The sequence below is a fragment of the Candoia aspera genome, chromosome 2 (assembly GCF_035149785.1).
Source record: "Candoia aspera isolate rCanAsp1 chromosome 2, rCanAsp1.hap2, whole genome shotgun sequence".
NCBI classification, from domain to species: Eukaryota; Metazoa; Chordata; class Lepidosauria; order Squamata; family Boidae; genus Candoia; species Candoia aspera.
In genome coordinates this window covers 65,891,701-65,952,648 of record NC_086154.1, presented here as the reverse complement: position 1 = coordinate 65,952,648, position 60,948 = coordinate 65,891,701, and the positions used below count along the sequence as shown (strand labels likewise).

At 40.9% G+C, this 60,948-nt stretch overlaps 1 protein-coding gene across 1 annotated transcript; it reads left to right on the top strand.

The window, feature by feature from the left end:
- Positions 1-964: 964 nt before the first annotated feature.
- CDHR2 (cadherin related family member 2) lies at positions 965-49,187 on the top strand. Its single transcript, XM_063292118.1, has 32 exons — positions 965-1,017; positions 9,079-9,143; positions 9,635-9,703; positions 10,071-10,210; positions 17,415-17,468; positions 19,423-19,512; positions 22,263-22,352; positions 23,410-23,535; positions 25,539-25,682; positions 27,333-27,405; positions 28,094-28,200; positions 28,301-28,531; positions 29,937-30,092; positions 32,782-32,949; positions 33,294-33,355; positions 33,471-33,714; positions 35,782-36,021; positions 36,334-36,403; positions 37,620-38,234; positions 39,986-40,057; positions 40,516-40,565; positions 40,701-40,852; positions 42,105-42,207; positions 42,298-42,386; positions 44,215-44,295; positions 44,415-44,492; positions 45,064-45,124; positions 45,774-45,898; positions 46,164-46,277; positions 47,109-47,189; positions 47,492-47,555; positions 48,932-49,187. The coding sequence occupies exons 2-32, from the start codon at positions 9,098-9,100 to the stop codon at positions 49,088-49,090; spliced, it is 3,954 nt and encodes a 1,317-aa protein (XP_063148188.1). The 5' UTR covers positions 965-1,017; positions 9,079-9,097; the 3' UTR covers positions 49,091-49,187.
- Positions 49,188-60,948: the final 11,761 nt, after the last annotated feature.

The following is a 60,948-nucleotide window of genomic DNA, read 5'->3' as shown; positions in this document are numbered from 1 at the left end:
GGATCTACTCGGATTCCTTGCAATGGGCTTTGAAATTAGGCCAACCATGATCTTGCCTTCCAAGGTATTTTTCTGGAGGCTTCTCACTTAGGGCCTTGGGGAAGCCATATGGTGAAAAGTCCATGTGTCGTCTTCTCCTTCTCCTCATCTGCTTGTACAATGGGCCATCCTTTCAGATATTTCTCTCCCCCCCCACCCCCGCAGTGATTGCTCTTGGCAGATCTGCCCATTCCCTCCCTGCACTGAAGGCGGGATGACACAAAGCATCCGGAAACAAGATCCTCCGATGGCTGATCAGTCACTTGACAGAGACAGGGCCATAAGTTGTAAACTGGACCAGGGCCTGATACAGGAAGTGTGGCTGTGGATCTGAAAAACATCTGGGTGATAGGAAGGGGCCTAGTGGGAGTCATGTAAAACCCAGGACATTGGGCATGGCATAACATAACATCTGTATCTTTCTATTCTCATAGCTTAAGGGAAGATGGCATTCTGATGGCACTTCTATACATCCCTTCCAGCAACCACTGAGGGCCAGGCCCTGGAAAGCTCCTAAAGTTAATGTATGTAGTCATCTAAAATGCAGAAGTCTGTGAGTTCAATTCCAGGTAGAGTCTGAACCCCACAGAAGAGTCCCAATAAAGGACGAAACCGACCACTCAGTGCCTCATGGCGGTCAGTCTAACTGAAAAAATATGACACAGGATATATACTGTGTAAAAATAGAGAAATCACCACCCCAAGAGCAGGGGTGGAAGTCATGTAAAGCCTCAGGAGTTTCAAGCTTCTCTTCTAGAACATGAAGGACAATTTAGTGCATAGATAAGACTTCAGCTCTGACGACAATCTGAAAAGGAAGGCTTTTTAAGGAAGGAGATTTGAACTCCTCTACCCACTCATTGCAGTTAATGATTGATCAGCCAATTTATAACAGGAGCCAAAGTCTGCATGAAGGACTCAGACTTTCATCACCTGCAACAGAAGTGAGCAGTGCCCCCTGAGCCTGCACGATTCAAGGTAAGGCTTGTGAGCTGTTGGCTATCCCCCAGGGCTGTGTCTGGGGAAAGTGGGATGAGAATGACACTGGGCAGCCCTACTACAACATGAAGGGGTTGTGGCTCCCCACTCCTCCAAAGCAGGTGCTCCGCATAAAGAGCGAGTGCCAGGCCTGCAAAATCCTTCGGGGTTAACGGGATGATATGTATGCAGAGCTTGTGGTGGGCCTGCCTGGATTACTGCAGATCTTGTCTGGATTGCTGCTTGCAGAAGAGCTGAGGTTCCCAAGGAGCACCCCTGACATGATGACCACAAGTATACTAGCCATACAGTCAGTGGAGTTTAGCTCACGTTGGCACGTATTCTCTCTCACTTCCTCTTGCTGATTTAATCAGAATTATTTTTTTTCAAAGGCAGCTCTTTACATCACTTTAAAATCACATTTATCCTTACCCAAACCAATTCCGTGTCTCCTCCAACAGAGTAGCCAATAATTCTATGGCTTAGATTATATTATCCAGCACATGTCATAGGAGGTGTCAGGTTGTAACTCTCTTCCCCACTCCTACCTCACCTTAGAGTGATCAATATTTATGTAGTTAAATTTACTTTGGGCAGATTCGGAACAGTACTTCCTATCACCAATTACTTGTTCTGAAACACAAAACTAGATGGCTACTAGCTTAAGTGGTTGTTTTAAAATATTGAAGCATTTTTGAAGAAGATAAGCCTGTGACCCAATGAAGCCTCCTTGATCACAGGTAGTACACCTGTGATCAATGGATGTTGAAGGAAAACAAGAAGTGACATTTACATCATGTCCTGTTTATGAGCTTCTTAGGGAAGTTGACCCCAGTTGAAAACAGTGCTACACTAGATAGACTGTTGGCCTGATCTCATGGTACTCTTATAGCATCTATTTTCCATTCCTGTTTATGTTGCTATTGTTATTGTTTTTATGCTTGGAATTGTTCTGATTCATTTGGTTATTGTTCGATTTATTGAATTACTTATTAATTCAATGATCCTATAGTCCCTAGGTAAATTAATCCTTTAGTCCTCAGATGACCATCCTAGGAGCCAAAGAATTATTCATTTTTTCTCTCCAAGTATGGAGACAGGAAAACAATATTGGGAACTCCCTTCCAGGAAAGAAACAGATCAGGGAAGAATTGTGGAGTCATGGCAGAATTGTGAATTTCTTAAATCTAAAACCCTCCTATTTTCCCAGTCCCACTCCCAAACTGTAGGGAATAAGGAAGATGGCCTTGGAAGAAACATGCAGGATCCCTTGCCTAGGCAACAGGAGCTAAAGTATTTTTTAAATCCAGAATAAGGTAACATTCGGAAGCAACTCAGACAGACGCCTCCCTAATTCACTGATGTATAAGGAGGAGGAGGCCCAGCACAATCAGACTTGCAACATTCTGTTATTATAGCCACTCTCAATAAAAAGTAGTTTTAGCCTTCCTGTGGAATTGATTTCCTGGTCTGGTCTACCTAGTAGGGCTGACACAAACTAGCATCTGTTAATCTATGTCATTCTAGTAGTTGGTGCAAGTTCAAATCCAATCTTTATTATGGTCATAGACCAGCATAATTGTTGCAGGTTATTTTTCTCCCATGAATAGCACTGAGGGGGAGTCCTGGTTAAAAACAGACAGAATACAGAAAATCTCATTTATTTCCCTCTGGCTACTGGGAGTCCAGAAGGTTATGTTAGCAGCTTAAAATAGAGTCAAATAATCCAAAGCAAGTTCAATAATATCTTCTAAACATACAGGAGGAAGCAAAAAATATGGACCTTAACTAGACACATCCAATACATACAAGAAAATCCCTGGTTTAGGAAGCAGAGCTATTATTTATTTTAACCATTTCTACTCTGCCAAAATCCAGAGACTCTTAGCAGCTTACTTAAAGTATAAAACCAGATAAAATGTCCACAATATAGTGACTAGAAAAACACCACCCAAATAGCACCACCCAAATATAAAATGATAAACAATAAAAATAGAAAATAATGATGGCATAATAAAATCAGGAAAAGGCTCTCTGGAACAACTCCATCTAAAGGCTTCCAAAATGTCAACAAAGAGGGGCCTAGCCTGATCTCAGCTGGGAGGTTGTTCCACAGCATTGGCACTGCCAGGGAAAAGCAGTGCTTTTTAGTTTCAGCACCTTGGACCTCCCAAAAATGCCATCAGTATAGTCACAGTTTCTTTCTGTTTGATCTAATTGATTAAGCCAGTACTGGTTGGAGTAGATGGTCCTGCAGATATCCAGGCACCAAGCCATAAAGAGCTTTACAGGTAGTCCTCATTTAGTAACCAAAACTGGGACCAGCAACTTGGTTGTTAAGTGAAGTGGTCACTAAGTGAAACATCACAATTTTATCTTATTTCAGCTTTCCTTTGCTTTACAGACCTGCAAAGGTTGTAAATACAAGGACTGGTCACAAAGTTACTTTTCCATCACCATTGTAACTGAGAACAGTCACTAAACAAGGCAGTAACTGAATAAGGTGGTCGCTAAACAAGGACTACCTGTGTACAGTAGGTTAAAACCCGCGCCTTAAATTGTACCCAGCAACCAATGTAGGTTCACAAAACTGGCATTGTATACTCCCAACAACAGGAGACAGAAAGTATGCAGGCTGCTGTATTTGCGTCCAACTGTAGTTTCTGAGTAGTTTTTAAGGGCAGTCCTACATAAAGCGCATTACAGTAAACTACCTGAGTGATGATAATGGCATGAGTAGGTCTTCCTGCCCCAGGTACAGCTGAAACTGATGCACTAGCCAAAGCTGGGCATTAGGCCCCTCTGGTCATAGCTCCACCTGCAGCAAGAGTCATGAGGTCCAGAAATACAGTATATATAGTTAGCTGGGAACAAGTCTTCTGGAACATAGCTGGAGCAGTGTTGCGTATAAGATGATACAGTTAATTTATAACACTTCCAATAAAGATTCTGAGCATTGCTGAGAAAGATTTGTGTCTTATGCTGGAGAGATGCAATCTATCAGAGTAGACAGTACTGGGCTATATAGTCAACTATCCTGGCTGGGCAGAAGCTAGGCCTACCAGTTCTGGGCTTCAAAAATCCAGAGGGCCACAAAATGGTAGCAAAGAGATCCAGAAAGACTTTTTCTGCCATCCAGTGGTCCTCTGGATTTCTGGAGTCCAGACACGATAAGCATAGCACAAGGTGGCTTTCATGATCATCTCAGAGACACACACTGAAAGAAAAACAATGTTAAGCCATGCAAAATTAAAACACTGTGGAATTTGTCATTCCAAAACCAAGGATATAGCTATTGTGTATAATGGAACCAATATGGGAGAAATGAATGAGAATTCTGTTATGTTATTATCCTATTAACAGGATTCTCATTCACATTTTCTGTGTAAGTTACATTATACACAATAGCTCCACCCCTAGTTCTGCAAAATTACTTTATGACTATACACGCACGCACACGCACATTCAACTGTGTCCAATTCTTGGAGACTGCCTGAACAAGTCCCTGCAGTTTTCTTGGCAAGGTTTTCCAGAAGTGGTTTGCCCTTGCCTGCTTCCTAGGGTTGAGAGAAGGTGACTGGCCCAAGGTCCCCCAGCTGGCTTTGTGCCTAAGATGGGACTAGAACTCACGGTCTCCTGGTTTCTAGTCTGCCTTAACCACTACACCAAACTGGCTCTCATGACAATATACATTATGAGACATTTCAAGTTTGGCCTTAGACTGCAAATTGACTGACTGATTATGTGCCATCAAGTCAGAGTAAACTTTTTTTTCCCCTCCAGGATGAACTATGCCCAACCTGATCCTTCAGAGCTTCCAATGGTTCACCCATTGTGCTATAATTTACCAATCTTGCTGCTGGTTGTCCTTTTGTTCTCAGCATTATAGACTTCTCCAGAGAGCTGGGTCTTCGCATAATATATCTGAAGTAGGATAATTTGAGCCTGGTCATTTGTGTCTTGAGTGAAAACTCTTGAGTTGATCTGTTTAATGATCCATTGGTTTGTTTTCTTGGCCATCCAAAATATTCTCAGTAGTCTTTTCCAAACAAAAATTTGAAAGCATCAATACTCTTTCTATCCTGCTTTTGCTTCCATAGAGTGTCACAGGGAACATCACTGCTTGCATGATTCTGATCTTTGTAGGTGTACACACATCCCGGCATCTGAATATCTTTTCCAAGGCCTTCATGATAACTCTATCAAGTACTAGTCTTTGGTGTATTTTTTAACTGCTGGTTCCTTTACTGTTGAAAGATTGCAAAACTTACCTTAAATCTAGAGAGACTTTGTGGACTTATTTGCCAAGTTGCTTTGAAGTATTGGCCTTTTATTCTAGAATATCAAATGGTGCAAATTGTAGCCTCCACCTGCCCAGGTGAACGAAACACCATCCTTTTTAGTTCATCCCATGCTACGCATGTTCAATATCATTCATCCCCTGTGTGTTTATTTCTAAAAAAATGCACTATGAGAAAAAGGGGCTCATTCCCTGGTAAGTATACCTAAGCTTACTACTCAGATTTTAAATATCTGGTTGGTCAACTGTCATAGAAAAGTCAGTAAAACATATTAGGAACCCAAAAGGATTGATAACCAGATACCCACAATTCTGCTCCTTTATCCGATAGCAACAGGTCTAGACATCATTCACCTTAATTAAGTTATCCCAGATAAATTCAGGGGTTACTTTTAATGAGGCTTATAGCGTCTCTGAGCCTTTGGGATTCTAGAAAAAGTATACTTCAATTTAGAAATGGAATACTGTATGTTTTTAAAAATTATACAGATGAATATTTTTGTAAGATATCAGAACCTACAAGATAGCATGAGAAATGACATGCTGTAAGAATGTATAAGATAATATTTGAGATTTGGTCATACATGAACTTCACATCCTAATAATATGTTGTTGGAATTTCTATGAGCAAATCCTCTTATATTGATGCAAATTCCCAAGACAGTTTGAATATCTGAAACTGTGCACAGTGATCCCATGAATTTTTTACTTTTGATTTTTAACAAAACTAAGAAATTGGACAAGTGCCCCTGTTTTGCACACTCATAAAAAAGGTACTAACTGTTAAAATATTTAAGTTATATGCCAGTAGAACAGTACAATATCTAGGATTTTTGATCAGGCTTTTCTACTCTTTGCCATCTGTTTCAGTTTCACACACAGATATAGCTAAAATAGACTTAACTTAAAATGTAGATTTTGTAGTGTTTCATGATGCTTGCGTACTGTTCTGTTTTCCTTTTTTTTTGACCAAAAAAAGGTGGATCAGTCATATTTTTGTGGATTTAGATTTCACCATGTAGATTCTTTCTAGGAAAGTAATATGCAGAGAATAATTATAATATCTTGTAATGTTAATATTTTTTTAAAAGTTGAATTCCCTGTTTTCTTTTATTAAGTACTTTGTAGTGTACATGACTAACTCTTTTATTTCCATTTATTTATTGATTTGTCACTTCAGTATATTGTCAGAAAACTATTTTTCTGTGACAACCATAATAACTGACATTAAAGTAAAACTAATTTACTGTATTGAATCTCAAACCATTATTATCTCTAATCCATGTTTGAAGTTTGTTATTTTTATTTAACAATAAACAATAAAAATTTAATTAAAAAAAAGAGAAATGGCATGTTGTTCAGGGTTTTTTAAAAGCTGAGGTATAAAATTGTATGTAGGATTGTTATTCTCAGTTGAGGAACTTGGTTGAGGAACTGTCTCACAGATTCTAGAGGTGTACTTCTCCTTTGACTCCCTTATACCATAGCTAAAGTATTGCACCTCCCCCAGTTCATTATTATTTCCACAGAAGGAACTAGATTCCACCACAGATCAGAGGTTAGCGTCTCCACCCCTGTAACAGAGTGATACTCTGCAGGCCAGGCCAGACTTTTCTATGTTACTATAAATAGATTTCCATGGTAATTTTACAGTACGCCTAGCTGGAATATTGATCTTTTCATCCTTCTGCCTAGGAACTCTCTCAAACAAGGCTGTAGATTCATCAACAGGATGAGATGATTCCACCAGCACTATCACCAAGTGTATGTGACTGTGCCAAATCTTCCCTTTCTTTTGCTCCAGTTCTGCGATATATTTTTCAGTATGCAGGAAAACAAAGCCTTACCTCATTAATTTCTCAAGTAGGAAAAGTGTGTGCTGACATGTGTGACAAGGGGATGTGATGGGTCACCCCTAGGTGGACAGAGGCAAAAAAAGGCCTTAATTGTGTAGCAATCGTAGTAAAGGTGTGTAGCAGTAGCAGTAGCATTTCAACAGGTGGGCTTGCCTGGCAAACTGTTCTGTGCTCTCCTCTCTTGTACACAGCTATTAAAGGTGCAGAAGCCCAATCATATTTTGTGCCAGGCTGCCTTGCTCATGAAAGAAGAAAGTGCAAAAGCTGGCTTGCAGCTAAACCTCAAAAAAACCAAGATTATAGCAACCAGCTTGATTGATAACTGGCAAATAGAGGGAGAAAACGTAGAAGCAGTGAAAGACTTTGTATTTCTAGGTGGGAAGATTACTGCAGATGCTGACTGCAGTCAGGAAATCAGAAGACGCTTAATCCTTGGGAGAAGAGCAATGACAAATCTCGATAAAATAGTTAAGAGCAGAGACATCACACTGACAACAAAGGTCCGCATGGTTAAAGCAATGGTGTTCCCCGCAGTAACATATGGCTGCGAGAGCTGGACCATAAGGAAGGCTGAGAGAAGGAAGATCGATGCTTTTGAACTGTGGTGTTGGAGGAAAATTCTGAGAGTGCCTTGGACTGCAAGAAGATCAAACCAGTCCATCCTCCAGGAAATAAAGCCAGACTGCTCACTTGAGGGAATGATATTAAAGGCAAAACTAAAGTACTTTGGCCACATAATGAGAAAACAGGACAGCCTGGAGAAGATGTTGATGATGCTAGGGAGAGTGGAGGGCAAAAGGAAGAGGGGCTGACCAAGGGCAAGATGGATGGATGATATTCTAGAGGTGACGGACTTGTCCCTGGGGGAGCTGGGGGTGTTGACGACTGACAGGAAGCTCTGGCGTGGGCTGGTCCATGAAGTCACGAAGAGTCGGAAGCGACTAAACGAATAAACAACAACACCTTGCTCATAGATTGGATTAAGGAAACATGAACTGATTGTGGGTGCGCTGACTCTGTGCATGGATTTCATTCATAATCTTGTTGGAAGGGTCCTGCAATCGTTCTGAAGTTCCAGGGTTGATGCCCAAGTTCTCAAGGGTTTGCTTGAGAAATGGCAAGACCCAGGAGCTGGATGCCCTTTCAGGCTTATTCTAGGCCCCTTTGCAGAATGTTCCTTTTCATTAACAAAAGAATAACTCTCATGCTTCATCATTCCTGGAGACTTAACAAACTGGTAGGCAATATTGTATCCAATCCCACAGTGAGTAAAAACTTGACTCCAAATTCCCACTGCTTTGGACAGTATTTTGTTAATGCTTTATTTTCCTGGAAGGTATTTCTTGTATAAGTTTCAACAAACAAAAACTCCTCTCTCTGTCTGTGTGCTATTTTTACAACTGAATTTTTCCCTTTATCCCATTTCTTCTGGGTCTATGTGCATAGGATTATAGATTAGCCTTCTCTCTTCAGCTTGCATAATATGCTGCTTTTGTCATACATTTATTCTGGTTATGCTGGGCAGTTTGATAGAGGATATATTGAAATCCTATGATAAGCATAAACTCTGCTACTTCTAATGCCATAAAACAATATTAGAGATAGGAAGTTTTTGTTGTGGCTTAAGAGCAATTTAGCATTTATTTAGCCACTACACCCAAAGGAACAAAGTTTTTTTATTATACTTGAGAGGCATAATAAAGCCATAAAACTTTTCATATGACTAAATCCACATTGCACACAATTCTCTGTTGCCTTTTCATTGTGATAAATGTTTGCAATGAACGTGATGCCTGCTTTCCAAGGACAGCCGTTCTCAACAACCTTACAAACAACCAGGCCCTGGGCAGGATTAGCAGTTTTATCTTCAAGATAGTTAATCCTTCCTTTCTGTTGTATTTGCAGATCTCCTTGCCTTAACAAGATGCTCTGGCTTTCATGGGTACTTCTGTCTATATTTCTGGCAGTAGGTAAGATTTTCTGTAGAAAAATCCCTCCCCCACTTCCATGCCAGTTCACACCTGCTGAGACATTACTGAAGCTTGGCACTGCATGGAGGAACATCCCCAAGCGAGGACTACGATCAGGACTACAATCCTGTGCATTGCAATCGTAGGATTTACATTTAAGTAAACATACAATCAATCCGGAAGGGCACCTTGGCATCCTGTCTCTCTTGAAGGAAATGAAGGGAGGTTGATGGAGCTATACATTTTCCCAGGTCTTGCTCGCTAGGACTGGGCCATGAATATTCTGGACACCCTGCTTAGGGTATCCTTAAGTTCACTAGATTAAAGTCTATTGAGTAATGGGAAATATCAAGAAATATGGCAGGAGATACTGTGAAGAAATTCAGATGAAGGAAGAATTTGAAGATTGGGTGGGGTGTGTGTTGGGGGGGGAATTGCCTTTTGCTCATGGAGAAAATATTCATAACTTCAGCTGACTGTCTTTCCTGCAGCATCCGGGAACACAACCCCACAGTTCAACATGAACAGCAGCTTTATATTGCCAGAGGACACACCGATAGGTTAGTGATGGAGAATGTTCTGTCTTGGAATGCAAAAAATTAAAGCCAACATTTCCATATTTGTCAATAGTATTTCGCATAGCCTTCTCAGGTTCAGGACCTCCAGATGAGACAGACTGTAGCTCCCATCATTTCAGCCAGTGGTTGTGATGACAGAGGAGCTACAATCCTGTGCATATGGAGGACATGATAAGAGGATTAAGGAATTCGGAAACCTTTCAGGGTTCTTTCAGAAGGTGTGGCTTTAGGGTGATGAGATATTGGGGGTAAAAAAGTCAGTTGCCATACGGATTTTTTAAACCCAGGAATCTCTGTTTGGTTATTTTGTCCCATCTTTTCTCCTTCTGGCCCTCATTTATCATTGCAGGCACCCTGGTTTTTCAGCTGGTGGCAGTGGATGCTGATAACGATTCATTATACTATAGCATTAAGGGTGAAAATGCTTATTACTTCTTGGTTGATCATACAACAGGCAATGTGATGCTGAAGCAATCTGTGGATTATGAGGTAAAGATATGAAGGGACATAACCAGGGCTGGCCAGAGTGGGAAGTGAAAATCTGGCAACCTCCTTTTGAACATACAAGTAATCCTTGTTCAGTGACCACAACTGGGACCAGCAACTCAGTCGTTAAGCAAAGTGGTCGATAAGTGAAACAGTGACTGTGCTTATGGTCTTACTTCAGTTTTCCTTTGCTTTATGGACCTGCAAAAGTCATAAGTGCAGGGATTGGTCATAAAGTTACTTTTCATCACCGTCGTAACAGCAAATGGTTGCTAAACAAGACAGTTGCTAAATGAGGACTACCTGTATTACAAAGTGTCTTTGTCAAGCTGTTCCTTTGTATCCATGTAAATCAGATATGCAGTATTGTGTCTTGCAGCTTTTTCTAACATTGGTATGCTACTTTGGGGGGGCGGTGGTTGTTGTTGCTTCTTAATTGTCCCCTGTAATATGCTGCAAGGGCAGGAAAGATATGGCTGTTATCTGAAATACAGATATGAAATACACAGATGTGTGCAAACTGAATCTACCATGGATGACATTTTAATAAACATGTATACTCAGGGTGTAAAAGGTAAAGCCAATTTTGCATAATTAAGGTAAAATTGAACTTGGTAATTGGATAAAGAAACGGAGGGTGAATGGATGGAAAGTGGCTTGTGAAAAAGTCCATGTATTTTTTTAAAAAACCACTTGCTTCTTTCCTCATATACAACATCCATTCTTCAGGAGATATCATTGACAGGATCTCTTTAGCAGTCCCCTCAGAGCAAAGAAGGGACTTTGGTTATATCTGCTATGCCTGCAGAAGAATGGATGGAGTCAGCTTCATAAAAAGGAGACCAAAGGGGAAATGAAGGTGGCAGCGGAACACTCAGCTTGTGGCAAGAGCATATGGAGAGATAGACTTATGTTCAGCATGTTAAGATTGGTGTTTCCTATGTCAAAATGTGGCTATATGTGAGTCATTTTTTGTATGCTCAGACCTGCTTAAACAAAACAGTATTTATGCTTCATGGCCAGATGATTGTTGCTTGAAATGGAAAAGTCAGGTATTTACAAGAAACTAATAATGATTCTGTTCACATTGGTCTTCCTGGGAGACAGGCCCTTAGAGGAATCTTGGGGATGTCACTCCCTTTTCCTTTTCTCGGCTGACAGCTGGGCTCACGTCTACTTTAAAATTGTTGAAATCTGAACTAGAGAGAAGGTGCTATTGAAATAATGTTCATGATATATGTGGTTACATCTGAAAATAACAATTTTTTCAGTATTTCATCTTTGGAAGAAGTAGCTTCTTCAGTCAGTTGATTGCACAATCAACTTGTCTTGTTTCTCCGCTTACCCTCATTAAAATGCCTTAATAATTTATGTGGAAATGGAATATTGTCCAACTCAGTACTAGTTTTAAGGTGCAGTTAAATAACCATGTTATTTTTATTTTTCCATATGACTTTCTAAAAATTTCTATTCTATATTCCCTGAATTAGTATTTTCCACTCTTTTTTCAACACTTATGTACTTAGGTAATTGATATTATCTCAGGTAGAATCTTCACCGGAGCTCTTTTTGTTCCCGGGACACTACTATGCCTGTATTTTTTTTCCACATGAGGCTATTGCTCTGTGGTCAGACGTTAGTTAATGCACTGCAGTATCCATTGTGTTTAAAATGCATTGCAGTGCCACACACTGATGCATAATGTTGTAACAAGAAGAATTTGAGAAGTCACATCTGCTTTAAGTAAAGTTGACCTCAGCTCCTAGTGACTACCTAGATATGTACATGGAGAGTGATATATTTTTTTTGGCAAGAACATGAAAATGATTTACCGCTGCTTTCTTCTGGACCTCGGACCTTTCTTTAAAACCTCTTATTCTATTCTATAGCTATTCTTTCCTGATGGTCTTCCATCCAAGTAGTAATCAATTCTACTTAGTTTTTTCAAGATCTGCCAAGATTGACTGGGCCCTGCCACAGATTGTGATCTCTTCAGGATTACCAATATAAATTTTCTTTTTAAAAATATAGTTATTCATCACTCAGGTGCACATTTATATAAGGATAAATAATTCCCATCATCAAAGGAAAGAAATGGTGGACAGCCATGAAGGTCATATTCATAAACCCTTTCCCTATTCAAATGAAAGATATAGATGGGAGAAAAATGTTGTAAAGAAGTTTTAAAGAGATTCCTATGACTATAAGTTTCAATGCCATTTTAAACTGCAGCCCGCAAAACAGTAGCACATGGAAATCACGCTGTTTTTTAAAAATAAAATTATTATTATTATTAATAATAATGGAGGTCTGGAGAAAAAATATTGAAGGAAAATGAGCCTCTGGAGAATGGATGGAATACACGGTAATGTCAAGTAAGCCACATGACACAGTATTGTGAAAAATCAGACAAATGGACCCCATTCTCTTCTGTTTCAATAGTTTTATAGAACTCTATTGTCTAAGTGCAAATCAAATATATATAAAATTAAATAATTCTGAGACCAGGAATTTATTTAGGATACCAGAACTGGATGCAGTTTTTTTTATTCCGAGTTACCTCTTGCTTTCTTTACTTCATCAGTAAGGTTTAAAATGTTAATACTAAATAATAAGTATGAAATCATTTTGAGTCAGAAATCCTTGCTGATATGCAACAAATCTCCTGAAGATATCTTGTGATAGAAAAAATAAATCTAACAAACAAAATCGAGGCTGCACCCTGTCCTTTAGAAGGGACCACGGTCAAACCCAGCTCCTCTCTCTGCCTAATCCTACCAAGGCCAAATGGATCCTCCCTGCCCCCAGACAAAGCTCCCTGCAATTCCATCTAAACCAAAGAAGAGAAGCCTCCTCACCGGCTCACAGTATAGCCCGAGGACAACCCTAAGAAGAAGGAAATTACACACAGAAACTGCAAGGTTCCATCCTTAATCAGGGACACTCCCCTGATTACCTCAGCATGCCATCTCCTTAACAATGGCATTTCCCAGCTCTGCTCCTGAAAGGCCTGTTTTGCCTTAACAATAAAAATAACCCATACGTACATCACGTCAGGCAGCATGGTAAATACAACCACTGACAGTATGGATTTTAAGGGAGCCTGAATATTTACAAATATTGCAAGTCAGAAATCAATAATTTGTTTATTATTTCCCCTCTTTTTTTCTACTTTTCAGGTATTTTAATTTTGCTTCATCTAGCTCTTATTTCCTTTTATCTATCATCCATCCATCCATCTATCAATTTATCTATACATGCACACACACACACCACAAACACACGTTAAGTAATAATACAGTGGAGCTCTTAATATTAAGTAATTAGTATCAGACCGAAACTATTGTCACATAACTACTACTTTGATATGAAATGCAGTGGTTTTTTTATGTTATACTCAATTTTGAATGAAAAGTTAAATAATTTTCTGCTTGCAATACTGACATCCTAAAATGCTATTAATATTGATAGGCTTTTTACTTTTTTCTTATTTTCAATACTTTAAGACTGTTCATAATTTTAATCATATTATATACATTTTATTGCACTGAAATCTGCATTGAAAAATACAGCGTATCAAGATTTATAACACTTCAATAAACGGAGGAAAAATCACCCTGAAAAAAAAAAAACCTCAGGTACACGGACAAGGACCTTCCTAGCTTCCCCAAAAGTTGCCAGCAAATCAGGTTTCCCACCTTGTAGTTCTCAATTTCTATAAAAAAATCTTTGCTTTCCCATTTTTCATGGTCCCTCTTACAATAAACATGGTTTCTTCTCCTCAGTGTTGTGCTCTGTACTTCTGAATTTTCCATGACCCTATCAGTACATCCAGATCTACTTTTATCTACCCCTGAATTGGATATTATATTAGCCTAAAAGTCCTCAATAGATCTGTCCTCCATGAATTTATCTAATCCCCTTTTAAAGCCATTCAGGTTAATGATGACCATCACATTTTTTGGTAATGAATTCCACAGATTAACTATGTGTGGTGCAACAATGTAATTTCTTTTGTTCTAAATTCCATTCCATTCCACTTAATTGGATGACCTCTGATCCTAATGTTCTGATAGGAGAGGAGAGAAGAGAAAAATGTCTGTTGTTTTTCTCCGGACCGCGCATGAAGTTTCTTACTTTGATCACGTCCACCTCCAAGTCACCCTTTTCTAAGCTAAAGAGCTCCAAATGTTCTAGCTTTTTCTCTTAAGAAACATATTCAAGCCCCCTTTTCTGATCATTTTGGCTGCCCTTTTTGCAGTTCTGTTGTATCTTTTTTCAAATGTGGCAGCCAGAATTATGCACATACGTACCATAGACTTGTGTAAGGACTTTACTCTGTTGACAGTTTTATTTACAACCCCTTTCTAATGATCCCTGACAGAATTTGTCCCTTTCTTAGCTGCCTTTGTTTAAATTGTCTGTTGTGACTTTTCCCTGGTTACTTAAAGACAGCTCAGACGCCACCATTGTATATGTGAAGTTAGGAGTTTGCCCCAATGTGCATTTCTTTTGATTCATTTAAATTAAAATGCACCAGTTATTTTGTTAATATTCATCCTTTTTGTGGGGGGGGAATTACCATTTCATCTAATTTGCCCAGAAGAGACATTAAGGTGATTGGCCTACAATTACTCACATCTCACATGGGTCCTTTTTTAAAAAATGGTGTCTTCACAAGATCCTTTTTTGAACCAGAAGTAACCAGATTGACCCAGACTCAATAAGACACAAAGCACTAGAAACAGACTATTGGTTGGTTTTTTAAATCTCTCTTCCACAGCTGGTGGAGACTTTTATTTTAGAAAACAAGGAAGGCTTACAAAAAAAAAAAGGAATTGTAAATTATAAATGCCTTCAACTAGTTCAGAAATTAATACCTTACTATTAAAAACAGATTCTATTTTAACTATTTTCTATCAGCTCTTTATCTACACTATATCCTTTAAATTTCACTGTATCTTCATATCTTTCTAGTCTCTATCTCTAATGCACTTGTTTACTATTGACCTCTGTATTTATTTTGTCTTAAACCCTTTTTGAGAGCCAGTTTGGTGTAGTGGTTAAGGCATCAGGGTAGCAACCAGGAGACTGTGAGTTCTAGTCCCGCCTTGGGCACAAAACCATTGGGTGACCTTAGGCCAGTCACTTTCTCTCAGCCCTAGGAAGGAGGTCATGGTAAACTATTTATGAAAAACCTTGCCCAGAAGACTGCAGGCACTAGTCCAGGCAGTCTCCACCACAACTGAATGGATAAAAAAAAAACACCTATATATCCCTATGGTCACTCTTAGAGATATACTTCAGAGTTCAATAGATGTTTTAATCTTTTGTTATTTTAGGTTCTGTTTTCCATTTCTGTTCTGTCAAAGTATTAACTGTTTCTTTGCTGTTTCTACTTGTGTGTTCCTGGTTGGGCTTCCTGACTCTTCTCCTCTTCCAGATCTTGGCTACGGCTAAGGAAACAGCTAGAAGAACTTCTCCCTCAGGCCAGCTCTGAGGGAAGGAAAAAACGGCTCTCACACTCCAGTTCTCTCAGCTGCTGCCTCCTTTCCCGTTGCCTCCCTTTTTCTCAGCAGGGCTGTCTGTTCTTTAGTTTGTCTCTTAACTATTATTCCTGGGCTTTGACTCTGCCCATTCAGCCTATTCTTCATGAGGCCTGTGGCTGCAGAGAGCTCCAGGCAGACATCTTGTCTCCCCTCCTCCTCCCTCACCTGCCTAATGCTGCTGTTTGATTGGCAGCTGCTGTTTGATTGGCAGCTGGGTCATCCTGATGATGGGGGGTGGTCTTTTTATCTGCTCAGGCCATCTGTCCTTCTATAATGTCACATTGGCTACCTATCAGTCCTTTGGCACTTTGAAGGACAAGTTACATCTTTGACATCTGAGTTCTCAGTGGGATGCTGGGGAGAAATCTGTTGTTCTAATCTTTTCTAGTAAACTAGATTTTATACCTTCTTTGATATAAAGAGCAACACTCCCCCCAGTGCCCCATTCTGCCCCATTGCCTCTTATCCTGCATCTCAGACTCTTTAATTCATCTTATTTAGCATGGATTGCTCCATGCATAGTACAGCTATGATCAATTCACATCACGGTTATTTGGATCCTAAGTCTTCCGGTAATCAGCTAAGTCTTGGACAACCTGATTAAAAGAGATCCCATCACAGAAACAACATATAGTAGTACTTCATCTTTAGAGGTGCTTGTCCTTATATAGACCAGTGTTTCTCAACCTTGGCAACTTTAAGATGTGTGGACATGCTGGCTGGGGAATTCTGGGGGTTAAAATCCACAGATCTTAAAATTGCCGAGGTTGAGAAATACTGATATAGATTATATAGTGTAAGCTGGGAGCCTAGTGTCCTTCAGGTGTTTTGGTCTTATCTCTCACTCTTGCCCATGCCATTTTGAGATTTTGGAAGTTTATTATTTATTTATTTATTATTCAAATTTTATTACGCCCATCTCCCCCAAAAGAGGGACTCTGGGCGGCTTACAATAAAATCAAGGTACAACAATAAATGTTAAAATCCCATAAAAATCAAGCACATTACAAATATAAAATGCAATAAATAAATATAAAATCCAAGAGGCTATAAAATTCCAAGCTGGTGGGAGGGGCTTTAGGGTGCGAGCCACCACCAAGAATGGTTACCCACTTTCACACCCCAAGTGAGATGGCAGAACCAAGGGAAAAGGAAGTTGTATCCCTGAACGTTTATATGGATCCAGGTTACTTATCCCTGCTGTACAAGTTTCCTTATTTACAGGAACAGCTGCAAACAGAGTAGATATCACTCGTGGATAATTAGTTATTGGGGTTTGTTAGCCTACAGTGGTCTGTTAATTTGGTCTGAAAGAAAAGTACTGTCTTAAATAAATCAGGGCATAATTGATTTATTGGACCTACTATATCTGGAATCATTTGTGGAAAAGATGGGAAGGGAGTAGTATAGTATGGTTAAGGACATCAATGATTCATAAATGAGGCATCTCAGATAATCTGTCCTTGGGGAGGAAGTATTAATAAGAGATACGGTCTGGTTCATCCATCATTTCAAGTCATAATGTGATTTGTCTGTTTTGACTTAGCATTATGTGTGAATGCAACCATTATAACTTACTTATCAAACCATGTTAAAACCAAAGTATTATCATCATGTTGGCATATCTTTATCAAAGTACTTCTGCTTTGTGCTTTCAGGAAACAAAAGTAATCCTGCTTGATGCCATTGTGACAGACAGTTACAATATACCAGTAAGTGAAGAGATTTGTTGGGAGAAAGATAAATTTGGAGAGGGTCAGAGAATCCCCATGGGAGCACGCCTATGAGGGGGAGTGGGGTGGATAAGTATGTTTGCCACCCCAATGTTTACAATATACAGCACAGTTGGAGCAAGTTACTATATAGTATTTATATTATATCGTGGTCATTTCACATGCCAGTAAGGTAATGCTCAAGATCCTGCAAGGTAGACTTCAGCAGTTCATGGAGCGAGAATTGCCAGATGTACAAGCTGGGTTTAGAAAAGGCAGAGGAACTAGAGACCAAATTGCCAATATCTGCTGGATAATGGAAAAAGCCAGGGAGTTTCAGAAAAACATCTATTTCTGTTTTATTGACTATTCTAAAGCCTTTGACTGTGTGGACCATAACAAATTGTGGCAAGTTCTTAGTGGTATGGGGATACCAAGTCATCTTGTCTGCCTCCTGAAGAATCTGTATAACGACCAAGTAGCAACAGTAAGAACAGACCACGGAACAACAGACTGGTTTAAGATTGGGAAAGGAGTACGGCAGGGCTGTATCCTCTCACCCTACCTATTCAACTTGTACGCAGAACACATCATGCGACAAGCTGGCCTTGAGGAATCCAAGGCTGGAGTTAAAATCTCTGGAAGAAACATTAACAATCTCAGATATGCAGATGATACCACTTTGATGGCTGAAAGCGAAGAGGAACTGAGGAGCCTTATGATGAAGGTGAAAGAAGAAAGTGCAAAAGCTGGTTTGCAGCTAAACCTCAAAAAAACCAAGATTATGGCAACCAGCTTGATTGATAACTGGCAAATAGAGGGAGAAAATGTAGAAGCAGTGAAAGACTTTGTATTCCTAGGTGCGAAGATTACTGCAGATGCTGACTGCAGTCAGGAAATCAGAAGACGCTTAATCCTTGGAAGAAGAGCAATGACAAATCTTGATAAAATAGTTAAGAGCAGAGACATCACACTGACAACAAAGGTCCGCATAGTTAAAGCAATGGTGTTCCCCGTAGTAACATATGGCTGCGAGAGCTGGACCATAAGGAAGGCTGAGAGAAGGAAGATAGATGCTTTTGAACTGTGGTGTTGGAGGAAAATTCTGAGAGTGCCTTGGACTGCAAGAAGATCAAACCAGTCCATCCTCCAGGAAATAAAGCCAGACTGCTCACTTGAGGGCATGATATTAAAGGCAAAACTGAAATACTTTGGCCACATAATGAGAAGACAGGACACCCTGGAGAAGATGCTGATGCTAGGGAGAGTGGAAGGCAAAAGGAAGAGGGGCCGACCAAGGGCAAGGTGGATGGATGATATTCTAGAGGTGATGGAATCGTCCCTGAGGGAGCTGGGGGTGTTGACGACCGACAGGAAGCTCTGGCGTGGGCTGGTCCATGAAGTCACGAAGAGTCGGAAGCGACTAAACGAATAAACAACAATTATATCGTGGTTGAATGTTTTTACTGTGAACAGCCCAGAGTCCCTCCTTGTGGGAGAGATGGGCGGTGATAAATTTGATAAATAAATGAATAACTTACTCTTTCACTAAAGTCACTGAGGTCAATTAAAATTAGTTATAAAATTGAGAAGAGACTCAACACAACTCTGTTAGATAACCAGATGCAAAACTAGACATAAGAGCTGTGTTGAAGACATTTCTGAGGTTGCAGTTTTTCTTATCCATTAACTTGCTGAGCTGCAACTGCTGTTGTTGATTATGATGACAGTGATGATTACATTTTCATATGCTGACTACTGGAGTTTTGCCTTTTATTCTGCTGACTAGTGGAGGCTTCTGTCTCTTACACTCTTCAGGGTCCATGGCCTGAACTGCCTTGTATATGGTTACTATATCTCTACAGTTCAGCCCTTTTCTACTCATGAATGCTGAAGCCCTTCCATTTAGCCTCTTACATCACTAGGTTTCAGCCTCCTCATTTTTTATCAACAGGCCGTTAAAAGAATCACTATCATTGTAAGTGACCGGAATGACAATAAGCCAATATTTCAGAATGAACCATATTTGACAGATGTCCTTGAGGTATTTATGTCCATCTTATCTCCTGCTCATGTTTATTTTAGAAATGTTGTTTCTTTGTGATTATGTGTCCAATACAGATAGTCCTTGAATTACAACGGTAATTGGGACCAGAATTTCTGGTCACTAAGCAATGTGATAGTAAAGCATGACATCACATGACCACACAGTTTAGTGACGGTAATCCTGGCAGTCCCTGTTGCCATTATTAACCTAATCCCACCAGTCATTAGGCGAGGACCCACCCCGATTCCTGGCTTGGTCCCTCTCAGCCCTGAGCCTTGGTAAGATAAGCAGCTGCCTCCTCTTCAACTCCCCCCACCTGCCTATCTCTCTCCCCCCCACCTCTGCCCTTTTGGCCACCCTGGGCTCTGCTGACCCTGCACTCCACATGCCCTGCCACCCTGGACTCTGCTCACCCTGTCTCCTTGTGCAAATTGTGTATGGCTTTCCTGCGAGGCTTTGGAAGGCTTCAAAGCCTCACAAGAAGGCTGCATGCGATTGCACGTTGCCCAGATCGTGTGCAGACTTCTTGCGAGGCTTTGAAGCCTTCCAAAGCCTTGCAAGAAAGCCGCACACAATTTGGACAAGGCCGCATGCAGCCTCAGGAAGAAGGCCTGGTGCGGCCAGCAGCTGCCTTGCTAAGAGCCAGGCTGGGCACACCTCGTCAGCAGGAGGAAGAAGATGGCAAAGGTCAGCTGGGGGCGGCAGGGCAACAGGGCAAGCAGAGCTCAGGGTGGCAGGGCCAGCAGAGCCCAGGTCAGCCAAAAGGGCAGAGATGTGGGGAGGATGGGAGGGGGAGTTGAAGCACCCCTGCAGTTGTAAGTGCAGGTGGGCTGCCAAGTGCCCAAATTTTGATCACGTGACCACAGGGGCACTGCAACAGCCATAACTTCAGGGACCAGGCATAAGTACTATTCATTCAGCACCTCTGTAACTTCTAAACAGTCATTGAACGAATGGTTAAGCAAGGACTATAAATATGCTAAATAAATATAAATAAATAAATACCTGTACAGTGATTGGCAAAGTTAATCACGGAAACAATGGAGATCAGGGCTGTGTATGTTTTGAAAATGAGTTAGAAGAAATGCTCCAGAGCTCACCACAAGCATGAACTCAGCACCCCACTGCCACTCATTAAAGCAGCTTCTCTGGTATTAGGCTTTTGCAGAAACCAAAAAAAGGAGGTTAACCTGTTGCAACTGTAGGGACGTTGTATCATTTGGAAGCCTATGTTTGAGAAGCAACTTCCATATCCAATTGGGTCCATTTCAGTCACATAACTTCAGTCTTACAGTACTCCTTTCTAACAGAGTACTGTATATCCTTGTCACTATGGCTACTGTTAAAACTGAGGAATGAATGAAGCTACCTTTGGGATGGGGGATAAGGAAAATCAGGAAAGACGACTGCTTTTTAAACAGGGTTCTAAGAACCTGTTGGATGAAACACCAATAGATTGTGATCTGCAGGAGATTTAAGTGGCATTCACAAAGTTTAGTTAGATAATGATAGAGCCTGAACAGACAATATGTTAAATCTGTGTCATGCAGCATGATCGGTATATTTAAAATGTAATAGTAAGGATGAAAGTAGGTTTTTATCAATGCTAGACTGTATTTGCAGCCAAGATTCAACTCATTGTTGCTATCACTCACCGCTCTATACCAAACTTTGGCTTAGACAGAAAGCTTTAGTGACATCAGTGGGAGCCTTTCCCCCTCAAAGTCTAATTACTGCACAAAGGAATGGATTTTCAATATGTTTGCAGCCAATTAAAAAAGGGTTATTTTTATTTATGTATTGCAATCCCAATTGGTACAACCCCCTTATTAAATAATAAAAAACCCTTTACATTACTTTGTGCGCTGTGATTTAAACATAATGAATAATTAGGCCTTATCCTCAGACATTTTGATCTTGCCTCATTCCTTAGATGTTACCTCAAGTTTACTTCAAAATGTAATACTCCAGCCTTTGCATGTTAGGTTAACCAAACCTGAATGCTCTTTGAAAGTAATGAATTTAAGGGACAGAAGAAAGATGCTTGCTTTCACCAGCATTGGGGGTGGATTTGCTGCCTGAGATACAGAATGCCATGTTAGCCCCCATATAGTGCCCGCTAATGCCCCAGGGAAATAGTCTCATATCACCCAAGCTTCTGCCCTTCAGAGCTAGTGGGCTACAACTCCTCAATTGCCTCCTGGCTGAGATTTCTGTAGGTTGCAATTCTTCAAATCTGCAAGACACCATGACTGGCATACATGGAAAAAAACTGCTGATGATACTATAACCTCTAGTTCTGCCACTCATTTTGTTCAAATGACCAATCAGAATCAGAGAATTATAGATTATGCATATTTCCAAAATAATTCAGATGAAGTACTTTGGATTTTGCAGCACCTCCTCCCTATGGATTAAAGCAGCCCAACTATTTTCAGGCTTCTGCCTGAAAACAAAAATGGTGCCACTACTTTAAGGAATCCACTTGTTAATACAGCTCTTCAGGCGGTGGCACCTTTTTTCCAGGTTCACATGGAAGCCTAAAGATAGTTGGACAATATTAATGAATGCAGAGAAGTGCTGCCCTTGTGTGAGGTCCAAAGCAATTATTCAGAATCATTTGGAAAGTGTGTGCAGCTTGTTAGTGAAGTTTGTATATTAGCATTGGATATTATAGCGTCTGTTGCTCTTCCTTCTCTCCACCCCAACCCTCAAGTCTGCAAACTGATTAACTTTGTTTGTTCCAGAATACAAAAACTGGCACCCGAATCTATGCTGTGACAGCCTTGGATAGCGACAGTGAAAATGCTGGACGAGTATCCTATAAAATCATAGAGGTGAGTGTCCTAATGCTGGCATTTTGACCATGTCTGCCCAATGGCACTTGTGCATAAATAGCTCCTTAGAACTGTGAATGTCTCCATTTATTACAGTAGGATGACTTCTTTCAGATAGCAGACTTCGGAATTTCATCTAAAATGTGCACACCACATATGCACATGGCATGAATATCAGCACTACATAAAACCACCTACTTCTGAGATTAAAAAAGCTGCAGAAAAAGTGCACATTTCTTTTTGAGAAGTGCATCTGAAAACGAATGTATGTTTCTGAGAGTTCCATGCAAAGAAGTGTAGTCACAATTTTAGAAAGTGCTTACATCAATGATATTTAAAGACATCAGGATAATTTATATTTATTATTTAATTTTTATCTTGCCTTTATTATTTTTATAAATAACTCAAGGTGGGGAACATACCTAATATTCCTTCCTCCTCCTATTTTCCCTACAGCCACAACCCTGTGAGGTGGGTTGGGCTGAGAGAGAGTGACTGGCCCCAGGTCACCCAGCCGGCTTTCATGCCTAAAGTGGGACTAGAACTCACAGACTCCTGGTTTCTAGCCCAGCACCTTAACCACTAGACCAAACTGTACATAATCATATTGGAGAAATTTGGGTTACTATTTCTCTGGGAATTTGCATTAACAAAAATGGAGCGCAAAAGAAGTTACATTCAGTACAAGCATTCCAGAAGTTAGTTGGAAATGAAAATGTATGCAGATGTTTAAAGATTGCAACTTTTTAAAAATTGTAAATAGAATCCTGATGAGACATACGACTGTCCTGCTAATGCAGACAGTAAAACAAACCAGATTTCTACTTATGTACACATCTCTACATAAGCTGAGAATTCCTCTAACCACTGGTGAAGGTTATTTTACTGGTTGAGTCTGTGTGTTATAAATAGATATACTTTTCCCTCCCCCCATCAGCTGATGTATTACATCTTCAGGACTTGCCACCAAGTCCTCCTTGAGGAATGTTTATTTTATTCAAGGCAAACCCTTGTGTTTTGTCACTGTTCATGTTTCTGCCACATGACTCATCTGCAGGTCATTCCAAACAACGCAGAGAATCATCAGCTTTTTAACATTCTGCAAAATGGCACCGTGGTGCTGACTGGCTCACTCAGTTACAACAACAAGAGCACTTTCTATCGTATCAAGATCAAGGCTACGGTGAGACTTGGCTGAAGAAATTAAGCAAAGAAGATTCAGAGAGAGGGAAGGGATGACAATCTCCTCCTTTCTGTGGAGGAGCAAAACAGGGTGTGCCTAATTGCCACAAGCGGGGCACTTGTGCGCCGTGGCTTTCAACTGGGTTCATTAAACAAAGATTTGTATTGGCTTTCCAACAAGTAGTCTTTAAGTCAGGTCCTAGAATTCACATGTAGCATGCGGTTGTAGTCCCTGGTGAAAACTATGTAGGGGACCCTGGCTTGAATATTTCCCTCTCCCTTATATGGCTTCGGCAGGTTTATGGGGATGTGGTTTGGCTAATACTAGGGCAAGAGCTGCATGGGATTGTGTATGTTTTGTTGAACATTCGGTGTGTAGTTCAGGTGCTGGATTAACCAAACTAGATTAGGAAGCAGCAGCTGAAAGGCCCCATTGCAGCTGAAGCTACCCTTCCTCCTCCTCTTCCTCCTCCTCCTCTGGATCAGTGCCATGGCCCATTCGCTGGTGGCTGGGCAGGTGCCCAGCATACACAATCACAGAGCAGATCCTGAGGAGCTTTTTTTACCAATCTGGAGCGCATTGGGAAGGGCTTCTTCAGGGAAGTCTTTAAAGGCACCGATAACCAAACTCAGCAGGTGGTTGCTATTATAATCAACTTTGAGGAAGCCGAGGATGAAATTGAAGTCATCCAGCAGGAGATCACGGTTCTCAGCCAGTGTGACTGTCACAAAATATTATGGCTCCTATTTGAAGGGCACAAAGTTGTGGATAATAATGGAATATTTAGGTTGGGGATCAGCCCTGAATTTGTTCTGTGCTGGCCTGTTTGATGACTTCTGGATTGCTACAATGCTAAAGGAGATCCTGAAAGGTCTTGACTATCTGCATTCAGAAAAAGATTAGGAAGCCAGGAAGAATGAGATTTATATTGTAAATAACCATCTCTCTATCTGTATCTGCTTCAATTTAAACTTTCATGCCCTTTTTGTTTTTTTAGCTTTTAAAACTACTTATACCCATTTCTTTTTCTGGTTGTCCCTCCCACCCAGCCCCTTTCAGAGATATTGGATTCCCAATTATTGTTATCTCACATTGATCAGGAGGGTGATTAAAAATCTAAACCAATACATTTGTAGATATTGGATTGGGGAAGGCAATGTGTTAAGATTGTTTAGATATTTACAAACCTCTATAACAACTATATTTAGAAAGTTTTTTTTTTAATCTGGCAAATGCTGCCTTTTAATTAAACTACATTTGGAGAGGAGTAATATTCTACACAGGGAAAAGGTTTTAGATAGCATCTTTTTAACACATTACAGCCAAATGTCCAAATATATTTTTAAAAGTTTGTTCGAAGAAAAGAAAGAGGAAGGGGAAGAAACAGAGAAGACACATACATATACCATTTCACATTAAATTAATTAATGTGAAATTGTATATGTATATGATTAATTAATCACATTAATTAATCAGTTAATTAACTTTTCTAATTATGTTACCTAGCCTTGCTAGCTAGGTTTATTCCAGGGAAGAAGATCTGAGAGACAGTACATTTGAATTCTTGATCTAGATGATTCTAAGAGATGAACTGAGGACGAAGTATTCCATATTTATATAAAGCTAGCAAAAGCCAGCCTCTTAGATTATTTTTTCTCTCCAATGGTGTAATAAGATCAGTTTCTAAAATCAGTAATTTAGTTAGGCAATCAGAAAACCATTTAAAAATTGCCTTCATCACTCTCTGTTCTAAATTTACTGTTCAGAAGAGTTAACCCATTTCAGTTAGATGCAACACTATGAAAGAAAAGCTTCAAATCTGGGTATTTGTTCAGAAAAAATTCAGAATAGGTGCTTTTCAAGGGTTCTTTATGGGAATGCAAAATCCTAGATGCTCTAGGTGTGCTTTGGGCTACATCAAAATGCAGGGCTTCATCACAGTACTACCATAGATAGGTAAAAGGAGAATTCAAATGATTTATGATTGCTTCTGTGTATTCTAGGACAATGGAGGATTGTGGAATGGTTCTTTTATCTACCAGACCAATATAGCCTACCTGTCTGTGACAGTTATTGATGTTGCAGATCTGGATCCCCAGTTCTTGGGAGAGCCATATGTGACCTCAATCTCAGAGAACTGCCCTCTGGTAAGGAGCCTCTTGTTCAGTGTTCTCGCCTGTAAGTGACAAAACCTGACACCTTTCTTAGACATAGAAATACCATCACCTTTTCTGCCCTTTCACATGTATTTTACATATGAGAGTTTATCCATATAGTATATCCTCAAAGAGAAGCTATGCCATTCCCTACAGCCTAAGCAGAGTAAGCAAGAACAGAATGTGATCATATGGATCCCATCTCAGTTAATCCCACAGGGTGAATTATTAGTGGTAGGCATGCTCTGGCCTATTGAACATTTTAATTCTGATACCAAACTGGCCCTGGCTTTCAAGTCTTAAAGCTTCAAAATCTCCTACTAAATCCATCTGGGGGTAAAATTTGGAGATGACATTGAATTTAAAGTATAAGGAGAGGCGTAATATTGAAAGCCTAACTAAATTAAAGATATTTCCAGCCCTTCCAAACCAAAACCAAGGAATCCATCTGAAATTCCTCTAGAGGAAGGTCCACAATTGCTACTGAGAAGATTCTGTCTTAGCTTCTCTAGGCAGGGAGACTTGTTTTTCAAAAGTCAAAAACCATAGGCAGGTTGATATGGAAAGTGGTCCTTCCAATTAGAGCTGTGGAGCAATTTGGTGTTTCCTGGGAACAGCCAAGCAGTTTCAAGCAAAGTCGTAAGCACTTTAAGGAGTTGCAGGCAAGTGCCACATGAGTGCCTCTATGTGCTATGAAACACCTTTTTGCCATCACATCCAAAGTGCTGCACAATGATACCTCATTTATCCTAGTCCCACACCATGCTAGTTTTGATTGGTGCATGGATATAACTATTAGATTGCCAATGACATTAATCCAAATCTGATATAACTTATACCTCATTTTTCAGTACCTGAAATTTTTAACCACCTTAAGGGGTAGCTCATCAAAGCATGAATTATTGTAGTCAGAACTTTATTCTCCAAGATAAATTGCAGATGCCATATCAGACAAAGGTTTAAAAACATCACAGTCTTCCATATGTTGTGATCATCACCAGAGGGGCCCATGGATATTGACTTCCAATGACCACCACATAGCACTTTTTAGTAAGTTGCTGAGCTCAGCGTTCTGGTATATCATTCTGACAAGGTCAGCCTGTGAGGAGGAGGAGGATTTTCTAAAAGAAAACTGGATGTTGTGACATAACCTTACTCTACAGCCTTACTTTAAAAAAAAAAGAGTGGCCTATTTGAGAGCAGGTAGTAATTATATCAGGTAGGGAAAGCCAGTTCAGAGTTCTTGAATCTTCTTCCACCAGCCATTTGGTTCTAGCAATTTTTATAATCCAAAGTGAACACGCTGAATATACGATTTCATGCTGACAAAATGTTTTTAAAAAACACCCAGAGTGGATTTCTGAAGGCTCTTCTATAACCTCTTGTCTGCTAGAGATCAAGATAGAATAGCCTTTTTAACATCTGAAACAATTTCCCTGAAGAGCAGTGATTTAGCTAGAAGGAGTATCATTTTATCTCCTCGTTGGAATGTTGTTCAACTTTTAATTTTGTTTTTATAAAGCTAGATTTGTGCACAACCGCAAGGGTTGATTAACACTTGATTAGCAGACTAGGTTCTTTCTCTACATACTGTGTGGGTACAAAATATGCCTTACCTTATTCAGGCTTTCCTCCATCTAGGGTACCCCTGTGATGACAGTATTGGCCATTGACAAGGACAAAGGTGTGGATGATACAATCCATTACAGCATCAGTGAGTAAAGGGTCTTGGGAAGGATGGATATAAGTTGTGCAGATAGGATCAAGGTTATGATTCCTACAGTCTAGCACTATGAAATTAATTATGCATAAGCCTCTAGTTTTTAATTCCTATATTGATACTTTATGTCTAGAAAACACTTAGCAACACCCTTATGCTTAGTAAATCATAGTTGATGTTAATTCCTTTTCTGACATGTTACAATAGCAAGCCTAGCTCTCCTATCACATTCTTCCCAATATGTCTTTCTGGTTTCTTGTTGCATGATTGAACTCCAGTGCTTTTTCCTATAGTCAGATAATGCCTTCTATGTATTTTTAACTTAAATTCCCATAAACCCAGCCAGCATGGCCAGGAATCCACAACTTCTGGAGACCATTAGACTCCCTATCCATGTAGTGGACAGTCCAGAAATTGTCCCATATCAAATCTTGACTATGTTGGACAACTGCAGTCTTAAACCTTTTCTTGCCTTCCCCACCCAAGAGCTGGAGGAAGAAGATGACAGAGAACCTTCTTGAGGGCCTATAACAGCCCAAGTGGTTAGTGAATTGTTCTTATACAACACCACACCCCTTTCCTGAGGTCCAAATGAAAAGCCAAACACAATGGCCATCCTTAGTGAAGTGTTACTTCTTGAACACTGCTAATAGGATGCTTTTCTCAATGTCTCCCTCTCTAGATGCCACCAGCCTGTTTACAGTGAACCAGACCACAGGAGTCATCACCGTGAGTGATAACCTGGACCGAGAGGGTGTGCCAGGTGAAGAGGTGCAGTTTCAGATTATTGTGAGTAGCAGAGCAGTCCTGGGGAATGATCAGTCTGTGTCCTCCCCCACCCCCACTTTTTGTCAAAGGCCTCTTTGATCTCTCTTGCTTCAATGGACAGGCGCAAGAAAGAAACCTGAACATTTACCATCAAGTGGCACAAGTGAGCACCCAGGTGACCATCCACATCACTGATATCAATGACAACAAACCTCAGTTTTATTCATGCACGGATCCTACCTGCAACTTCACAGGCCCTACAGAGGGCAGTTTTTCTAGTCAGATTGAGGAACATGCTTCTGCCAGAACACCTGTGGCCAACCTCAGTATTGTGGCCTATGATCCTGACAAGGTGAGCATGTGAGGATTTTGTTAGCTTTCTATCTTGCCTTTCCTTCAGGTGCTCAAGGTGTCTTACATGGTGGACTCCTAAACTGTAGTTTATCCTCACAACAACAACCCTGGGGCCCCAAGTCACTCAGTTACTTTCCATGGCTGAGGGTGGACACATCCTGGGTCTTTCCAGTCCTAGTCCAACACCTTAACTGCTACTTAACAGTGGTTGGATTGGACATCTTCATGTAGTGGATGCAAAGCTAGAATAAAAAGACATCAGTTCAGACAAGGCTCGATGTGATTGCTCAGCTGAGAAACCTAGCCTGCTGCTTCATTCACTGAAGACTAGGACCTTGAATTTGGGCTAAAGGCAGAACAAAGTTTCATTATAATTTTTGTCAAGCCTTAAATTCTTTTGACCAGCTAAGTGGCAGCAGCTAACAGGATTAGGTTAAGGAGGATTGGACTTGCTTAGTACTTGGATCGGAGACCACCATGAAGTAACAGTGTCGTAGACTAAATTAGAAAGTTAAAAAAAACTAAACCCTTGGAAGAAAGCAATGGCAAAATATATCCATCCTGTTGCCAAAAAAGCCTTAATAAGGACATGTCCATGAAGTCACTAGGAGTTGAGTTTGACTTAAAGGAAACTTAGTATTTTAAAAATTTCTATAAATGGAAAATTGTGTATGTGTGTGTTTTGGGGAGGGGAGCCCACATACCTCTTTAATTTCTCTGAATTATGAACAGGTTTCATATCATTCTACTGAATTTGCCAGTACTGTACTATAATCCCACAAATGTGCTGGAAAGACTTACCTCACTGTTGTATTAAGTCTTTGATGGCTGAAGTCAGATCATTCCAGTTTTTATTCTATTGAACTGAGATGTGAATGTGCCATACAATAAATAAAATAGGTCATTACAGTTAAATGGTAAGGGAATCAATCCCCTGTATTGACTAAGGTGGCAAATAGCATTCAGTTACTTTCACTTTTTTTTTTTTGCCAGTGGTAGCTTCTCTCTTTTACCTTGTCTTAAATATAGTTACTGAATGCTCATTTGCACATTCAGAACACAAGCTAAATGTTCATCTAATAATTTCAACTCATTTGATAAAATAATTTAATGTGCTTTAATGTGACATTGAGAGGTATGTCAATGTCAGTCCATGATCATTAGCCATTTTCTTTTATAGGAGATGGTTACACAAATCTTGTTTCACAATTGAAGGTTTCCAGCTCCAGGAAAATTCAGGAGTGTGTGCAGGCTGGGGTGGGGTGGGGGGAACCCAGGTCACTGCTCCCTGCTGTTTTCTATTGCCAGAAATACTGATCAGCCTTCATCCTCTTGGCTGGTACTAACCAATTCACCTGGTTCATGCACTTCTTTGAAAATGTTTTGTCTTTTCTCTTGAACAGGGTCAAAATGGTACTTTCCAGCTGTTCCTGAAAGGTCCTGATGCGCTGGCATTCTCAGTGTCACCCAGGCAGATTGCAAATGAAGGCACTGTGCAATTGGTAGTGAGTAATTCAAGCCTTGTGGATTATGAAAATACAACTACTATGACTGTGGAGGTGAGAAAAAGAGAAAAAAATAGATCCTTTGATTAAGATGTACTCAGAATTAACAGTTTAACATTCTTCCCTCTGAGCACTGAAATACACCTTAGACAGCCTTACTATAGGAGATCTAAGTGGGGAATATCTGGCACATTTGCATCTATACTCTGCAGATTTCAGACTGTGTGGAAACTGTGTGGTGGAACTGTGGGATTAATGGTGGAACCAAACTATCTCCATCTAGCTGCTGCCAAGGAAATGGCTATCCCTTCTCCACAGCTGTCAAGGACTGTAGATCTGAGCTTGGGACTGGGAAGGAATGACGAGCCATTAAGTGGAGACTTTGAGAAAAGATTACTTAGTCCTGAGAAAAAAGAAAGCACAAGAAAGAAATTCAAAACAACCCTGCTTTGATTCTGTTTGGTATAAGATGAGGCAGAGAGAAACTCTGACTGATTGTTCAGATTCTTCTATTCTACTCAGTTACAATAAAGAGCATTTCTGGCATCTCTGCTGTGCCTGTTTCTTGACCTTGCCTTTCTCAAAGGGCTGACAGTGGCTAGACAATGTTCATGAGTTTTGATGGCCCTGTCCTGTTCCTACCTAAGACAATAAGACTCATCTGAAGGAAATTCTCTTCTGATGATGAACATACATGTGACAAGACATGTGACTTCTGGTTTGGGATGGCTCTGTGAGTGCACGTCTCTCGCCTCTCTCCTGATTGAAGGGTTTTCAAACTTCTGAACTATTGGTCTGTGTGGACTTTGATCATCGGGTAAATAAAACTTTTCATTACATGTTTTGTTTTTAATGAGCTATTGGGATGGCAACTAGACTCAAATGTCCAACAGCTGGCTTAATTTCAGCTGCACCACTATCTGCCGAGCTAAGGAAGATGAGGGAGGAAGATTCTTCTACCAATTTGTTAAAAGAGATACTGGCTCAGGAACGAGTCTTGAAGCCAATCCAACAAGATCTGGCAGAGCTTAAATGTGATTTAACAGAGATGCAAGAAAAAATGGCTCGTTATGAAGATTGCTAGCTGCCCACAAGACGATTACTTAAGCCAGTCATAATACTTTGGATAAATGAATTACTTAGAGTCACAACTGTGCAGGAAAAATCTACCTGTCGTTGGCATTGAAAACCCTCTAAGTCAATCAAACCTGGCTGAATTTATGGAGGATTTTTTCAGGAAGCTCCTCCCTTCGGGAATGAACAGATTTTCCAGTCAATACTGATCATGTGATTAAAATTCTATTAACAAGAAGGAAGACTGGAACTAGTTCCAATATTATTGTGCAATTCCGTTGTACCACAAGAGATGAGACTGTACGTATATTTTGCCAGGAATCAGTAAAGTCACCATTAAAGTGGTGTTCTAGCCAAAGTAAGATATCAATTTATCCTGACTTTACTAAAGAAGTCTCTGAAAAGAGAAGGCTTTTCACAAAAGCATGAAGTCTTGCCAGATCAGTATAACTTCAATATTTCAGCGCTTTCCAGCTACATTCTACATTAATCATCAAGACCAGATTCACAGATCTGATAATCCTTTGAATGCAGAGGCCTTTATCTTACCTTTGAAATCTGCTGTTGGACAAGCCTGACTGTGTTTCATTTCATGGAATCTGTTGGGGGAGAAGTTTGAATTTGTCCCAGGTTGTACTAGAACAGCCATATTTTTTCAAAAGGTTCTATGCTCTTTTCCCCCTGTACTCCTCTCTTCAATTTTTTTTATGGTCAACTTCATGATAAAATGTCTAGGCATACACTAACTCTAGTGTTTATCTGTATACACAATATATTTGTCTAAACTAGTAAGTTTGAAATTGTTCTGTATTTTTCACATATAAGTAGAGAGGCGAAACCGTAGTGCTATCCCATTTGGGAAGTCACATATTTCTTTGTATGTTGTTATTATTATTATTATCATTATTATTATTTTAGGTTTCTTTTTAGTCTTTTTAAAATGTTACTTTTTTGCTGTTTTATTTTCTTGCACATAATCACTTCTTTTTCTTTCAAGTATAGATTCTATATATATGTAATAGAATGGTATTTGAATACGAATTTGAGTTTCTATGGAGGTTCTTCATCTGTGAGCAATACTAGAAAATATGATAAATATTCAAACATAGAAAAGTTCATTACTAGATATTTGTTAAATGGTACAGGTCATAAAATGAATTGGTATTGGCAGAACATTGATAAATATAGTGATTAAGGTGCTGGGCTAGAATCCAGGAGACTGAGAGTCCTAGTTCCGCCTCGGGCATGAAAGCCAGCTGGGTGACCTTGGGCCAGTCGCGCTCTCTCAGCCCAGCTCACCTCACAGGGCTGTTGTTGTGGGGAAAAGAGGAGGAGGAAGGAGTATTAGGAATGTTTGCTGCCTTTTATGAAAATAATAAAGGCCGGATAAAAATAAATAATAAAATAAAGTAAGTGGGCCAAAATAAAATTAATGGATGAAATTAACTAGTCTTAATGTAAAAGGGTTACAAGAATCTAAGAAAAAAAATGTAATCTTAGCATGTTTAAAATCATTAAGGTTTTTTGCTTATCTACAGCAGACTAATTTAATGGAACAGGATAAATCTCTATTAATGAAGGATTCGGTGGGACAGGTTTACCTCACAGATACGTGAGACATACACACATGAGACAAGTTTAGTAATTTGATGCTTTTATGTACCAACAGATTGTAGCAAATGATACCAGAAGGACAGTTGATTGCTGCTCTTTTGCCATGGTGACCATCCATCTTCTTGACATCAATGACCACAGGCCTGAATTCAGGCAGAGTGACTACAAGCTTTCCGTATTGGAAGAGAGTCCACCTGGTTTCATTGTAGCTTCTAGCATCACAGTAAGAAAGCTCCACAGCTAATTGGAGTCCAGGTGTTAAAGATGATGGGAATAGGAATAGGAAGACCTATTTTCTCTATGGCTTTATGACTGCTTTGCACCAGTAGGATATTGAGTTCCTTGTTTCTCCACATCCTGCACATAGAACTATTTAAATTTTTCTTCTATAGATCTAGCAATGACTGATCTGGCCTTCCGGCTTGCTATTAATCCATTTAAACCAATTACAGTATTTGTTAGTAGAAGGGAAACCTACTTGTACCCTGGTTCTCTTCTTCTTGAGCTGCAGACTGCAAATCCTGAAGAACCTATGATAAACAAATGGTTCCTTCCATTTTTTTGCAGGCCACTGATCCAGATAGTGGAAAGTTTGGAGAGATCACCTACCAATTACTGCCTAAGAGCATGTAAGTCTATTCAATAATTAGGAGAGAGGAGCAGAAAGAGAATTGGTGTCAGCGCTGTCTTTCTATGTTGGTGTGATCACACAATTAAAGATATGCTTCTTTGTCTGTTTTGCAGCCAATCAACTTTCACTGTGAATGCAATGAACGGTACAATATTTGTAGCCAATGGCAGTAAAATAGATTGGGGAATCCGTCCTGTCTACTATGCCACTTTGCAGGCAGTGGATGGTGATGGGCTGATTGGTTCTACCCAGTTGGAGATCACAGTGATTGACATCAACAACAAACCTCCAGTTGTGATAGGTTCCTACAACTTTATGGTCACGGAGGGCAACAGCATTGATGATGTCCAGATCCAGGTAAAACTAAAATACCAGCTTCCCTTGTCTACTGGAACATTTCCAAAATTAGACTAATAAGCATTTTCAAGCAAAAAAAAAAGCAATAGTTTGCTTCTTGGAAGAAGCAATCCTTTAACTATAGATTTTAAACTTCAAAGTTTACCTTTTGAGTTGAGATTATTTCATCTAATTGTGTCCTGTTTCTTCCCAACCCTACTCCAAAATTAGGTTATGGCTATAAGACTTCCTAATTTATTATTTAATGTATTATCTTTGTATGTTGCATACAGCCATATGATTGCCATGGAGAGTTGGAATGTGATATTCTGAGCTTTTGTATTTTTAAAGATAGCATTTGCAACCATTCTAGATACAGACAGGAACTTCAGAATGCCACAACTATAGGTCATTTAACCTCTGGACTCAAAAGAAAGAGGAATTCCTTCCATGCAAATGAGAACACATAGAACTCATAGCATTTCTATGCATAGGTTTTAAACAATTCTGGAATATCCACTTGTTTTAAGGTATATATTGACTTGTGGAAGCCTTGGTGGTCAGCTTGGTTGTTTCCTTGCAGATGTTTCATTGCCCAACTAGGTAACATCATCAGTGCGAGTGAGTGTGGGGTTTGCTCCCTGTTTATGTACAGTAGCTTGCCCTGCCAGTGTTGGGGGGGCTGTGGTTTTCTCCTTGGTAGTTTGTTGATTAGGGTATTGTTTTCTGCTTGCTTGCTTGTTTGTCTGGTGTTAATTCTTGTTTATCTGGGTGTTGGCTGCTGGAGAGGATGTGTTCTGGTCTTTTTGTTTCCTTCTTAGCTTTTTAATTGTCTCTTTTGAATGGTATGTAAATATGGTTTATCTCTATGTGTCTATTGATGGCTGATTTGTCTGAATGCCAAGCTTCCAAGAATTCCCTAGCATTTTTGGATTTAGCTTGGTCTAGGATGCTCACAGTTTCCCAGTTGAAACTGTGGTTGAGTCTGTCCATGCACTGTGAGATTAAGGAGTTTTCATCATGTCTTCTGACTGCCAGTTGGTGTTAAAGATAGACTCTGCCAGTCTTCTGCCTGTCTGTCCTACACAGTCACTGTTTCAGTCCTTACACTGTGTGTTGTAGATGACTCCTGTTTTTTCTTCTTGGACTATTGGGTCTTTTGGTTTACTTAAGATGTTTTGAAGGGCTTTAGTTGGTTTGTCTGCTACAGTGATGCTGTCTGGTTGTAATGGTCTGTTGGTTGTTTCTGAGATGTTTTTGATGTATGGCAGTGTTACCCTTTTCATAGCTTGTCCTGGTTGTGCTGTAGTGGGTTGAGTGGTCAGGCACTTTTTGATAAAGTTGCGTGGGTATCTGCACATTGTATCCACACACTGTATTGACTTGTAACAAACTTTGACTTCTGTGTCTGGTGAACAGCATCCTGGGCTGGGGTTACACATCATGTTAAGACATGGCTTATAAACCATAATTGGCTTGGTTCTCACAATATACCAAGCCAAAGCCAAACAACTCACATCATGGCTTAGTATGCTATGTGAGTCAGGCTTTGGCCTCTTCCAGGCCTGGATCTCCAGTCTAGTCCCCTATGAGGTTTGTGTAAGCAGCAACTAATGAGTTCTGTTAAAAGGAGTTAAAAAGTACCCAGCTATTTCCATCTAGGCCCCTGAAATTGTCACAGCAGGTAATAGCGATCTTGGCTATTTTAAAAAGCAGAATCAGATCTGATTCGTAGTTGGATGGTCTCTCCCAGAGAGACCAAAGGGCTGCAGTTTAGCCCTTTTGAAGTCTAAGACACCAAACCAATATACAGTAGATCTGCCATAGAAAAAGATGGGGACTTGCCATATAAAACAAATATGGGATAATTCATCTTCATATCCGTGTAAGACAACCTTCCCTAATCTGGTAGTTTCTTGGCATGTTGGGTTCCTATTTTGGCTACTTCATTGGCTACCCTGGATGACCAAATGCATCTAAAGGTCATCCAGTTGAGGAAGTTTGATCTTACTCCTAATCTAATATTAACTGAAACAAGGAAGAATAAGAAGTAAGAGTAAGAATAATTTTCTTCAATTTTCTTCTCAGGCCACTGATCAGGATAACCCAGAGACCAATAATAGCCGCTTGCATTTTGAAATTATACCTGGCAATTTCAGCAACAACTTCACTATTAATCCAGATACTGGAGTTCTAGTCAGCAAAGGGCCCTTGGACCGAGAAGCTATTCCTGTAGAGCTCAATGGGAAGATAGTGGTGACAGTGCTTGTACAAGACTTGGGGACCATTCAGTTGAATACCACTGTCAATGTCACCTTCACTGTGGAGGTAATCCTACTACTCTTTGCCAGGAGTTTGAGCTGCTTGGAGAAAGAGATTGTGGCTAATGCAAAAATAAAATTCTATTAAGGTAACATCTTGGTGGAGAAGGGGGTATGTGTAGAACAATCCAAAAATAGAATTTGCTTTTATTTTGCAGGAGGATAATCTTGGTAAAGGGGTTTCAATTTAAACAAATTACCTATAATTTTATATGGTATAACAACCCCCCCCATTGTTCTTCCTGTATTGCTGCCAGAAAATCCCCATGCTCTCATGGACATAGGATGGTATTGTTATAAGTACTTCTTCTCTCTTTAGGACAAAAATGACAATGCACCCAGATTCAACAGTTCGAATTATGAGTTCTTTGTTTCTGAAGGCTTGCAAGGTATGATTCATTGCATCTCTTGAGTCTGGATAGAAAATGAAACTAGAAACTATGTAGAAAATATCTTGGAATGATGCATACCTGATGGAAAAACCACAGCTACTGAGTTCTAAACAAATCCAGAGTGAGGAGCTAAACAGACCAACTACAGAGCTCTGCTGGATCAGATGAAAGGCCAGTCTAGTTGAGCGTTCTTTTCCTACAGTCACTAATCAGATGTCTATAACAAGACCAGAAGCTGGACATGGTGCAGTAGCACTTTCTTGCTCTGGTTCTCAGACAGTTGTTATAGGAAGCAGCCTGCCTTGAAACTACAAGCAATGTTTGGCATTAGGGCCAGCATTCATGGATTGCATTATCTTGATAGTCTTTGGGACAGGAAAATCTTCCAGTCCTTTCTAAACTAATCTTATTTTTTAGCCTTCCTTGAAGAGGGAGTTCTGGATTGAGTTTGGTGATATTCTTCTAATGTTTACCAAAGTTTTAATATATGGTATCCAGCACAGATCTGTACACATTTTAAGGGACAACATGATTAATAGAACATCATTGCATGTATAGGTTGTGCTATAATAAAATGTGGTTTGTTTGGCTTTGCTTTATCATGTAGTGAGAACCGCAAATTATAATTCATATTTCATTGCAAGGTTAAGAAATCTTGGTGGCCATGAACTGCATTTAACATAGGGCTGCAAAGTGGGCAGATGAGGCCACATCACACATATGAGAGGGTCTGCGGAGGGGTCTTAAGATTTTTATTGTTTATCCTGTGATTTGCTATTAAAGGGCCCACGCTACAATTTTGATGTGTTTTCCACTACAAAATGGCAGACAAGAGTGTTGTCACTTTTCTCGGTCAAGGCCAAAGAAGCTTGGTGTGCTTTGTTAACCCACCGAGTCAAGGGTTAAGCAAAAGTGTTTGGTAACATGTGCAAACCAAGGTATTTATGGCTTATAAGATTATAACTGGCATCTTCAAGGCCATTTGAAGAGGAAATTTAAATCACCTAAAATAGTGCATGAAAGGATTCTTGAGAACTAGTGGTAGGAATGCTTAGCAGTGCATGAAATTGGAGGCATAGGATAGCATTTGCTTGATTGGGGCATTGCCATTCATAAGGAAACTGTAGAGCTCTACTATTATGATCTGGGTGGAGAAGGGTGAAATATGTTTAACTACAATTATTCTAATTTTGATATTCTAATTCTATCTCAGGTATCTTTGTGGGAGATGTGGAAGCCAGAGATGCTGATCAAACACAAATTAACAACCGTATTTCATTCTACATTAATAGTAGTATAGGCTCAAATAACTTCCTGATTCACTCCAGTGCCCGGGGATCTGGCTGGTACCAGGGAGCGTTGTATCTAGACCCAGGCATTGCGCTTGACTATGATCAAATGCAGGAGAAGTTCATCAGTCTGATTGTAAGGGCTGAAAATTCAGACTTTGGGGGAAGAGTGGAGGTTGCCATTGCCACGGTGAGGGTGTATGTGCTGGATGTCAATGATGAGTCCCCAACCATTGTACCATCACCGCCACAAAACATTCATGTAACAGAGAATGAGAAACCACCTAAGTTAGTAGCTGTGCTAAAGGCTACTGATGAGGACACCAACCACTCGTTAGTCTTCCAGAAGTTGGCTATTGCATGTTTCAACAGCTCAGGCAGTGCAGGCAATATATGTCAGTACTGGTTCCACCTGGTAGCCAACGGATCACTTTTTGTGAATAGTTCAGATATAGACTATGAACTATGCACCCAAGTGGAAATCACACTGCGGGTTAAGGATGAGTCCACTGCAGTAGGAGACCCCTACAGTAGAAATGGTAAGGAACCTGGATGAATACCTGCTTTCACATTTTTTCTGTCCTGTGAGCTGTATACCCTTCCCCCATCTGTCCTACTTTTCCTTTACTACTAGATTTTTTTTTAATTCCACAGGAGTAATTTAAGTGTCTATAATAACTATGTATTCCATCCCTAGCATCTCGTAGAAGCAAAGCGTATCATATAGTAAAATAACTATCAAAACTGTCACTGGTACCTGATTCCCCTGGGGAATAGCTGATCATAAAAGAGGTTCCTACCATTGCAGTTTGTCACATGAGTGCAACTGGCAGCACAGCCCATCCTGTATTATGCTGGTGGCCTACAAATGGTCAGGGAATTAAAGAGCAATATGGAAGAGGAGGCTGAATTCTCTGCACCTGCCTTCTCCCCCTTGCCACTTCACTTACCTGCAACAGGTCTCCTGAAAGGGGAATGCTTGGAATCATAGCGCTGGAAAGGGCCATAGAGATCCAACCCTTGGGTTACAGAACCCAACTAGAAGAAACATAGTTCCACATATGCACCAAGATGGAAAGACCCTGAAACACCCACAGTGGAGGAATGGTTGGTGAAGATGGCAGAATTTGCAGAGATGGTGAAACCGACCTGTTTGATTAGGGAAACATTTGTCAGTGACCGGAAACCCTTTATGGACTTTTTGCTGAAAACAGAAAAAAATGAACTTGTGATTTATGGGTTTGATGATTTAGAGTGGGTAGAATATAGAAGGAAGGGAATGATGGTGTAACCTTAGAGAGAGAGGATAAAATATAAATGCATTTATGACAGCAGTGAAGATCAGAAGCAGATGGGAAGCACTTTAAATCTTTTTTTCCTTTTTCTCTTTCTTTTTTTGTCTGTTTCATTTCTTTACTATTTATTCGTCACTTTTCTTTTACTTTCTTTTCTTTTTCTTTAAACATGTGTTGTTTTTACTTTGTAAAAAACTCATTTAATAAAAATTAATAATATAATGATAAAAAAGATTGTTACAAAAAAGGTGTTCCACACAAAAAGACATACATAAAGGAACAATTGCATCCATTCTCTCTGTTCACTTGAGCTGTCTTCCTAAAGACCTCCCATAACCCTATCTTCCAGCTGTACTAGCCATGTTAGGTAGGGATAATGAGAGTTGTAGTCTGGCACATCTGAATGTTGGGGAAGGCTGCTGTGTGTGGCTTTGGCATTGCTGAATAGAGGTAAGGTTCTGCCAGTGCACAGGTGCCTGCAGCGGGAAAAGGGAGCAAGTGACAAAATGTGTCACAGTTCAAAACTGTCTCAAGTTAATTGTGTCCCATGTTAGGATGCAAGAGCATAAGGATAAAATTTGCATCATGACATCACACCCGTATGATCATTTCGATGTAATCTCAGTTTGCTGTAGACAGTTGGGTGCCAGTGGGCTTAATGCCCCAGACTTGTTTATCTCAGTATACTGTTTGCCTCTTAGAAAGGTGGCTGCAAAAAAGTACAACCACAGACCATCTGATCCTAACAACTTCACAGATGGAGGCTCCTCACACCTGCAGAATGGAAATATCAGCACTAACACTAAGACATTTTAGATAAATGAGGAAGCAACATGAGCTACTGGTGGGAAATGTGAGCAGATCTATTTGAACAGATTTTCTGTATCTATTTGAACAGGGTTATGGCTCTAATGTGCAGGCTCTAGGAAGACACGCAGAGCTGTTTTGAACAGTGACCAGAGCCTGTTTATTTGTGGCTTCTTTTTTTTTTGCAGAGACCTTGATAATCTTAATTGATGATGCAAATGACAACGCACCCCAGTTTCTTCCTGTCGATGAGACCTTTGGTAAGAGCAGAACTGCAAGACAAGTGCAGCCGCGGTATGCCTTCACTGCCCCCTAATGGATGGGTGGTGATAAGACTGCTTTAAGGATGCTTTATTCACTTTAGCCTGTTCAAATAGAAATTTGTCCTTGGCTCAATTGCAGGGGCATCCATCTCTATGAGATGATAACTGATTGTAGTTCTCAGAAAGCCTCCCCTTTCACTGCAAGGCTGACTTCCTCCCGCCTATGCATTCCTCTTTCCGTTAGCCAACCATAAGGGGAACACTCAGCTTTCTGGCTAGGACAGAGGAACACCATATTGGACGGCCAGTCAATGGGTATTGGTAGAGCATATACTTGGGAGCAGAAGGCAACAGCCTCATTATAATGTGATTTGGTAGTGAGCCTTACAAGAGAGCAAGACCCATTGTGTTTTGCTGTTTGAGTTCATTGATCTGTATCTGGTACTTCATTGCAGTAATAATCCCAGAAATCTCTCCGATAGACCTGCCGGTGGCTGTGGTCAAGGTAAGATTGAACAGTATGTCCATTTGGCTGCAAAGATTTCCTGCTTTTTTAAGGAATTGAACTTGGTAGTCATAAACAGTGCAACAGGGGCTGACAATATTTCAAAGTCCATCAGTATTTCTTTCACCCTTCCAGGCCAAGGATCCTGATTCAAATGAAAACGGTGTGATCACATTTACCATCTCTGAGGTAGTTTTTATCCAGGACAATGGACCTGAGCAGAAGTTTTATGATCTTTTCAAAGTGACAAAAACAATAGAGAAGGGTGTCTCTGTTGGAAGCATCCAGTAAGTGATGGAGTTCTCTTCCTTGAAAACTTTGAGAATACTATCTTGTTCACTTTAAGTAAATGCAGGGCAGATATGCTAACAACCCATCTTTGACCTCCTTGTATTTACCAGTAAGATCTTGAGAATATTTGGATAGATATGTTTAATAGACCTCTTTAACCCAAGGGACATTGCAAAACATGGAGATAAAACATGGGGATAGAGCTGGCTTTTGCATCAATATATTGCTGCAATGCTTTATTTCCACATGCATACTTTGAACATACCCATAGTGTTCATTGGGGGTCACTAATTGGGCAGGGAGAAGGAGAGCTTTGCCTTCTAGCACATGTAAAGGCAGCTAAATAGAACATTCAGATAATCACTTAGCTAATTGGGGCTTAATGTTTTTGGTGGGGCTGCTGATCCTGAATTTCACAGAACAACTTCAATTTGGTGCCCTCCAGATGTGTTGGATTACAGCTCCTGCTGTTACAATTAGGGGAGGTTGTCATAAATGCTGAGTGACCATCTGGCTGCCATTAACACAACATACTAAACCCAGATTTTTTTTTTTATCCATTCAATCATGTCTGATTCTCAGAGATTGCCTGGACAAGTCCCTGCAGTTTTCTTGGCAAGGTTTTTCAGAAGTGGTTTGCCATTGCCTCCTTCCTAGGGCTGAGAGAAAGTGACTGGTCCAAGGTCAACCAGCTGGCTTTGTGCCTAAGGTGGGACTAGAACACATGGTCTCTTAGTTTCTAGTCTGATGCCTTAATCACTATACCAAACTGGCTCTAAACCCAGATTAGCAAACTGCAATCACTGAATTCACATAGCATACTATTTCCCAAATAATAAGCTTCATTATGGTTTAATAGAATAACCTGGCTCACACAACATACAGCTCTAATGGCTGGGCTCTCATAACACACTGGAATGCATCTCACACAATCTCATTTTAGTCTAATCTATCATATTCTGAAAAACAAACTTCTAAATTATTGAAATGTTAACAACAGGATACAACTGTGATGTGGTCTTTGGCAACATCCAACTTTCTTCTGATGCTACAATAAAGATTCCAATTTAGTATATGCTTTGTTTGGTTTTTTGATGAACTATCCCAAAACTTGAAACAGAAGCATTAAAGCCACTAATGCAGAAATACTTCAAGATGGAGGAGGGATTGGGCAAGTTTATTTCAGGGTAGTGCAAGTGGGATCGAGAACATGCTTCTCTGATGCTGCAACACCTTCCGTTCCTACAGAATTAAAAGCAACCTTAACAGCGTGCTAAAGGGTCGCTATCAAGTGAAAGTGGAAGCCAAAGACAATGGAAGTCAAGCACTAAGCAGCTTCACATCATTGGATGTAAGTTTGTTTTCTCTCCTGGCCAGCTTCCATCCACAGAGTTTTCATAATGTCTGATCTCTGAGAATGATCATTTCTCTCCTTCTCCAGATCTTCAGTGTGGATCAGAGCTATCGTACCAATCTGAAATTTGATACCTCCTTGAAGGAAGTGCAGACCAGTTCAAATGAAATCAAACGGTATGGCACCCTCTCCGGCTTACTAATTGGTGAACTCTGAGGCAGGACAAATAGAAACTTCATAGAAAGGTCATTTGCAGATGGAACAAGGAGGGAGGAACTGTTATTTACAGGACTCAAAAGCTGATTCAGAAGCTGGCTTTTTGAGAGCAATTTTTTTTTGCTTGAAAAATGGAAATCTCCCAGTTTTGAAGGCAGGGGAGAGATAGTCACAGGTGCAATAAAAAAGCACAAACCACAAATCAAAGGAGCAGAGGTGGTCACTGCCATGCAGAAGTTCTGTCTCATATTCCTTCACAGACTGTTATTACTTCCTTGATACACTTTTCAGTCCCTTGTGATGCCCTGCAGTCAGAATATAGGTGATAAATCTTTCCCCATCTTGTTACCCTTCAGGTGTATTAATCTATGCACTATGCATCTTCCAATCATCCTGTTGGATGAAGCTGGAAATAAATTCTAAGGGCAATGATAACATAATCTTTGTTGTTCTTGAGTCTGCTTTTAATTTTTAATTTTATTTATTTGTGTCTGTGTGGGCACATTTTATACTTAAATTTTAGCCCTTTAGAAGATTGTACTGTAGTTTCTCACCCTATCACTGCATAAAAAATGGTGCTTCTGTCTTGTTATGCAGAACAAGGCAAAATACAATATCAGTTTACAAAATAAAGTACAAACAGAGCAGTGGTATGTGTGTGCGTGCGTGCGTGCGGATGCACTTACATAGGCATTGACTCCATAGGTGAAGGAGATGCCATTTAGCTTTTGGAAAGCCATTCTTAAAACAAATACTGAATTTATATATCACACTAAACCAGATTTGCTTAACCCTGGTTTACTGAATGCACAATTTACTGGATTTCACCTAATGTGCTAAGCTATAAACTATGGACTAGAAATCATAATGGTGGGGTTCACACAACATGTTGAGCCAAAGCCAGACAAAGCACATTATGTCTTAGTGCAATGTGTGAACAGCAGCAGCTAAACATATGCAAAGTAAACAGTTACTGTTATAGTTGTATCAATTTCAGCAACTTAAAAGATGTTAAAACATTTGGCTAGGATAGAGTAATACAGGTAGTCCTCATTTAATGACCATTTGTTTAGTGATGGTTCACTTATGACGGTGCTGAAAAAATTGACTTACAACCGACTGTTACAGTTGGAGTCACATGATCACTCTTTGAGCGCTTGGCAACCAGTTTGCATTTATGACCGATGTAGCATCCCATGGTCATGTGATTGCCATTTTTGACCTTCCTGGCTGGTTTCTGGCAAGCAAATTAATGGGGAACTGTGATTTACTTAATGATTACGTGGTTTGCTTAACTAATGCAGTGATTCACTTAATGACCACAGCAAAAAAGGTCATAAAATCAGGTCAGATTCGCTTAATGACCACTTTGCTTAGCAACCAAAATCCTCAATTGTGGTCGTTAAATGAGGACTACATGTAGGCACTTTGTGCATCCAGGATTCTAGAGGTTTCTTGCTCAGAGTCAATATCTTATGAATTCCTTCAGATGTTTTCTAAATCTAGGTGCTAAAGATGGCTGCCCCCCCAAAACTTATCTTCACTGATTCCATATCCATATTTAAAATGTGGTTCTGAATTATCGTTCTTTAGTGACATAAGTCTCTCATATTTTGATGGTGTAGAGTAGACCATATGCCAGAGGGGATCAGAGTATGCAATGAAATGCCACTGTGTAGTACTGATTCTACATTTCCTGAGCATTAACAGGGTTCCCTGCAGTGCAGTTGTGTGGGCTATTTAGCATGGAACCTTGATGATAACGTGCCTATTTTATGCTGCTTCCAGAATTCTGAGCGAAGCAACTGGATCAACAGTCTACATAGCAGCAATCTATACAGATGATTTATCAACCTCCAAATCTAACAGGTGATTTGAACAGAGGGAAGCAATGGGAACGAGGAACTAAGTGGTGTTAAAAAGTATATGAAATGCCTGCTAATATCCCTTCAGTCCATCTATCTTACATGTCCTTTTATCTTCTGCAGGGCTCTGGAGAAAACTGCAATGGATGCCTATTTTGTTTACAGGAACGGCACAGCTCTGACTGGTGATCGTGTGCTCATGTAAGTGCCAGATTGCTATCCAGGGGAAGGGGAGGAACAGAGGTGGTCAAATAAAGTTCCATGTGGAAGGCTGGCCCACTCAGCTGTTAGTGTGACACTGGAAAAGGAAGTGTTTCAATTAAGAGGGAAAGGTAGGGACCTTTACATGAAGCAAATCTTGTCCCTCACTTCCCCCCACCCTGATAATTTTAGCCCAAGAATGACCCCACAACTTCTAAAGCAGCATTTTAGACCTGGTGCTTCTCTCCCTATCCCCATGTAATTTGAGCCTGGGGAAAACATCTAGGGGTATCAGTGTATATGGAGCTACATGGGAAAGTTTGATGGAGCACACAGGAAAAAGAATGCAGAGGAAGGTTGAGGTTGGGAAAGCAACTACTAGGGGACAGCTCAGCATAATGGCACAGAAAAAAAGCAAGAGGGGCTGCAGAGGCACTGAGTAAGAAGTTGGAAATAGACTTTTTTTAAAAAAATATTTTATATAACTCATGTTTAATTCTATTGTAGTTGCAAATACCAAACAGCTCTTGGAAAACACTTCCTAATCATCCTCAAAATATATTTTCTCCAGGTTCATTCGAAGAAATCCTGAGCAGTTGGAACAACTTCTCCAACTTGGCTTGTCGGTCATTGTGAGTGTCCTTTTCCTACTAATGCTTCCAAGTTCAGAGGAGTTGAATTTGAAAACAAAACAGAACAGAACAGTGGGGATGGGAGCTGCCCAAGGCTTGTAAAAGATCTTTTAAGATGGGAACATCCAGGGCAAGATATATGACCAGGAAGGACAACAATTTTCTGCCAGAAGTGAGCAAAACAGCTAAGGGAAGCCATAGAGGTGACATTTCTTCACCTGGAGAAATAGGCATCCAGCAAGAATGGGGCATATGCAACCTTATGCTACAGCTTTTGCAATCCCTTGTTATTAGCCATGCTGGGTGGCAATGATAGAATTATAATCCAAAATTTTTAGAGGGCAATGAAGTCAGAACTACCATGGGGAAGTCCTGCCTGTAAAAAGTCCTCTTTGAGTCAAGCTTGGCACCTGATGGCTTCTTGGACACATGGATGTAATTTTCTTGACAGCACTATGGAAGAAGCCCTTTTCTGTGACTTTTTTTCCAACTGCCCAGCCTAGTCTGCAGCATTGTCCTCACTCAGCAGAATCATATTGGTTGGTTATTATAGAAGCTGTAGTCTAAACATCTGGAAAATGCTAATTTGGGGGAGACCGATCTACATCTCTACTTGCTGAGCCAGTATAACACATTTGTATATTCCCAGGGCCCTGGGGATGTGAAAGAACCCAAGAAAGAGATGGAGCTGTTGGGTATTATTATAGGGTTGGCTGCAACTGTCCTCCTCCTGCTCCTCCTTCTGACTGGGACAGTAATTGGCATGAGGAAAAGGTACAACTTCCCCACCAACTCAGTTTTCCAACTTTTTTCTTCTATTCCTGATCAGATACTGTGTGAATTAATTGTACCAGGCTTTTCCCTATGGTTGCAAGACCTAAACTCTTTTACCATATTACACTGCCTCCCCATCCTTAAAAGCCAGTGCAGCTGCCTCCCTCAGGTGGTCTATTCCTCTGCCATCAAGGACTCCCTTCAACCTGCTTCTCAAATTAGTACAACCAAGAGTTCTCCCTGCTCTCTTTCTTTATTTTTGCAGTTATACAAGGAAGTTGAAGGCACTCAAAGCCTTGAAGGTGGCTTCAAATTTCTCAGCAGATGGAGTGCAGCAGGGATCTGCTGTCCCTGGGACTAACAAATACAATGCAGAAGGGTAAGTGGGTTTTTTGCATGGCGAGCTGTTTGCTGCACTAGAGAGCGCCAAATCCAGCTTGTGACAGATAAAATGCATGGGGCCCCGAGTGTGTGCGGGGACCCACTTTTTGGTTGTTTCAGGGATTGGGTTGTTGTTTCTCAGCTGCCTGTATTTTTAATTTTTATAATGTTTGTTGTTGTTTTTATTCCATTTTGTGTTTGCCACTCAGAGCCACTTGTTGAGATAGGTAGCTATACAAATTGGATAAATAAAGTACGAGTAAGTTTTAAGTTCCTGCTTCCTGGAAGCCAGCTAGCCCTTTCCACTGCTAATTTTCAGTTATAAAACTCCATTGGTTGGTCAGATGCTATGCTGAATTTCGATATGGAAATATACAACATCTTCAACCAACCAACCAACCAACCAACCAACCAACCAACCAGCTGATGTGACTAAAATTGGAGACTTTGGAAATTATGGCATGGTTGTGTTATTGAAAAGATATGGAAGTGCCTGAGAAACGTTTTAGACCATTTATCACTCTCTGGGAAATATGAAATCTTTCTCTCTGAAGCTTCAAACCTGTTATAGGATGGTGAAATTAAGATAGCAGTTGCTCATTGCTTGGATGGAAGGTAATCCACATTGTGGAAAACCACAGTTTTGTACACTTTGCGTGTCACCTTGGCAGTTGCGAGTAATGGTGTATCACTTGTGGCATATACAAGAGTAGTTATAGGGTATGTTGTTTGCCAGACGTTGTATTATGGTATTCTCTGCTGAGCATAGGATTAGATAGGTTACATTTCTGAGGGGTGAGACACTCACCTGTCAACCACTCTTCTGTAGGGCTAATCCTGTGCTTGGTTTCTCCTTGGACCCTTCTGTGGACCTTGGCTTTGAAGAAAATGCCAGCTATGAAGTGGCCAGGTAGTATGATGATTTTCATCTTTAATTTCTCACTGTTTATGCAGAATCAGATTGTGATTATGCTAATGCGACTGCTTTACTCATTCAAGGCCATATCTCATATTGTTCCTGAAACATCTTTGACCCCACTCCCCCACCCCCAAGTAAATTTTGTCACTGAGGTGCTGAGTTTTCCAAATGTATTAAAAATTAGATACCATACTGTCTTCAGAACTAATGGAGACAATAAGGGGGTTAGGGAGACTTGCAGCTAGAGATGACAAATAGCTCTCAGGCCAGTCAAGCTGCCTTCTATATTACAGCCTGAACTCTCTGGATGAAAATATGGTTGATGCTCCACATGACTCAATTCCTGCTGAACTGAAGGTGAGACACTTGTCACTACTTTATTGCACATTTTTTGGATGATGATTTTTTTTGGGGGGAGGGAATCTATCCTTCCTTCCAAGTAAATATATAAATAAGTTAACCTTTTTTCTACTTATAAGGGATTTTTTTTTAACCTATAGGGATTTTCATATATGGGAAGTATTAAAACCAAATTGCCCATCTTTAAATTCCTGGGTGGTACAGCTAACCCCCCCTTTCAGCTTCTGCTATCTTGATTTGTGATTAGCACACCCAATGAGCAAATGGAAATTATCTGCTGCCCTGTCCTTTGTCTGTGGAGGCTTTTTCTGTTTTGGGCAGAACCTCTGCCCTGTCAACCAAAACATCAAGGACTGATAAGTAAGCTGGATTCACACTTTGTGCTAAGTGACAGATCACTGAGCAAACCACAGTGGTTTGGTTCATGCATATCATAAACAATGGTTTACAAACCACAACTGTTGATTTCTGTAACTCACAAAGCCAGCACTTAAGAAACAAGGTTTGTGGTTTAGCCCAATCTGTTCATGAAGATCAGATTCCCAGTAAGGGGTGAAACAGATGCAGCTATATCTGCACACGTACAGTATGCCTCTGGTTTACCCCCCACTGTTGATCTGATCTTCATGAAGAGATTGGTCTTGTGGTGTTCAATTTTATATCACTTGTCATTAGGTCTTTCCAAACTCTGCAAGAAATGGCATGAGAAGCCCACCATATGTTCACACAATCACATGCACATTCACAGCCACAGGTTACACTGTGCTTGGCTTTTTACAAGGGTACCAGATGGCCAAGTATGTGTTTGAAAACAGAGAGTGGAAAGACACACATTCATCTGTTGCGCTGGGTTGCACTCTAGAAGGCTAGTGTTCTGGAGCAAAACCGCCAAAAGAAAATGCTTTTCACACACTTACAACCTTCCCCAACCTGGGACCCTCCAGATGGGCTAGGACTACAACTTCCAGAATTTGTCATCGATATAGACAAAAGGCTAGAGATTCCGGGAGATGCACTCTCAATCTGTTTGGAGAGCACCAGGTTGTAGAAGGCTGTCCTGTAATAAAACAGAAGCAGCAGCTTCAACAATTGTATATCCCCATGTTTTTGCTATAGATCTGCTGTTGGAAGTATCTTCCAGCTCCTACGTGTAAGTGTTGAGGTACTGCACTCCAGAATGTGGGCTGGTGGGTAGAAGAAAACAGTACAGGATGTGGCCTCTTTTTAATTAAAAAAAAAAAAAGATCTCAGGTCTTAAGACTGACAAAGCCTAGGATATGGTGTCCATATTGTGTGTCAATCCAAAAATACTATATCCAGCACTTGTATCGCATAGAAACCATAATCTTTAAATATCATATCACTCTTTCCAGCTGGACAAAGCAGATGCTCAGTGTGAAAGAAACAGCTGGGAAGAGCCCTTGAAAGCTGCTTTAGACAGTCACAAGAAATATAAGCCACTGCAGCAAGGGCACTCCCAGCAGGCACTTCCAGTCTTTGGAAAACCTTCCTTGGATACTACAGACTTATGACAGCACCCATTTCCTTCTGGCAAAATGATGACCCAAACTTGTATAACAACTCTGACCTGAAGATGCTGGAATACCAATGAAATAAATGATAAAAACATTAGAATATTGTCTTCTCTGTTGCCTGAATCAACTCAATGTCTGCCCTTTAAACTGTACCAGTTCTGCCCTAAACTAGAATAAAATATCAGACTGAACAAGATCATGGAACCAGAGAACTGGAAGAACACCTTGGGCCATTAGGCCCAGCCCCCTGCTGAGTGCAGGAATCCAACTGAAAGATATACTGTATACATGTGGCTACTGTGCAAAATTGTTATGGTATTCAGTAAAACAAAATGCTTCAATGGAGACAAGGCAGAGAATAAAAGGTTAGTAAAAAGCCGCTGGTAACCAGTATGGTATAATGATTGGAGGTACTGGATTAGAAGCTGGGGCACTATGCGTTCTCCTCCTGCTTTAGGCATGGAAGCCAGCAGGGTGACTTTGGGCCAGCGACACACACTCAGCCCTAGGAAGAAGGCAATGACACACCATGGTTTCTAATGTTGCCAAGAAAATTGCATGGGCTTGTCCATGTTGTTAGTGGGAGTCAAGACTGATGACTTGAAGGCACTACTAGTCTCTGGGCAGAAGCCTTCACTGTCCAAGTTCTTGTCATCCCATCTCACCACTGCTGGAAAAAGCATGAGTCTCTTGCTACTTTTTAATCAAACATAAAGCAAAGATGGCCAGATGATGGTTTTCATGTGAATCTCAGATATCTTCAAAAATAATCCAGCACGATTGTCCCTCCCCCCCCACTTCTTAGAGCTTCTGCACAAGGAAGCACTTAAAATGTCAAACTTTTTATTCCCATGCAGAGATCTCTAAACCTTTCTTATTAAGATGCCTGGAAATGGGCTAATGGAACTGTGCCAGCAAACACACATTACTTTCTAACAGGCACAGTTGTTTGTATGTGGTTTCAGTTTTTGTTTCTCTAACCATGTATGGGTCTTCAGGGTTGATAGGTGGTTCCTCTTTGGGTATCATAAGAAAACACATAATTCTTAGCCTAGTATTCTAATTTTACCGGCAGGAGAAGGAAAAACACTTGTGGGATTATTTTTTTTTAATTCCTGGTATCAGTGTAACTTGTAGGCTCAAGGAAAATAGGAATTTTCCATTTTTGGGAGTCTGTATAAACTTGAAATGCTGGCCCAATTTAGAGTATCTTACAAGCATGACATTTGCAATTCATGACTCGAACAGAGGATAAACTTGTAAATTTAAGAACCTTCTTCCTGAAGGTGGCAGAAATCACTGTTTTCCAGCTCTTTCTAGAACCTGCCCAGAGATCACTTCTGAGAGCCCTTCAACACAATTTTCACCATTCCCAGCAGGGAGACTATTCAGAACTTCAGCCCAATAAAAGGAGACCATCCCTTTCCTCCCAACCCCTTGACAAACACAAAGAAAGCTTTTTGAACAGGAAGTGCTGATTGTTGGGTTGGGTTTGTTTGGGTATTTTGGAGAAAATTTTATTATCCAACAGCTAGGTTTACAAGTGGTACCCTAAAGATATAAAGAAAGGGAAAAAGAAACCAAAAGGCAAAATTACTCTTAACAATTCAGCGTTGCTTGGTACTATAAATCCATATGGCACGTAAACACCATACTGAGAACAGCACACAAGGCAGGGCATGGGAAGGTCCTCCAGTGGTTCTGTAACTTTCCCCTGCATTTCTGAGGAGAGGGTGAAGTGCATTGGCCATAGCCTCAGCAACCACTTCCATTCTAGACACACTGCCAAGGGGCTGTAGATTTCACCGCACATGTTTGTACTTCCAGGTTGGATGCGTCCCCCCACTTCCTCTCCCACATGTCTGAATCTCAGCTGAATGTGCTGGTAGCAGAAACCCTGTGCCCATGCTTATCATGCTGTCTGACCTGCAAGGCATGTGAAACCTCAAGACAGACTGGCTCTGCGTCTTGCACTCAAAGGCTACTTGTGAACACTGAGCACTCTAGGAACCTAGGACTGCAGCTGGCTGAAGGATAATTCCATCCTCCAGCATGTCTTCCAAAAGCCCTGCTTCATGTATTGAGGAGAGCCTGCCAGCCCCAAACACTTTAGGAATAGCTTTGTGCAGGCAGTGCTGTTGCTAAGTCAGTGCGGCACTTCAAAATTTCCCCTTTTGCAGCTGGGTGTATCAAATCTAGTACTAACATTTGCACTTCAGCAAATGCCTGCTAAAAGGTGTTACAAGCCTAGGCTTTTCCACCAGCCAGATGCCCTCCAACAGCAACTCTAGTTGGAGATGATAGACGGTATCTCTGGAGAGCACTGGGTTGGAGAAACTGGACATAGATTCTCTCTCTTGCGCAGGAAGCAGACAAGCAAACTGTTCATCTGCTTGCACTGGTTTACAAAGGCTTTAAAAGCTACTTAGAGGTGAACACTCTGCAGATGATAGTTAGCCTTTGTTGCCTGGAGACAATCCAGCATTCAGGGAAGCTTTTCCCATGCATCAGAAGGAAACACTCTTTTGCATCATGGGAACAGAATGCGGCCTGGCTTTTGAGGGTCTGGTGATCTTCACACTCCACCCAGGAGTTCAAGTAGGAATACTTCTCCCATTAGCCTTTGTTGTTTATTCGTTTAGTCGCTTCCGACTCTTCGTGACTTCATGGACCAGCCCACGCCAGAGCTTCCTGTTGGTCCCCATTAGCCTATAACACTGCAAAACAAATCAATATTCTTTTGCTTTGGGAGGGAGGGAAGGAGGGAGGTTGGTTCTTCAGGTGTAGCCAATCCATTCACAGTCTTGCATAAATGTACATGTGCTGCATGTTGTCAATCAACTGTAAAGAGATACAGAAAGTCTTGCCTTTTGGGACATATTCTCCATTGCCTAGACTGAAAGAGTTCATTCAGAGTATAATGGTCAACTTTTCCTTGTTTTTCATTGCAGGATTCCCTAACAGAAGAAAATTTAGCAGAAGAACCCTTGCTTACTTTTCATGATTGGCAAAATTGATCTGTTCACTTTCTGCCTTTTAGCAACAGCTAAATAGCATAGCTCAGACAGGAAAAAAATCCAGTTGGAAAATGAAAGTGAAGAGGGTATCTTCTGGCAAAAGTTAGGATACTGTTCTACTCAATTAGAAAGAGATTTTTGGCACAATATTTCCCACTGGAAGCTCTTTTGAAAGAATAGTTGATGCAGCTATCTGGAGAACTACCATCAAAAAGAAAAAAACTGGGTTTTCTCCACATTACTGTACTCTGACCCTTTTATCAGCTATTCTATCAGACACATCCCTACCCAAATTATACCGTTTAGGGAAAAAGTACAAATTCCAAATCCCCAGTGTATACATTAGTAAGAGAGGAAAAATGAGGGAGGTAAAAAAGAGGAACAGCAACATCAAGAAAAACAAGAATTTGGTCCAGAGTAAACACAACATTTTTTTAAGCCCCCATCTCCTGACACATATAAATAAAATATTTCAGCCCACCCAGACCCTTTGAAAAGAAAAATCTGGAATGTAACACCTGCCAATTTTCCGGTGGCAATGGACCTCTTTGTTCTATAGAGAAAACAGTGTAGACTCCAAAGAGGCAAAGATACATACGTACATGCATTCAAGTGCACACAAGGTGCACATCAAGCCGCCCATTCTCACACAAGACATGGATTCTTCCTAAGGATTAGTTTCTCAGGCAAATGGACTGGTTGGTGGCCTTAGCACCTTGGCCTGGGATCTGAGACACCACCATGGGACCTCAGCGATATTTGCTGATCAGTCATGCTGCAAGGGGTCCAAGCCCACATAGAGACCCCACCATCAATTCAACATCCAGGCTACAGAGTTTTCACTTGCGAGAGGCACAGACATTAGGCCTGAGGAGGCTTTGGGGACTATGCAGACAAAGGGCAAGTGATTATTAGTCTACATTTTTCTTCTGCCTTAAGAGTAACTCAGTTTCTCTTGAGCTAACACTCTAAATTGTCCACCTTCTGTGCAAAACTAAACAAAAAATAAACCCATATCCACACTAAAGTAATTCCAGTCCTGTGCACAAAAAAAACCTATGTGCAGAGTTTTGGTGCTGCCAAAGCCAAAAAAGTGGCTTCAGAGTAGGTGTGGGCACGCACACCGCACCCCTGAGTCCCTCCTTAAAGCAGCTGCATCTGTGGTCTGGGCTTACAGTATATGGTAACCAAGGAAAATATGTTAAGGAGTCATCAGTAAGATGTAGGAAGGTGCTTTAGAACCAGCCTAAATGCCTCAACTCAGCCATATTTTCCTGGGATCATGTGGCCACCAAGCAAACCCAGGAAAGATGCAGCTTCTGTAAGGCACCACCAACAGGTGTGGCAGGTATGCCCTGCCCACTATGAATCACCATTTTGGTTTCAGATCCAAAGTGCTGTACGTTCCTAGATATGAATCATACTTCATGAATTGGGTAATTTTGCTGAAATTGTTCTATTGGATAACTTCCCGGATATATGAGATGGCTGTGGAGGACAGTTACTGGCAAGAAAAATACCATGACAGGAGGAAAGCTTGTCCATGTGGAACGGACAAAGAAATAAATAAGGAGTGCAGTAGCAGTTGCTTGTTCTACAATGTTACAGGGTTTTGGTTTCTCAAATCATTTTGAGAAGGGCTTCCAGATGTGTTAGATCGCAAGTCCATCACCTGCTATCAGCATAGCTAAACTGATGGGAGTGGTCATCTAATGTACTGGAGAACATGTGGTTGAGGAAGGCTGAAGGTGGAAGACGTTTGCCAAACCATAAGTTGAAGAGCAAAGACTGGACAAGTATTCAGGTCATAAATGTTTCTATTCCTAATTACTAGAGGCTCACATAGGTACAATTTTTGGTTTGGCTTCAGTTCCTGAAGGATGGGGACTGTGAAGAAAATAGGCCTTCAAAGGTCCCAGGAGTTGATTTTCTGCAGTATATTGTGGAAAACTGCCTGCTCATCACTGCGGCTCTGATGCTATCTCCCTAAGAGTTACCCTCAAAGACTTCAAGGGCTTGATTTTTCCAAGCTGCATCAAAGAGATCATACTTCAAAAGCACAGTCACGCAAGTTTGCTGTAGCAAAACAAAGCTCCTGCTTTGGATCTACAGGGTGAAATGGCACAAGTGTCAGTAATTTGGGAATTAAGGCTGCTGGTCCTTACCTCATCAACCATTTAAAAAAATGGTATGTGAGAAAATACTCAGTAAGCATGGAGCTGACAACACTAAGTGAGTTTGCTCTGCTTACCCTAAAAGCCAACCCATTGACTGCCTCCTGCAGCAGCCCTACCCTATCATGCTACCCTCATTAGAGGCTACAGAAACAAAAAGATATCCAAGGGATTGGGACAGATTTACAGACAGGAGCTGCACTTGAAAAATAGTGCATCTGCTCACTTACTAAAGACAATCACTGATGGCAAAGAAACTGGAACCGGGCCTTGACAGAGAACTGCCTCACCTGTTCTTTGGAACTATGAACTAAGTCTTGATCCTCTACGAAACCAAACATTTATTTGTTTTTAAGTGGCAGAGGAGCCACTCAGTGCCTTTCTCTGTCTTTCATGTCTAACTAACTATAACTGCCTCTCCTACTTTGAACCTGCCCGGTTACTTTCATCAGCAGGAGAAGCCTTGCCAAAGAACCCTCCTCAGCCAGAAGTTCCTCTCTCTGGCACATGGGAGGAGGGCTTCTGCTACAGGGCTCCCAGGGAAAAAATGGACAATGGAAAAAATTCATTGCCTTTGTCAGGTTTTCAACAGCTAATTGATTTTAGTGCACTCGATTTTGATTTTAATAGCATGGATTTTATTATGTTTAATATTCTGTAGTCTTTAACCTGCAAGCCACCTCCAGTGCTTGTATAAACAGAAAGGTGGGAAATTAATTCAGTGCTAAATGGATAAATACATAGAAATCAGAAAGGAGTTTATTTTGCTTTTAAGGAAAGGGCAGCCCAGTGATTCAGGAATTAAGCCAAGTATGTTGGCATCGAACGTTTGATGTTGGACCATTCATTGTGTGCTTTAAGAAATATAAGGTATTTCTAGGTAGTGATGCTCAGAACTTGAGATCTGGATTTTAGTGGCCCCAGATTCTGTTCCTTTGGATCCAAGTAAATGTGAAATATTATCAGCCTGTGGTAAGCGTTCCACTCATGTGCCATTCTCTTTATAACAGCACTTCCCCATTTGAGTTACTCCTAATTTCTAGGTAGAGCTAGAAAGCTACCAATTAACAGCTGTGAAAAGCATGTTTCCAGTATGCTAAAAGCTCCAACACAAGTGGTAAGTGGATTTACATGTAACAGACAATATTTAGTTATGGCTACTATTATGTAAATACCTTGCCTTCACAGATTGTTATGGAATCAGATAATAGCATCCTCCAGGTACAGGAGGAAGAGTCCAGACAATGTCTCCTGTTCTATGATTACTACTGCCTTTTTCTTACTACCACCAGCACCACCAGTAACAATCTGTTAAGGGACGAAATAAGAATTACACAAAGACTTCTGATTACAGCACCAGGAGACCTCCAACTGGAAGCACCCTGCATGTGCGTGGGTCTACTTATCTGGGTAAACCAGTTGCCACTGTCACAGGTCTTTCAGTGCTTGAGCAACAGGACCAAGAGAGATTTTGGGGTGGTTAAAACCACAGTGGCTGTTTTAAAACAAGGTCCAGTTAAATGGGTAGCTTTTTCTATTTGTGGATCCCAAACACTTAAGGGAGGTGGCTTTTAACAGAAATACCTGCTGGAGAAGATGGCCAACTCCATCCCCTTATATCTTGCATGATGTCCTTCAGAAATCTCAATTATTTTAAAATGACAATTGTGGGCTATCAGAGGGCTGTACCAGCTGGGCAGCTAAAGCCCAAGGATGATCTCCATCCTATTTGCATTTGGTTGCATCCACCATGAAAAGCTGTACTCCATATGTGAGCAGCAGTTATGAGCACTGCCCTCAGGGATATGTAGCTCTTCGAACACCTATTTCTGGGTAGGGGTCAAAGCCCTCCAGTCAAACTTCTCATGTCAACCTTGTAATTTAGTACTTGGCCTGCATTTTCAAAATGTGTCTTTTGAAGAGCAGTAGATAGAGGTGCCATCACATTACGGTTTCAAAAGACTAAAAAGGGATCATCCCACCCCCCGCTCCATTGCCTGAGAAACTACGTAACATTTACATTTTCCAGCTACAGTAAGACCCAAGAAAATGACAAGAGCACATTTCACTCCACAGCTGGGCCTCCGCGAGAGCAGCAGCGGGGCCGTCGTACATTCTGTAGGAGTGCCCTGAACACACTAGGCTGCCTCTTGATCTCACCCTTGCGAGGGGCAGCCTTGACAGAACTGGAACGGGTACTTTGAGGAGTCATCACCATCTGCCGACCATGCTCTTCAATCTGCTTCTCCAGATGCTTCTGTATGGCCATTCCCAACACTTCTACCTCCATGGAGGCTCCATACACTTCCCATGTCATCCCCTTTTCATCCCAGCTAACCTCCCGTATTGGCTCTGATGTCTCTTCCTGTGCCCCCTTAATGTGCACTTCAGGATAGGATGATTGAGGGGATTTGGTTACTGGAGTCATGGGTCCTGTGGCCACTGATCTGGTCTCCACTGGGATGGACACTTGCATCTCCACATCCCTTTTTGTGGGTTTCTCCTCTGGACCAGGACTCTTCAGAGAGGACATCCCCAAACCCTTTGTGTGAAATGTGAAAGCTGTGGAGCCATCAGGTGGATTGATAGGGCTGATGGCTACAGACACCAAAGATACACGATTGTCAACTTGGGTTCCAGCATCATGCTGGGGAGGTGTGACTTCAAATACGCAGGTCTGGGCAAGAAGTTCTACAGATGTCATCTCCCCATTGGTTGCATGGTCCTCACTTGTAGCTATGCTGATCGTTTCCACTTTTTTTTCATGAGCTTGGTCCTTAATCTTGCAGTTGGAAGTTTTTGCTTCCCTGAGCCCTGTTTTCTCTTCCATGGATTCACCTGGGCTTGATTCTAACTCACCTGATGTGCCTTGATGTTTGACTTCATAAGAAATGCTGGTGACAAGGACATCTGGCACTTTACAGGAGCCCACAGGCAGGTGGGTTTCTGTAACAGGGAACCTTGTTTCCTCAGTATGACCTGACTGATACCTTGCTGTAACAGGCTTGTCTGACTTCCCTGATGTGCTTTCAGCTTTGGAGGGTTCCAGAATAGACTGCTTCATAGCTTCTGATGCAAAGAGACTACTGGAACCTTCATTCCCATATTCCACAGCTTCACAAATGTCACTGCTGATATCTGATTTATCTCCTTTAGAGGCAAGAGGCTGCCCTTGACTTGTGTTTTGCAGACATGCAGGAAGTGCTGGAGTCATCTCAGAATGAACTGTTTTTGTTTGGACACTTTCTTCCTCAGCTTTACTTTTGATGGGCTCAAGAAATGCCACATGTTTCAGGGAGGTTGGTGTACTGGATGAGTCTTTATTGGATCCTTTGAGGCAGGGCTCTGTTGGGAGATGCCTACATGCTTCTCCAGCAACAGGGCTAGCTTTTTTTTCCAGAGGGCTGCAGACAGTCACTGAGCTACTTGGGATCGCCTTCATGCTCATGTCCTGCTTACTATTCTGCTTCCAGTCATGACAAGCTGCCGTTTCTCCTTTCGCTTCTGAGGGAGTTCCTCCAACACCTGTGCTTTTCAGAATGGGGGGCTCAGAGGCAGCAAGTAGTTCTACAGAAGACTTTGGATCTACAGCTGGAGCCTTCTCTTTCTGGTTTGGGTTATCAACCATGGTGACCTTTTGGCTGCTATCTTTGGTGCTGAGTTCATTTACACAGCAGTTCCTCATGGTGAAATCTCCACCTGCACAGCTGGCGTTTTGGAGGCAGCTGTTTTTTCTACAGCCACAAGGTGAGCTAGTGGTAGGCTGCTGAGCATCTTCTGGAACAGCTTCTTGCTTCAGCAATTGCAAAGCCTTGGTCTCCTTAGCACTGCCCATCTCTAGGCAGGACTTCTGCCATGCTATTCTTTATACCTCTCTTGGAGGGTTCTGAAAGGAGAGAGAGGGTAGGGAAGAGACAGGACAATTACCTGTGGTAACCTCAAAATAAAACACAATGATCTTAAAGCTATCTATCTTTGATGTCTTCTAGGTCAATGGTTCCTTTGCATTATTTGAGTGTTTAGTATGTTTGCCGCCTTAGCAAACCATACAAAATCTGAGAGCTGAAATGAGACTTGGCATTTTGCAGAGTCTCAGAAAAGTTCACAGATTTTCCACCACTGAATTCTAGTATAGTAATTCCATCCCTTTCCTTCCTTACCATCTTTCTTCCCATTCTTTACTTCCATAATGGCCTGTTCCGGCATTTAGTTCCATGAATTACATACATATCTGCTCAAACAACATTGAATTTCTTATGCACATACAGAAATTGGTAGAAGTTGACTAAACTAGCCTTTTAATTTATAATCTGACCTTGACAAAAACCCAAAGCACAGTCCATCACTAATAATAATACTGTTGTATTCTTTGAAGTACACCATCTTCTTCATCTCACCAATCATAAGAAAAAAAATTATACAGTAGCTCAGTATTATTATTCCTATTTTAGAGATGACAAATTGAGGCTGACAACCTTAGGGTGCTTGAAGCTACATAAGGAATTAATGGCAGAGGCAGCATTTTCAACTCTGCCTCCATAACTGCAATCTTTAAGCTGCAGCCATGGGTTACTGGAATCATAGAAAGAATCCTGCATTCCAATGAACATTTGAGAGTAGCCTTTGATAATTCCACCAAGGGATTTAAAAGACCAAGGCTAAGAATGGAAGTCATCAAGGCTGTGAAAATAAAACGTTCTGGTATCGTAAGCCAAAATCTGATTTTTGTAAAAGTTAATCATATGAATTGAATTGGGTCTAGAGTGGTTCCAATACTACAGATTACATACCCTGAATGTGCAGCTGACTGCTGCAATAACCTGCATTTGTACCAACCAACTTGGTGCACAATTTCTACACATATATTTTGTAGAGAATCCATGGTGATGACGAAGAAGAGGTGTTAGGTCCAGCAGTGGTGCATTAACAAAGAGCTGGTCTATTGGTATGCCATATCACACCCACAGCGTCCTCATGCTCGAATAAGCCACAGGATCTAGGGGACTACTTTTTATCCTGCTTATAGCCACAGGCCAGTGTAATCCAAAAATACAAGAGCCAAGATAGCCAGAACAATATGAAGAAGAAGGACAAGCAACCGGCCACATCCCTACCATGAAAAAGAAACAAAATAAGTCCACTTAAATATTGTAACATGGAATTGGCTGGGCAGCTGAGGACCCTTTGCAGCCTGCAACAGCTCTCTGTGGAGCCAATGAATTGCCCTCTCCTCCCCAGGCTTGCTCCTAATCTCAGGGGCAGGTTTGTGTTGTGGTCCTTGGATTATGTCAGCCATGAAGAAAAAATGAAAGATGAGGACCTTTCACTTTTTTTAAGGGGGAGATAGGAATGGGTGGTAGTCAGGGAAAGGGTATCAGGATCTGGAGAGCTAAATGGTGCTGTAGCCAAATCCACACTGATAAAGAACAATGTTTTCCCACGCAGCAGGGGCAAGCAAACTTTGAATGGTCAAGGGTTGCCCTTTTTACCAAGAAAATGGGGGAAGGATAGGAATGTCAGTGTTTGGAGGGGGTTTAGGGGGTTTTATTATTCACTTGTTTTAGCAAACTAAGTGTCATGCTGACTGGAGGCTTAACAAGCCATTAAGTCTTTTGTTTTTTAAAGAAAAAGTGAAACACAAGTCTAAAAAAATCTAACTGAATGGAGGGTCCACACCACTGTTAAAAATATTGGAACAGGGAACTGGAGCGATATCTAACCCGGGATCCTGCTTACCATGCAGCAGCTGAGTTTAATGTTTAGGTTGCTCAGTATGCTGCAACGCCTGGAATTTGATTCCCCCAAAAATACTTCAGAGCACACAGCAGCGTGGATATAATACCTACCAGCAGCTCTTTAAAGCAGCCACACCTTCTCCTCGGAAATCGTACAGGATTGATAGCAAAAAAAAAAAAAAATCACCCCCAGCCTAGTTCCTCAGAGCTACATGTACACACCCATATTGTTTTCTCGACAATAATACAAAAGTGGCTTGCCATTGCTTTATCCCTGGATCTCTACAGCTCTGGGATATGCTGGTAGTCTCCCATCTAAGAACAAACCAAGTCCAACCCTTCTTTGCCTTTTTCAGGTCAGCCAAGGTTGTCTGGATGCTGCCACCTGCTGAAGTCAAGGTACTGGCTGAGGGTAGACAACTCTAGGATGCTTCCGAAAACAGATAATAGCTCAGTGATGGTTTAATGCTCTGTAAGCAGAAGGCCTGAGTCCAATCCTTGGCATTTCTGCTTAAAAAGGATCAGATAGTAGGCAATATGAAGTAAAAAACTGCAACCAGGAAGGAGAAACTTGGGATTGGCATCATGGTGCACAGAGTGACTTCAGATACTGTTCTCCCACGACCCCACCAACACCGTATACCTTTTGGCTTGTTCGTTTTTTAGATCAATTTTAAGACATGCTTTTTCTTTTTAATTTTGGGAGGCAGGAGCTTCCAGATCACCCTCCTCCTATCCTGTCCCTTTTCCAAGGGCTTCTTCTGAGTCCTGTATCACCAAGGCCGCTGAAGCTCTGCTAGGCAGGGGTTCAGCTTGTCATTGAAACTTTAAAAAAAGAGGGGAAAAGGCATCACTTTGTATGGTGGGAATGTTTTCCCTGTGAGGCTAGTCATCTCTGTGTCTTTCAATATATCTGGTAAGGCTACTAC

Bases quoted from the DNA above. Each gene is read 5' to 3' on its own strand.
- CDHR2 (XM_063292118.1), top strand. From the start codon at position 9,098: ATGCTCTGGCTTTCATGGGTACTTCTGTCTATATTTCTGGCAGTAG. The intron at 9,144-9,634 runs GTAAGATTTTCT...TCTTTCCTGCAG, and splicing joins GTCTATATTTCTGGCAGTAG to CATCCGGGAACACAACCCCA. The intron at 42,387-44,214 runs GTATGGCACCCT...TGCTGCTTCCAG, and splicing joins AGTTCAAATGAAATCAAACG to AATTCTGAGCGAAGCAACTG.